We start from the raw sequence: 70996 nt of genomic DNA, 5'->3' as shown, positions 1-70996 counted from the left end.
ACGAGGAAGGAAGGTGGATGAGTTACAAGTGTTACTTCAACGTTTCAGTAGGCCAAAAAAATGCTTGTTATAATGAGCCACTGCTACAGTGAAAGTACAGTCATCCGTGCAATGTGAAGCAACCCAGAAAGATGCAGAGAAACCCTAGACCTCTTTGATACTGTTTCAACGATTTTTCGCACAGCTGACCTAACAAGAAGGAAATTCTCCTCAAACCGTATGCTTCAAATTCAAAAACCATGCAACGTACCTCTGTTTTCTCGCTGATTATCAAAGGAAGGTTAGGCGAGTGGGAGTTGGGCACGAGTGGCTGTTTGACACTATCTTCGATGTATTCTTTGTGCGTGTTGATAACGTCATTTAAGTCTTGTTCATCTTGCGTGACGTCAAACACAATGGTGATGTCATCACACGGCTGAAGTTGCGCCTGTTGAAACAGTTGCTGTTAGCAGCGAACTGAACTTCCAAAAATGTTAAAAGAAACTTGAGTTTATTCGTTTCAGTTTTCCTTGAACACTACAGAACTCCGTAGCCACAAATCGATATGCAAAGTAACCAACTAAAGGAAAATAATTATCAGTACAGCTTATCTTTACAGTAACTGGGCTATTTCCAAATTTCCTTCTGCCTCTGTTTCAAGAGAAATCTTTGAGCGAGGCCATTAGATGAAAATCTGTTTCACCTCTACGTTCATCTATTCTTATCTGAAAAATTTTGCAGGACTAGTTAGCACACGCAAATGGCTGATTTTAAGGGATAATTATAAAACAAGGTCTAAAACTAGTTTCGAGTTTACACAATAGAGATCACTGTAAACGCAATTGTAGTGATTTACACAGTAAATCTCAATTTATCTATAAAATTCCCTGAAGTTTGGCTTCAAAGTACGATTTGCGGAAAATATTAACACTGATGGAACTGCGTACGCTTTGTAGTTTTGATCGTTAGGAACTACAAATGATGTTGCAAAAACACCTATGTGACCTTCATTGCACATAAAAGGAAACCAGTTTGACGCTGCCGCAAACTGGTACCTGTCCTGTGGCGTGCTGTGCTGTGCTGGAAACTTAGTTTTGTTCTATGTTACCTTTTTTCGTAATTTCTGAATACGATTCACTACTTCTCGTGCCACACCCTCAGATAACAACGACTGATTCGGAGTGACATCTAACAGGATAAGCACCTTGGGAGAGAAATGAACATCACTCAGACTGACGCTAATCCCTGCATAGATTATCACCTGTGGTTGTTTAGTTCAGGTGGCTCGGCAGATCTTTCACCCCCGAGCATTCATTATCGTAGCCCTGACAGGCTTCAGAATTGCTTCAGTGAAGCCAAGTGATGCAATAATACCACGTTACACAGAAGAAGTCAAAGCGTTTCATGCACTGGTTAAACTATGTCTAAATACGGTCTTCAATGTTATTCGAAGTAATCCCATGAAAATCTCGGGAAAGTTAATTGACGAAAAAGACCATTTTCATTTCCCCCTAAAATGTTTCATACACCGCTCTAAACTGAACAGAGTGCGTGGCAATCCCTACAGATACTTAACAATTAGACGCGTAGCCCTTGCCGAATGGGCTATTGACCCGTGGCCCTTGAGGGCGAAGGGTCTAATTGTTTTAGTATCACTCAACCAGTCGGACAGAAAAGGCAATAATAAAGTTAGCAAATGCAACTTGAAGAAATATTTATTTGGGAATAAAACGAAAGAAAGCGTCACGCTCGATTGCGCTAATTTCGCTACTCGAGGACTATTACTATTACTAATAGTCCTCTAGTAGCGTAGCCAATCAAAATGCATGATTTGCATTAGTCCACTAGTTGGGTGATACTAACCTTGGTTAGTTAGCACTTTGGGAAGCAGTCACGCTTGTCACACAAACTACAGCGGGGAACGTAATTGCGTGATTCAATCACAAACGGATATCGTGAATATAAAGAAGAACTTAACCAAATCTCTCGATCACTTCCCTCTGATATATCTCGACAAGAAAGGAATAGTAATCAGAATTTCCAACAAGTTACTGACCTGGCCATCAGAGTGTGCTTCATACGCAGATGGAGTGGAACCATTCTGATCAAAGGAATACTTCACCTAACAAAGTGGAACGTCACATACATCGACTGTCAGTGTTTTTAATAACGTCAATGCACCCAACAAATAAAAAAAACATCTGGCCAAATGATTTAATTCAGACATCTGTTGACTTCTGTTCAGTTATCTTTTCACCTTCAAATCTGTTCCAGATAACAAATGACCGGCTACTATCAACTCTCCTTTCTCCTGGAAATCTTGTACTTCCTTGTCTGAAAGATCTGTCAAAATCCACAAACTGTCAGTCAAAGAACTACACAAAACAATTACTAAAATATGAAATTATATGAACAAAACCAACCAAGTATTCCTCTGACTGAATCAACCTCATGGTTTGATACAGGATACCTTTAATCGCTTGTGAGACTTGTTTGAAAGCACCCTTCAGCCTTCGTCCTAAGGTCTGATTGTCAGGTTCCGCCCTTAGTTGTACGCCAAACTTGTGTTTGTCTGAAGACACAGTGATCTTTCTCACATTCAGTTCCTGAGGATAAATCAAAACTCTCTCATGGCAAAGAGGTCTACTTGACACATGGAAGACACGTGTCACATATGAACCTAGTATATAGCCTGGCTCAGCATGAGTGTCGCTGTAACTGAGTGATTACACGCCTAACCAGTATCTGTGATGTGCGGGGTTCGAAGACCGAACGAGACTCAAGTATTTCTTCGTCCCACGTTTGTGACATAATAAACATTTTATCTTTATCAAGAAGAGTTTAAGGTCATTCCTCACATTTGCATTGCGCATCCTTACTGCGCATAATTTATGGCGTCATTAGCGCGGGCTCGTGCACGCGCACATTGAAAACATGACGGATTTGCCTTGATATTGAGCTCTGTCAGTTGAAAAATGGCTCTAGCTCACCAACGAGCAGGGCACCCCAATATATTTTCTAGTCATTGTAATCAACTAATCATAAGCTTTGCGTGAGAAAAGACTGATTCAATTTCTATTGCTGAAAATTGAATAAATAAGAAAAATAGCAGATACACTGTGGTCTTTTCTATTTTGCAGTCGGTAACCACGTCAAGAAATTTGGTTCAAATTTTTAATCAAGGATTTAGCTTTCCGTCTGAATCAAACTTAAAACGTTTATTTGTGTCCGACACATTGTATTTACTGTAGTTTAATGCGTGTTCTTATGAGTCCGGGCTCACAAAGATGTTACAATTACTGGGAATGCGTTCTTATGATAAGCATTAAATAATGCCAAAATGGGGCATTTTCAATGCCTCATTGCTCCTTAATGAGCATGGGCACCCCCCTTTTTTTATTTCAAAATTGAAGTTATCATATGACAAATATTCAGTGGACAAAGTTTGAACAAAAATCTATTGTCACGTTTATTTCAGAGGAATTACCTTAACTTTTTCGCCTTGATTGACTGAGATTCATAACAAAAAGCAAATTAAAACAATCTTTTCTACATCTGAAGTAAACGTAGTAAAAACCAAAGCGTCCGTAATTCAGTCTGTACCTGCTTGATGTAGGTTTCAAGAGATTGCACATCATCCAGGCTCTGTTGCTGCTGGTGAATAACAACCAGCTCAGGGAGGGGATACTGGGGGAAAAATATGACGTTAGAGAGGGAATGGTAGTGAGTGAACATAACTAACACTACTTTAGTAAAGTTTAGGGTTAGTTGCTTGATAATGTTCCTAGATAGAAAGCCGAGTAAAACTAAAAAGTAATAAACCAAATCAAGCATCAACATAAAATTAAGAGGGACTGCTTCTGCAGTGGAACCCCGTTAATACGGTCACCAACGGGCCATGAAAATTTGGCCGTATTAACAGGGTGGCCGTATCAACGGGCTGGGTTAAATTTCCATGGTATAAATTGAATGACATCTTAACCAACATCAAAACCGTTTTTCATTAAACATACGGAATGTAGATATAATTTAAAGAAAACTGAAACTTTAATCAGTGCATATAACTGATATCAACAACCCTTTGAGTGGGCATATAAACGGGGTAAAATTATTTTTAAAAAGAATTATACAGGTGGGGATTAAGGATTGTGGCCGTCGGCCGTGTTAATGGAGTGGCCGCATTAACGGGGTTTTCTTATAAGAAAATGTATGGGCGTTTCGCCGGGACAACAAAAAGTGACCGTATTAACCAGGTGACCGTAAAACAGGGTTCCACTGTATTACCTCCTAAACACTGAAAACACCAGTTTTCTTCAGACAGTTAGCATGACTCCACTCCAATCTATTTCTCACTGTTTTGAAAATTTAGCAATCGGCTACCAAGCAAGCACACATCCGATCATGGACTGCTTACGGTAAGGTGCATATATCGTATTCCTAAGCTATAAAGCCGCTTGAAGTTAATAAAGGAAATTAACTGCCATAACGAGTTTGCGAAGCTGACGTTTCCAGCATTCTCCTTTCGTCAGAACATTTTCCTCTGACGAAGGGAAAGAGTTCGAAGCATCAGGTTCGCACACTCGTCACGGCTGTTAATTTACTCTTTCTGACTTCACATTCATAATTACCTACAATCTGCGACAAAAGTCTTGGCACACCTTCCCACTTTTGCAATATCTGTCAGGGAAATTTATCAGTTCGTCCCCTTCCCCCCAATTCAATGTTGTTTATCGTGATGAAGTCGTCATTGCCCGTTTACAATATTGTCGGGGATGGGGGGAGGGGGTTCCGCTAATGATGTCATTAGGCACTGTCCCCAAAATACCTTGTCAACGCATTTTCGTGCCATCTGATCCCTGGTGTGCCAAGGACTTTTGTCGTGGATTGTACGTGTTTGACTTGTCCGCTGACATACTTATAACGTAACTTTGTGCACAGATCCTAACATGCTCTTCATTTAAAGTTATTCCATTACAGACAAAATGGTTTATTTCACAAGTTTCAAAGTTTCAAACAGACGCTTATATTTAAGGTGATTCCCACCTTCAATGGCAGAGTTTTTCTATCTCTCACAACTCGCCCAAGTTCAATTACAGTTTGCATCAGAGCTACTCTCCTCTCGATCTCTTTGTGAATCAGATTTTCCCTTAACACATACAAAAAATTAAGTTAGCGATTTAAAGGAAAAGACAAAAAAAAAAACTATTACAGAACGTGGCTGTTTGTCATAAATGTATGTCTAGTATGAGAATCAAACCCAGTAATAACAGAAACAAGGCAGAAAGGTCAAACAAGTGAACCATGTAATTGTGTGCAATATACAGACATTTCTGCATCCTAATATTAAGTAGCCGGGTTGTCATAAAGCATTAAAGAAGTTACTGTAGCTGCACAATGGAGGTATATATGGCCCGGCATAAATTCAAGATGTCTTCCCCTGGGTGTGGTAATTCAAACTCATGAGCTGCAATTCATCTTCACTGCATTTGTTGATCATAACAGTCACATGCTGACTTCAGACGCGGCCCTCATCAAGGTGAAACTACAGAGAATATTACAAGTAACAGCAATAACACAGCCGTAAATACCTGGCCTGTGGGATCATCAGGTAATGAATACTCTCTGTTTCTCCAGACTTCATACTTTCTGGTATGTAAGGCCGTAAGGACTGGTAAGTGTGCTCTGTCAGAAATGGAGTGAATGACGCCTACAAACGAAAAACAACAAAAGTCAAGTCAAGGAAGATGCCGGAAATCACACAGTTCTAGGACCAGCTGTTGATTGTTGCGGTTGTTCGTGATGTAAGGCCATACTATCTTACAAAGCGTAGACGCAACTACGAGGATTGCTACTCCGCCTGGGTAGGATGCAACTTTACCTTACGTTTTCTTTATTAAAACTCCACCCACTGGGAGTAGTTATCACAGCCGAACGTAACATAACGAACGTAACGTAACGAACGAAACGCTTGCACCAGATCACCTGACGTAGAACAAGTATGTATAAAGCAGGTGCACCCCTATTTCGTGATGTATGGTAATAATTATTGTTTACTATGCTTGCCTCAATCCAATGTGTTGGCAAAACATGTGCAATCCATGTCGTGTTTGTTTTACTTAGAGGAGCAATATAATAATACCGAGATATCATACCAATAATCGTATCATAGAGAAGATAACACTGAACAGCGTCTGAAGCGCTTCCTCGCGATCTTTGTCTCCACAGTCTCCCTGGAGAGTAAAGCAACATACCACATGAGAATCAACATTCATTCTAATCTGTTTAGTTTAGTTTATTATTATTTTTGCCATATTACAACTATATTTACAAAATATCAATCCATAAGGCAAGGAAGCCCAGTACACGGCGCAGATTTCTTGATGTCATTCACGGTGAAAAATGTTTCTCATTTGACAGTTAAACCAAAGGGAGGGGAAGAGAGTTTGTTCAACTGCACACCAAATTTAAGACAGGCTATGAGTTTTGTTGTTGTAATATAAAAGATTTTCTCTTACGCAGTCTGCCAAGGTATGTTATGGTCTCAAGCATCCCTTACACTAAACAAACTTTAAAATTTACCAAAACCAAAATATTCCATAAGAAAACAAGATATAAATAGATACAGCAAATGCTTACCCTGAGCCGCTTCCTATTCATTCGTACATACACATTGGTCAGATAGTCAATGAACTTGACAAGACGAGGAACAACAGTGTACAGATGATAAGCTAAGAAAGGACATGAACATCACTTCAACCACTGACTTGGGCTGATGATAAAATGACTAACAAATGAAGAAGCGTAAACAATGACTGTCAACACTACAAGAACTGTTATCTAACATGAAAGGTAAGCACAAGACACAAGCGAGTGTTCTGTGCCTGCTGAAAGGAGACATTTAGCTTCCTTTTGTTATATGGTGTTCTTGAGACACCAAGCATGTTTTACAAGTGCAGCAATGGCTCACACTTACCAGCCATTTCTTGATGAACAAACAACACCAAACTCTGAGTAAAGGAGAGAATCCAGCGATCAAGTGTGTTCTCCAAGTTCAACAAAACTGCTTCATCATGAATAAACTTCTGTCCTTCCTATTTTACAAAGAAATTGGAATACGTCGTGAAAGATCATAAGATTCATCCCAGTCTGCGACCTTAGCGTACTGCGTCAGATTACAAAGGGGTTTATTGTCTTACAATTCTCCATTAACCTTGTACGTTTAAATCACGACAAGGTTAAAAGTTTCTACAATGTATTCACAAGAAAACTTATTGAAAAGAAACAACACCACTGAGTATTTGACACACGCTGGGAAGGTCTAGGAATTCATCATCTCATTATTTAATGATTAAAACATTATTCAAGAAAGAATTCCACGGTATAGCCAGTGTAGCTGGTAGGATTTCACGTACGTGTACTTTGTTTCAGCGATAACATCTAACGAAAACGGAGTTGTCACGAGGAAAATGGGGAGAAACTAAGTTGAGACCTTGCGAAAACTAACAAAGCACTATGGTAATACATACAATAACAATTTGTGACTTGCAATACAACATTGTTGCGCAACACGATGACAGAAAATGTCGTGATACCAGACCTGAAGCTATCAAGAAGAAAAATAAAAGATGCTGGCTTACCCTCTCCATCTGTTGAATGTTCTGTAAAAGGAATCTGTGAGCATTGTACCACGGCAGAAACACATCTTTAATGATATCTTTCACTCCTTTCTCTTGAAATTTGAGCGTTTCAGCCCTGACTACAGGAGAGTTGATCAAGTACAACCTGGTAAAACAGCAATTACTTATTACACTTCCAGTTTAAACATATCGTGTTTTCCTGATTTACAATATGTTTTTGTTTGATGACACAGTTCAGTCAGAAAGTCATGCATTTCTCTGCCTAGTTGGTCGTCAAGACTACAATGGACAAAAAACTGCCTATGACAACCGAATTCAAGGTTTCCTTCCCTTAAGTACAACAGTACTTAGCATATAGAGGAGTGAAATCCATGTATTTTAGGGTTATTTAAAAAAAAATGACCCGGATTTTATTGCTTGTGTGTTTTGTTAATGACCAGTAAAACACGGTTTTAACTGTTATAAACACAACAGATTAAACTTTTTATTTGCGGTAACCTGCGTAGCAAGCGTTTCCGTGGGGTTTGGAAGCAAAGAAAGACCGAGGAACGGGATTTTCGGTGTTTTGTCTGCGCGGAAAATGGGGCGAGAACCAAAAAAAAGAAAGAGGGGGGTGGGAGAGGGGAAGGATTGTATGGCAGCTCCCTTAAGTTGACGTACTCACCTCAAGGCATCAGCTCCATACTTGTTAACAATCTCCATTGGATCAGGATAGTTCTTTTTTCTCTTACTCATCTTTGCTCCATCCCTATAACCATGCAAATACAAGCAAACATGTACAAACCTTACATAGCCACGTCCAATGAATGCAAAACGCTTTGGACAGGTAAAAGGAAAAGCTACTTATCTAGAAACCAGAGAAAAGTATCTATCACTGTAACTGAAGAATAAATCAACTCACGCAGCAAGGACCAGTCCATTGACAATAAGATTCTTGAAAGGCGGTTTATCAAACAAAGCTGTTGAAATCACCAGCAGGGTGTAAAACCTGGAAAATAGAACATAAACTCAGGAGAAAGGAAAGAAAAGAAGCACTTGGTTATGTGCTAACAAAAACGACAAAAACGGAACCACTTACCATCCTCTTGTCTGGTCAATTCCTTCAGCAATGAAATCAGCCGGAAATGACGCTTCAAATTCGTTTTTATTTTCAAAAGGGTAGTGAGCTTGCGCGTAGGGCATACTGCAAAAATTAAAGAAAAAACTCTCTATTAACAGGTACAAGTACACAAAGTTTGTTCATGCAGGGGGGTGTCGTGTGATTGCATCCTGTCTGGTGAGCAGTGTTTACAATAAAGCTATAAGTAACAGTAATTAGACCAAGTGGTGTACAAGGAGTAACGAGGCGACCTCTTGCATAAATCACCTAGTTCACTGTGAGCTAGTACTTGATCATGCAAAGCCAGTGGACTGACTAAGAGATTTTTTTTGTGAAGAACAATAGATGAGAACACAGAAGTAATCATCGCAAAATAATGTGAATTTGGAGGAAATAAATTGTGGTTTGTGCAAAACCCTTACAGAAAACAGTCTGGTAGCCTGCATAGCAAGCGTTCCCGTTGATTTTGTGCTCTCGCCCCGATTTTTGTGCGACCAGTAGGTGAGAAACTCTTTGTCTCTTTGTTCGCAATGCCGGCTAACAGTCTGGATAACCTATTGATTCCAAGGTACTTACCTTCCACTTTCAAACCAGCAGTCAAACACCTCAGACACTCTTTTAAGAACTCCCCTGTTTGTTTTAGATGGGATTGTTATGTGGTCCACACTGCCAAACAAGTAAAGAACATCACTTAAGTAACAGAAGAATAAACTAGATTTCTACTAACATTTGCGAAGATGTATTGTACGTATTATAGCTTACTCCATGTGTAGCATAATTCATTGTCTACATTGGTGGAAACATTTTCTCAAGTTAGTAAACTAGACTAAACATGAAAATAATGAGTAAACATCACTTTACAATTCAATAAAATCATCATTAAATAGAACGTGCAGTTTACCTTGTTGCCCTTGAGGCAAAGTTAAAGCTAATTTTTGACATTTCATAAGAATTGTTTTGGTATATTAATCACTAAAAATCTAATACTGATGGTCATTAGTTATTCCACACCTCTCTCTGTGAAGATCCGTAACTCTGACTCCTGATAACTGCTCTAATTCGTCCATTGATCCAACACACACAACCTGTTAGTGAAAAGTTTGTTAAACCAGTGGTCAGAAGCCTGCAAGGACTGATTTACAACTCGCTCTCAAGCCCAGACAGCTGTTTAATCACCGTACGTCATACTGCTTTGGGCCCTGCAAGGCTTACTTTTATCACACTATATCAACTGAAGCAAAGCAAACGTTTTTACTGGTAGTACAATGGCTTTGCGTGTGTGCTAAAAATATCTGTACATTTTCTCTGCCATCCTTTGCTCAACAACAATAACATTATTCTTTGACTACTGGAGCTACATCGTGGTTCTTAACAAGTATGTAACATTGCAAGATTCTTAAATAAAATATACAAATGTATTTTTAACCACGTTTTTAACCAGGCATACCTCTTCAAAATCATCACTGACCCACAGTGGAATTGGTGTACCCCAGTAACGGTTCCTTGACACATTCCAATCGTGTGCATTTTCAAGCCAGTTGTGGAAACGTTTTTCTTGTACAAATTCTGGAACCCTATTAAGACAATGCAAGACTTGTTTCAACAATGCAGTGAGCCGAGAGTTACAATACATATACCGTTAACTGCTGCTTATAAGCCCCTCCAGCTGTATCTACCTGTAAACCAAAAAATACATCCGGTTATAAGCTCCCCCGGATATAAGCCTCCCTCTAGCTTGCCTTGTTTGAATTCGTTTTATTATGATGTTTTAAAGCTTAATTAGCGGTAAATGAAAAACCTATTTCGGTCAACATGTAGCTCTTTTCAAAACGATATTTTTTATTCCGGTTATGAGCTCCCTCGGATATAAGCCCCTAAGTTTATAAACTCATCTAAAAGCCCTTACGTAGTTGTTTAAGCTCAGGGCTTATAAGTAGCAGTTTACTTAAGCACTAGACTACAAGTTTTTATGGTTTATAGGCTGATAAACCACGCGGGATGTTGGAAGAACACGAGAAAAATTCGTAAATCACGAGCCGCAGGCGAGTGATTTAGGAATTCTTCGAGTGTTATTCCAACATCCCAAGTCTATTGAGTGTTCTTCCAACATCCCAAGTATATTGCTTTTATATAATAATTCAGAAGACACGCGAAATTTCCATGAGTTTACTGGCACAATAAACCATAGCTGATCGACCAATCAGAGCGCGCGCATTCATTTAATTATTATATAAAGTATGTTCCTTTGTTTCACATGTCATATTTTTCCAACATAAAACCAAGTGGTCTGACTATTACTGTAACTTTAACAATTCAAATCACAAGGAAAGAACCCTCCTTGTCAGCTTGTCAACTAACACTTGTAGCTCTTCATCTCCTATACCATTATCTAAGACAATTCACAGAGCATAACTTACAACTGCCAAAAATAGCTACATGTAAGTCTCAGAGCTGCAGAACAACTGTGTTTCTTTTTAATCCAACAGCCGATTCTTAGGACGTTTACCGTTGTTTTCACCTGGACAGGGTTCGTTTTGGGTACAAACCTTGAACTTGTATTTTGTTAAGTTTTTTTTTTCTATGGTTATCACCATTTTATTCATTTATCGTTTTGGTCTTTTACAGCACCTTTCATAGGTTTGTAAGTAAAACAGAAAGCTTGCTAATGTGAACAAGAGTTTCAACAACATGTCTTGCATTGATTAGTTCCGCTGCATGTTATGGATGTATATACAATGGTTAATAATGAGGTCAAATAAGTATGCACCGACAGACATTAGTTCGTAAAGTGTGAGGGTAGTTCTGAAAAGAACTGCTGTTGGTGACTGACATTTCGACAACCTGAGTGGACGTTATCTTGGGAGTCACATGTTATAAGTCTGGTCTGTGGACACTGATCAATTGGTCAGTATAGACATGATGGTATTGGCTGTGAGACTTGAGTAAAGTTTTTCACTTTCTTTTACGTCGTGAATAAGTCGTTTGTAAGGTGCCGGTAGTTGTTGACATCTGTTTTAAAGAGACATTTGTTCTGAGCCGGTCAGTGTACCAGTTTTTCAGAGTCAGAGGAGCCAGTGGTTTTTCTGTTGATGATGTTCAGCAATGTGATTGTTGGCATCACCATTTCTCGTCGTTGTGTTCAGCCAGTCTCGTGTTAAGGTTTCTGCCAGTCTCCCCGATGTAGCTGAAGATGACTTCCATTCAGGTTCACTTAACGTCCGTCACCAACAACAGTTCTTTTCAGAACTATTCTCACCCAGACGATCAAAGTACAAACTACTACACAGATACTCCTGGGTTCAAACTACGTCACCAACAGACATGTTTCTGCACGCCTTACCAGTATGACTTCTTGTTGTTGGTTAAAAGTTTGTCAACAATAGATTCAACACGAATGAACCAACCGGGAACAGCTTTGTAAATCAATGGTGTGTCTGACCTACGATATCACAAACATGGCATTCATGTTAATTACAGCCTGAATTACATGTACCTATGTATAATGTTGCTCTGGAAGAGAAAATGTAAAAACCTGGGAATTATCAAGCAATTAATCGATAGATAGCTTTATTAAGTAGAATCATTTCAGCCCCCGAAGCGGCTGAAGCCTTTTCATCACAGTACATATTCTTCACAAGGTTTTAAGTCCTTTTAAGTTAAGAATTCTCTTATGTTCATTCGGAAACAAACATCAGTCTCGGCTCTTACATTTGTGCGCAAGCTGATGAATCATTCTTTGAAACAAGCCCAATCCCTTTCGACCCTTTGTCAAATGTACTTTAAAAGAAAGCACCTGGGGGCTTATCAGAGCATTTAGGTTTCGTACATTTACATCTAAGATCAGCAGCATATCAAGTTATTTACCTCCAGCAGAAAGGATAGCTATGTTTGTGAGTGCTTTGGTGTACTAATCTCTGCTCCTGCTTGAGCCATTTCATGATATTCTTATCTGCATCCTGCAGTAACAGCCAACAAACATGTTAATTCACGCATTTGTATACAAAACCTGACAAGAGAAAGTCTGTTGAACAAGTGGGCTGGGATACATAACGAATCGAATGTGGTTAAGCGTGGTCTGTACTCTTATAGACAACGATACGCGTCATCACATTGGTAAAAAAAATTTTTATCACAATATCGACGTCAAAGAAAATGTTTTTTTTTTCAGAGCACGAGCTGAAAAAGGCATTGGGTGACACATTGACGCGAGCAGTGTTGTCTATACTCTTATCGACAATGGCAAATTAGCCAATCAGATTGCGAGATTAGTAGCAATTGTGGTGAAAAAGAGTACAGACCACGCTAAACCACATTCGATTTGTTAAATTTACCACAATATCAACGTCAAAGAAAATGTTGGAGTGTCACTCACACAAACAAACTCAATGCAAATTTTAATGCATAGGACATGGCAAGCACCATAGCGTTCAGGCCACTCACTGCTGCAGAAAATGAAGAGTTTACTGGCTTGTTTGCTAGCACAGTTACCTTGACATGTTGTCCCTTGAAATCTGGCACATCACCAGTGAACATTCCACTGGCATCAACAGGACAAGGTAGTTTTCCTCCTTTTTGTAGAATTCCACTGGCTAAACACACTCGGTAATCATCCTAAGACAAAACGATTCTAATTACAGCTGTAGAGTGATTATCATTACGTTTCTAAACCCAAAATAATACTCAAACTCGGGGTTTATAAGGTGACAATTCCAAAGGACATAGTGCACAGACTTCCACACTTTGGAGCAACCATCATATCCAGTGTTTCGTATTGAGCACATGTACATGTAAATTGGCTAAAAGGAACATCCAGTGACGTCTCCAAAATGTTCACTGTACACTGTATCTATGACTGTGACATAGCGTTACATTTATATATTTAAAAGTAGAGTAACTTCATCAAGGTTTATACTGGAACATTGATATCTCAGAGCTGAACGCAAAGTAGTCCATACAATGTAAAGATGACGATAATACAGTATGGCATGGTATGCCAAAGGACGGCACAGTGAAAACAATTGAGCACAACAAACTGCTATAAATTACCAGAGCAGTTTTGAACTGAATGTCAAAAGCAATGCACAATGGCTTTGATTTTGTTTTAATCCGCACTGCAACTGGTTTAGCTTTTTTTACAATTGTGCCATACACTCAACTAACCAGAACTTCTAGTTGCTCACACTTAGCTTCTTGTCATTTGCAAACAGTTCTAATTGCTTTGTCATTAATTCTTGTTTCTACGTGTTGTGATTGGCCATTGCAATTGCTATCAACTAGTGCAATTACAACACTCAACAGTCCTGGCTAATTTTTTAATATATTTGGTATATTGAAGTTATTAACTTAAAAGTAAAAGTTAATAACTTCAATATACACATAGAGACATTAACTTTTTAAAATTCTATAAAAAAAAAATTAAAACTAACCTCACCAAAGGCTGGAGCAGAATGGACCACCCCAGTACCACTTTCACCTGTCACATAACCATCAACTAATACTCTGAAAGCTCCACCAGCCTTCATCTAAAAGAACAAGTGGACAGAATATGATGTGTACATTTTTAAAACCTACAACAACTGGCACCAAATGGAAACTACAATGTCAGAGTTACACGAGATACAAAAAGAGACAGTAATGAAATCATGCTCTAAAAAATGAGAACAAGATTGGTACAAGTATGGCACAAGATTCTTAGCAGCTCGTAATCATTATGCGAAACAATCAAGAATAAATCATCAGTTATTCTCCCTTGCTAGAATCGGTGTAAAGATATGGAACAGTATCCCCATAGAAATGAGTGAGTTAAGGAAGACAAACTTCAACTGAGAACTGAGTAGAGTATTCTTGCAAATAATTCTTGAAAATGATAATAAATGATAATAAATGTACTATATGGAAATCTCTAAGTATCTCTCACTCTTTAATTAGTACTCGCTCTTTAATCAATTCTTTAATTAGTACTTGCTCTTTATTAGTACTCGCTCTTTAATAAGTATATCAGTATAATGTCCTCTTTTCCCATTTCCTTCTCGATTATTATTGTCAACTCACTGTACTGTATTATGTCAGCCTTGTTTCACTACTAATTTTTACATTATGTGTTATGTATAATATTTTAGTTTAATTTTGTTTATTTACTCATTCAAATTTCTCTAATTTCTTTTTTTCTCTCAAATTCTTTCATTTAATTAAGCTATATAATACTCTTAAAGTACCAGTAGTTCACTCAGAATTGTTTTGCTAGCTGCAAGCTACTAAAGCTTGTAAACTTATTATATATCAATAAAACGTTACTGTTACTGCTACTGATGGTATTTGGAAATCCTTTCACTTGTTAAATTGCACCAAACATATACCTCTCCTGCCACCTACTAGCTTAAGTAGATCAAACTAACCCTGTGGTCACACAGGACAAAGAATTCACGCCTAGATTCCTTATTCAAAGGTTAATTAATGTGTTATATGCTAATAATAGATTTCTTGCAGACCTGCTGGTCATATCATCCTTCCATGTTAGAAGAGCCATGTAGGTTAACTATAGAATGAATGGCATAGTTTTACACTTACATCCTGAAAGTATGTGAAAAGGGGTGTGTAAGTTTTTCCTTCCAGTGAAGCTCCTTTAAATCTGATGAAACATTTCACAGAAAACAATACCTTACAAAACAAAGTTTACAGCATGGGTTCTAGCAAATTATGGTTGTATGATGTATAATAATAGCATATCAATACTTGACTACCATGGTTAATTACTTTAAAAAATTGTCTCGATTTGTAGAATATAACTTCTTCAAGCATTAATCTGTACATTCTTCTCCAATTACCACAGCTAAACTTACATTGTACTAAATCTGAATTAATGATGAGATAGAGTGTAGCAAGGTATGCTACCTGTATATGATTTGGAGAACACCATAAAACTATGTTACATGTAAAACATCCTTACTCAAAGAACAAAAATCGTGTTAGAGAAACTCTATCCTGAAAACTACAAACCTTTCTAAAATTGTGTACTCTTCTGGCTTTTTAAACAGAGCTTCCAGTCTAACTTCCATCATGATATAAACTTTGTCAGAGGTATTGTCTGTAAAAATTGATCACAGAGAACATCTTTGCATGCAAAATATCTCAATCACTTATACTAGAGAACACTAGATATTTCCAAAATTTGGTGAGTGTAACCATTTTGCAAGTTAATTTTGTTGCTTAGCACATGACAGAAAGAGGCTTAAATAAAGAAAAACTCTTAACCAAAGCTGCTGATGCTAAATGTGATAACATATTAAAATTTCTAAAAGAAAAACACCTTGTAAGAGAGGGTTTGTGACATGTCATTGATCTCCATGGAAACACAGAACTGGTTTCTTGTTGCAGAATGTAATCACAAAACCAATAAAATGTATGTATGTATGTACCAAAGAAATTTAATATTATTTTACATTTTGATAACCACAACAACAAGTAATTTTCTTCTCTTTGGTAATTGGTGTTTTTCTTAAAGCTACACTGTACAATCCTTTGTCGTACGCTTGTCACCTTGTTGTGGTGGACGTTGCACATATTCACTGACATGCCATCAAAAGTAAACATAATAACTATGCAATAAATAAAGTAAAGAATCTGGGATATGATGATTATTTAATATTAATATAAACAAATACGAGGTACGTGCAATTTTTTTTTTACTGTGATAGCATCACATGCTTGCCAGCATGTATATGTAGGCAAATACCTTTCACTTTGACATAATCCATCTCAGGGTTTACAACAAGAGCAAGGTTACTGGGAAGTGTCCAAGGTGTTGTTGTCCAGGCAATCATGCTAACATCAGGATCCTCATCCAAAGGAAAGTTCACAATTACTACAACAAAACAGCCAATGTTTAAGAATTAGCTAATTAATCAGCAAATTGAAGTGCATCATTCAGGGCTGGGGAGAGAGAGCCACCATTGAAGCCCAGGCAGCCCTCATATGGGCTGTATGTAGGTATGTGCGGCCCCAAAGGCATAATGGTTGTTTAGCAGTTTTGGTCAGAAATGGGGTATCACTTTTAGCCATTTTGGACTCAAATAGGGTATGTTTTTTGCACTCTAGTCTTGAACTGGGTATGTTTTTTAGAAGAGGTTACTCTGCTGGCCCAGTAAAAGCACGTGAACAGTGCCTTTCGCCTTGGTCTGAACGAGGGAACTTATTATAAGGCAGGTCTGGAGCAGCTAGGGTATTGATTAAAGGACCAGGTCTGTAGTAGGGTATCACATTTTTGGTGAGGTCTTAAAAAGGGTAGGGAAAATCTCAGATTTTGGTTTTAAATAGGGTAAGGGTTTTGGGAAGCAGGCCACACACCCCCACCCAATTTTTCTTGGAGTACCTCTCCCAGACACTGAAGAGAGCCAAAAAAGGGCAAAGAATTCCACATAAAGTAATCTCTAACAATGCCTGACATTCCCAGGTGCAAGTAAAAAGTTATGCCTATCTGACATGCTACCAGCACTATAGCTAAAAGTCTGTCTGCAGTAAGGGCTGATGGTCACTTACCAGATGGATCCATAGTTTCTTTGTAGTTCTGGTTTGATTCAAAGTTTGACAAAGGAGTACTACATCTTGTTGAATATGGCATAACCTGAAGTTATAAATTATAAGTTACATTTATTTCTTCACTTGTAAAATAGCTGCAAGATTATAATCCAAGCCCCACTTCAGACATCATGATCCCCTCCCACCTCTCTGAGCTTGCAAAATTATAATGTGTTTTTCCCCATCAACCTCCTTTTTATGGTTTCATACTTCACCCCCAACCAAGCACATTTTCAACTGATCACATTCTGTCCTTTGGCTGCACCTAACAAACCTTAACTAATACACATTCTTACTGCCTCAAGTTGATACCAGGTACTTCTCAAAGCCATTAATAATTCACCGAGGTTAAACAAAAGAAATCATGAAGTTTTATGATCATGGTGCTTGGATATCTGATATTACAGTAATTAGCAAAGATACAATCGTGTATTTGCAATTATATTTCTCCATTTTCCCCTTTGCTTTAGTTTTGATTAAGAAGATATATTGAACACTCAAGACAGTGTTTGACCACATTTCTAAACACCTTGAAGTTCATAAGAAATACTCCACTATGCATTGAACACTCTTCTTAATGCTTTGAAATGTGTTCAAGCACAGTCTAATGGACTGATTCTTCAATGTAACTGAGCTGGAAAAAGCATTGAAATTATTTTTATTTTGAGTAAATCACAAAAAGTTGAAGGATCAAATAAGACAAAAAGGTTAAAGAAAAAGTCACAAAAATTCTGGCCCAGACTCCCTATACACGTCAGATTAGCATTGAACACAATTGCTAAAAATCGATTACATCAGCAGAGACTCGCCACATGACTCGGACAAGAATTACATTGTTGTACAGACTGGTAGAAGGTTTTGTATGAGTGTGTTGTATTCTAGACCAGAAAATTAGGCAAGAAAGGAAAGACATGGTCAAGGTTAGAAATCAACACTGCTGCTGAAGGTGTTAATTAAAACGGATTCAAGATATCCAGAAAAGAGGCCAAATATCACAAATTGCATTGAGGATCTTGCAAGCTGCAATGAAAGTCCAACAGATTCCAAAACCTTCTAGAACTGGAGGTAGAGAAATTTTAGTGAGGCGGGTTGTGACAAGCCAATCAGAATACTTCACGCAGAAACATATAACAAAGAGACCAGGTCTTGAAGAGAAGACTTATTGCCAGAAATTCTCAAATTTAACGACTCAAGCCATCCACTCTGACAAGCAAGATAAAACAGGACATAAGCTTACTTATTATTCCTCAGGCAATTCCAAATGACAGAATTAGGTGTACTTTGCCATTTGGAGGACCTAGATTTTAATAGAGCCATTTGTCGGACCACATAAACAAACCTTTGCAGCCAGCAGACCTTAGCTACAGTACATGTGTTTCATTGAATCTGATATATTTGGTACAGCAAAAATATAGCCCAGGGCAAAGACCAAGTGTGCCAGTTTCATTAAAGCAAGGTGACGAATTGGATGTTAATTACAATAATTCTTTATTAAATAGTATTTTATTTCTGGCTTGCTGGCTTTCTTGCCGGTGATTCACCTGATTCACATTTTAATACTTTTTCTGCTACAGAATGTATCCATAAACAGCCTTTATGCATAAGAAGCCAATCGTATTTTGATACCCACTTTCAAACTGTATTGTTATTCTAAGGTACATGCTGTGGGTTTTCATGAAAGTAATTGATAGATATTGTGCTGAATTGCTCATGAGCACCGTTGTTGGATGCGTTGATCTTGAAGAAGTAGTGCATGGAATGCCTGAGTCACTCCGGGGGTTATGGGCAGAGCATAGAGAGAATAGAGAGTCAAGGATTAAACCTCATCTGACCTCTTACAGTGACCTCTTACAATGAATATAGTTAAGTTTACTGTAGACCTTCAGGGGTGCCTTCCAGAAAATGCTTTCTTTATGCGCTGCTTTAAAGAAAACCACGGCAAACTATATATCAATGTAAAGCTAATAAACTGTAGAATCCGAAAATAACAAAATATTTTGCTATTTTTGTTTTAGTAGACACGCGCAAGCCCAAAAATGCAAAAATGACCATACTTGCTAAACTGAATTACCAGCCTTTGTGTTACCGCGGACATCCAAACTGACTGGACAGTATCAATCAGGAGTTGATGGGCTAACAAAGGGTGTGAGGCTTTTTTGATATTTCTATTGGCTGCTTAGAAAATCTCTTTCAAAGTTGGACAATAGAAAACTTCCTGACTGCTGTTACTCGATGGGACGTCACAAGACAAATATTTTAATTTTCACAAAAGCTTCACACCCTTTGGTGCGCTAACATCTGACGAACAGTTTGACCAAGTTTCGTTGAAATGCGATAAATCTACATACCCTATTAATTCATTTGAATAGAGGTAATTCACGCAAAAATCAACCTTGAGTTTTTGGCCTCGAAAGAAATTCACAGTTTTCGTACCTCACTGAAGCAGTTGTCAACGTGGCCATGCCGCCAACCAATGAAATGCAGCTTTAAACTTCCCAGCGGGCTTCAGTAACACTTCCCGGGAATGAATGTGCAATGTTTACATTTACAGTACATCTTCATATCTTACATCGTCTGCCGTGAAACATTCAGCATCTAAACTGAATCAGCAGATAAATGATAAAGAAGGAAAAGGGAAAAAAGTGGAATGCTAGCAGAATAGCCTTGAACAGGTCTACTCGGCAAGCCAAGTCGAGTGCAGATATTTACACATTTACGAAAAAGACTAAATGCACAATTCATCAGCCTGTTTGTTTTAGTAGAATATGGAAAAACACTCTATAAAGCAGGGGAAAGGAGCATTTGGAGAAGCTGCCTTGTCAGATATCAGCAATTAAATTCGTCGGTAATTCTGCGGCAATCAACTTTTGTGCCAGAAGAAGCTAGAGCAGGGCATCGACGAAACATTCGCTTGTGATTTGCGCTTGCCTTTAAATGTGGGAATGAGAAGCGCCTAGTCTATCACTTAACAGACCAAAACAATCAACAACAGCAAAGATTTCTCTGTGAGAAATTCCAAGACGAAAACAAAAGAAGTGAAATACGACTCTGCTCAACTCAAAGGTTGACACATTTTAATTGGCTTATCACAGTTTGCGGTTCATTGACTCGTTTTAAGAATTTACGCTTTTGTGGATAACTCGTTCGCGTTTTAAGTTTTTGAAATAATTTTGTTTGGAAAATTCAGATAAAGTAAAAGTCTTGAATTTGGTGTAAAAAATAATTTTGGACAAAATAGGCCCTTGAAGGTCTACAGTAACCTTAAACTCTAGTCAATGTTAATCCTCTCTTAGTTCAGTTTTCTAAAAAAAACTATGAAATAAATAATAAATTCACAAAAGAGCTGGTTCAGTCATAGATGTCAGGGCTGTCATTAAGGGCTGCAAGCGGTAACACCTGTTACGGCTGAGTATGCTTGATTTTTCCTTGATGCTATGGGTGAAATTCCCTGTTGTTTAGAGAATTCACCCACAAAGTAACAAATTTGCTATGGGTGTGGAGAATAAGGCTACAGGTGACTAAAAAATTAATGATAACCCTGGATGTACCTTGAATCCTCTATAGACCATCCCTTTCTCAAAGAGTTGTTTGAATGTCCACCTGTTCAAAACAAAGTGTTTTGGAGACATTATTTAAACATTGAATTATAATTCCTTTTTGCGACATACATGTATTAGATGAAGGATTACTGTATTAATCTAACATACCAAACAGACTCCATAAACCAGGGATAAAGTGTCTTATAGTCATTGTCAAAATCAATCCATCGTCCCATCCTCTTGACAATAAACTGAAAGATTACAGGGTAAGTGGTCAGCAAACATCAACCCAACAACACCCCCATCTTTAATTGATTTACAAGTAATCAATTGATATACCATTTACTATATCATAAAACTAACAGTCCAGTTCTTTTTAAAACCCTTATTAATATATCTATCATCTGGAAGAAGCTACAGCACATGCAACCTATTCAAGTCCAAACTACTATGCAGCCTTTGACCAGTTTGTTGACATGGTCTGTTAATTTGAATAAAGAAATCATCCACAACACTATTACTGCCCAGCCTGCTTTTTTACCCAAATCACATTTTAATTCTGCAAACCAAACCAAGATGAGCCCATTTGAAGATGAAATCATGGGAGACTCGGATATGTTAATAAAGTTCACTATACCCGCTATAGCATAATTATAACTGCCCCCAGTGGGGGGAAATAAGAGGTCTTTTTTTCACTATTATTTTTTCAAGTGCACTCTAAAAGATACTTTGACAGCTAAAAATAGTGCTGTTCTGTCATGAACACCATAAGTGAGACCAAGATTCTTGTCTATGATTTATACCCCTAAGCAAGTTTTAAGCCAGGATTTGAAAAGTGGACATCCAAAATGCACTACAGGGCCTGCTAAAATGAACAATTTATAAGGCAACATCTGAAAAATGAAACAATTTTGTTTAAAAAGTGGCCATCCACAGGCTGCCTGGACACCCATCTGGCTAAAAGCCTGCCCCTAAGCAATACAATGAGCATTCCCAACTTTTTCATTGGGGAGTCACCCCCTCCCCCCAAACTGGTACTATTCCACTTGCTTACATGACGTTGATGATTTGCTTTCATAAATACCAGGCCTTACAGGTAGCAACCATACACATTGAAAGCATCTATTATATTTTATCAAATGATATTACTATCCAGTAAATATTATTTCATACATTTAAATGAAAAAAATTATGCAAATACTTCTTTTTTTTAATTTCCAGACTATGATCACTGAGTGTTTCCTGGACAATTTGTCTGAAAACTCACCTCCCATTCATTAGAATAGCGCATCACAATCTGCCGACACTCTTGGTTGTAGTTAGCTATTCCCATTTTCATAACATCATCTGGACTCTTCAAATAGAGCACAACAATTTTATATTATAAGAAAATAAACCTCAAATAAAGATAATGTCTAAAGATATCCATTGTCTGTAATCAGAATAAGATCAGTTCATTCATTTACAATTTTGTCTTAGAAAATTAGGAAAAGTTATTGTGCCAAGAGATGACAAGCACTGTCCTCAATTCAGGTAATGGTAGTAGTCTGTTTCTGAAAAAAACAGGACTTTGGTTACTCCCACTTATCCTCCACAATAACATTCACTTCTGTTCCCAACCAGTAGTTCTACTTTACACATTTCACCAATTTGAGAATTTTGAGAGGCTCTGAAAAGTGATGTCAATTATAAAGCTTCCACTAAAACTTCCACTAAATATTTTTTTAAAATAGCTTTTCAAGCCATCTCATTGATTGGTTGTCATATTCAAACAAACTGTTAAATTTCAAATAATCAAAACCTTTTTTTAACCTGTCAGTCAACACTCGCATCAAGCTGCTTTGTTTGACATTGAGTAGCTTGTAAAGGTAATTGATATACAGCAATAGTTATTGGAACTTTGCAAAGATCAAGAGATCAAAGACTGCCGTGGATGCAGTTAATTACATTGACCAAACGAACGGTCAACCCATACCACTGTAAAAGGGGCCAACTGCAATTTTGTAACCCATCAAAGGGCAGCAGATATTTTCAGCAGCCCTACCAATTGATAGTGCTTTGAATCTTATCTCTCATGCATTAATTAAACCAGTTGAAACTTGTCAAGAACCAATAGGGTAATAATTTATTTGTCTTTAACTGCATATAGAGGTCAAGAGGAGTTGCCATTTCTCAATGAGCAGAATGAGAAGGGATCTCTCCTTCACAGGGAAATGATTTACAAGTAATCTTTGACAAACGTTCAATTAACATTCATTTTATGACCTTTAACAATTTTCTTGTTCAGTGGTGATTAAAAGAAAGCTACATGTACACTAATCTTACCTTGATACCCAACTTCTGGTCAATTTCATATTCCTAGAAGGCAAAATATATTGTATACATTTACATGTATGTATATGCTACAATATATTTTAGAATACAAAAACGAATCTGTAGTACATGTATGTATTGTGTGCTTGTTTTGCCATTACCTACGTGTACATAATTTTGATTAATTTAAGTTACCAACAGTATTCCTTTAGTTGAGTAAAAATATTGATTACCAACTATGTAGCAGACTTACAAAAACTTCTGAAGTAGACATAATAAGAAACGAGACACTGAAGCCGAGTCAATGTTTTAGCGATCAAAAGCTTTCAATGCTGTCAGAGCGTCTTTCTTACATTTAAGTGAATGTGACAGGAATCTATTTGTCCTGTGAGCTAACGGCTGGACCACATCAGGAGCCAAAACATCCTCGTATGGGGCAGGAGGTTCAGATCCAACTTCAGAAGGGGAATTCACGAGACCTTGGAAATTCTGTGCCACTGAATTGGATTTGTCCTACTTTTATTTTTATTTTTATTTATCTTGTTTCTTATTATATACTATAATGTTTTGGCAAGACAATATTATTTAATTCTTGCGTTTTAAACAGATATAAAATGTATTTTTGTTCAATATTGAATCATACCACTGGAAGACCATGACAGTCCCATCCAAAACGCCTCTCAACATGATAACCAGACTGATGCGCAAATCTGGTAACTATGTCCTGTGAACATATACATGTAACAACCACAATTACCATACTGGACAAACCTATACTGTACAACCAGCTGGCACAAACTAGAAATCTTGGCATTTTTAATAACAATTGAACTGATGGATGGCTTTTGAATCTGGAGAAATTACCGTAAAACCCGCAAGTGAGCCATAACTGTAGATAAGCTACACCTGCCAGTTTGAAGCCTAAATAACATTTACAAGTTCAAGTACTGATGATAAATACGTGTACCAGTTGGAAACAGACAAGGTTCCTTTTAAGATGCTCAGTACTATGGCACTTTCAGCTTATTACATGTTTTTTTTTTTTTTTTTACATGTTTATTACATCATGCCATAGATAACCTCCAACACCAATTTTGAACGCAAATCTTTAGCAAAGGTTCATCTTTAACATGGACATTTTTCAGTTATTGTTACAACAAAACAATAACAACAGCCACTACATCCTGGTAATTTGTCATAAGAGTAACACAACTTAGAATGCCAGTAGTCAAAACCAAGATTCTCCTGCTGGGAATAGGGACAAGAGACCAGGGATCGTTGCTCTCCCTCAAATCATTGCTCTGTACGTCATCAAAGATTATGGCTGGTTTGCAGTGTCATGCCATCAAAAATAAAAATCATAACCATTCAGTAAATTACGTCAAGAAGCTGGGATATGAAAGATGATTGATATATAAACAACCTCGCCAAGATTTAGGTCTGTGCGGTTTTTCATTCTTCCGTTACTCGGAGAAGTGTTTCACTCAAATTTATAGAGTTTAGTATGGAGTCGCCATGTTTGTGCCCCTCTGAGGGACACAAACATGGCGGGTGTAAAGTAACAGAAACATCTGTCATTGAGTTTTGCCATTGAAACGAAAAGTTATTACTCTAGAGCTCCGACAAATTGAAATTAACACTTCTCATAGAGCAACAACTGTTTAGTTAGCAAAAACTTGTCAATGAGCAATAACACATCTTTTGACCTACTCAAGAGTCTTATCAGGCTGCCATTTTAATGTCACATAAGGCATAAACTTGGAAATTCAAACGTGCCCTATTTCAAAATGACGAACCCTGTTGAGCTTAAACGCTGCAAAACATCAAGTTATTAGAGGGCCTTACGTCTGATGAAACTTAAACTTCAGAGGGATTGGTAATTTCTTATTTTGGAAAATGATGACATTGCATGAAAAGTGGCAATACATTGTGTAGTCATATGAATTTTATCCATATCGGTTTTGTTTTTCCTTAACAATTCTCCAGATAAGAGACAAAAAAATATTTTAATGAAAACCCCTGCAATAATTAAATATGCAACCATTTGCATGTGTTACCATTTCTAAAAGGAAAGGCCTCGGGCAGAGAAGGTGTACTGTTTGTACACTAAATGAGTCAGTGAAAAGCTGAACATACCTTTATAGTACCAGCAAGAATGTGTCCATAATGAGGCAAGCCAGTGGCAAATGGAGGTCCATCATAGAAACTGTACCTAAGTAAATTATTACCCAAAACATAGGTTATTACACTCTGTAAAAATCATAGTAGAAAAATGACAAATGCTCCTGAATGATCTCTTTACATCCTGAAATTATTGAGCATCGCGAGGATCAAAAAACAAAAGTCAGAAGAATTTCTGATCCACATTAACAAAACTCAATATATGAATATATATTCATGACTAGAATGTGCACTGTTTTATGAGTAACACACTCTTATGATTTTCAAAATACCAGAATACCAATCTGAGAAATCCCCTGTGACCCTGAAAATATTCCAGTCTACGCCCCCCTCCCTGCCTCCCCTACCCCCACCTTCAGAATCCCGAGATAACACTCGTGGTATGGGTATGGATATTTTCTGAAACCGCCTAGTAACAGACTCTGTTACTGGTGCATTTTTGATGTATCAATCTGGACATAAATTCACACGTAGTATTTATGACCTCTGGATTGTTGGATTGTTATCACAGTAAAGCTAAATCATAAATATAGTAATCCCTAATTAATCCACCTACCATACAAAATAATAATAGTCTGCTGAATTGTTTCCAGTTAACAATGAGTGTCAGGATTTATACCATGCCATAGAAAATATAGCCAAATATCAGAATACAGGAAAACCATTGTATATTCAACAGTATTACATCCAACCTTCCCATCATGCACCGTGCGTATGTCTCATCAATTATGTTGGCCACTGTATTTTCTATGGCATGGTATAAAAGAGATATGCAATGCTCTCTTGTGGTATATACCATGGAATATCCTACTAGTCACTTGTATTTTCTTGGTTTACACACTAGCCTAAAGGCTCATGTGTATACAAAGAAAATTCACATGACATCTTTAAATTACATGTACCTATTATCATGTTTCCTCTATTTTTGTTACTAACTTATCCTTTAACATTCCAATTTATTTTTGCAAGTCCCAGTCCCCTCTCTTTTCCAAGTCAAGAGGGGTCGGCAAAAATTGTCCCCAATTAATATAAACTTAAATGTTGATGAAATATATTTGGCAGAATTTTCCAAAAGAGAGTTCAGGCCTTTTGAAAAGAAGTGAAAATAAATTTTTCAAACCTTGGTTTGTCCTTTGACTGGCGCAAACACGACTGGAAAGCGTCCAACTCTTCCCAAAGTTTCAATATATTCTCTTCCTCTTTAGGAAAATCGTGGTTCTCAGCAGCTCCAGCGGCCATAGAGAACGAGTCGTCGTGTCCAAAAGAGCAAAAAAATCGAAACGATGATAATTTAGGGCTGATAAATCGACGAGGTTTCAACAAAAAAGTTCCCGAAAGGTACTTCCACATGGAAGCGAAAGACTCACCCTATCCCGGGATGCACAGGTAACGCAATATTTCCCAGAAGCCTTTTCCCGGCTGCGACGATCCAAAACAAAATGGCGTCCACTTACGTGAAAAAGGTAAGTGATCTTCTAAACAGAAAAGATTTAGCTTTCAACATGTAAAACTGGATTTCTTTCCAGCACGAGACTGCATAATTATGGAGTGGCATGCATGTAAATAAATGGGTATGCAAGTCTTCTTTAGAGGCTAAAGTTATTGAAGTGAGAAATCGGCTAAACTTCGTACACCAGAATACAGGGCCACTTTAATTTAACCATCCACCGGACTAACCGGTTCGTTTGCTCCTTTGTAAGCGCTGCCGAGCCAAAAGAGCTACTAAATACATAGACGTAAGACTTAACGCGCATATAGATTATTCCTCGTTCCTTCATCCAATAAGTTGATGTGCAAAAGCGGCCCTGTGTTGTATAGTTGCCCCCTCAGAGGGGGGGGGGGGGGGGAGGTGCTGCCATATATGGGCTATATAGGTATGTGCCGCTGTGAAGGGTATGGTTTTCAAGCAGTTTACTCTAGGATAGGGTATATAAATCAGAGCGTTTGGGTCTAAAATAAGGTATCATTTTTCACGAAACTGACCATTTGGTTGAAGATTTTATCTAAACTAAGGAAACCAGGCATTGCCACTCAAAATATAAAAAAATTAAATCAGCAAGTTTAAATTTTTGTAACTCAGCCTCAACATCGTCGATAGATGACTATCATAAAACACTACTGGATATCATTAACTGTCAAAAATCGGGATTCACACAGAAATCGGTGGTTTTAATACTGGTTACTCTAGTATAGGGTAGCAAAATGCAGCTGGACTAGCTCTAGTATAGGCTAAGGGTTCCAGGGTCCCAGTGGCACATCCCCACCCAGAAATTCCTAAAGTACCCCTCTCCCCCCCCCCCCCCCCCCCCCAGGTTGCCCCCATTTGAAAACATGACTGTAATGACCTTTGATTTAATTTGTAGTCAACGGCATTGGTCGGTTTGGCAGTTTCCAAAGCGCCAAGAGAGGTAAGATAAGTTTTGGTGTTGCTTTCCTCACGTCCACCCACAGCTGAGGTTAATCATTAATCTGAACTAAAAGCCATCTTGAATGATTCCTGATAGTTTTCATTTTGAAAAACTTTTGTTTAGATGGTGGGAAACACAGTGTGTAATGGGTAGTGTACTGGACTTTGGCAGAGCATTCTGGAATCAAGTCCTTTTTGGGGTGATTGTGTTCTTGAGCAAGAGACTTTACTTTCAAAGTCCTTGCTCTACCCAGGTGTATATATGGGTATCGGCAAAGCTAATGTTGGGGGCCGGGAGAGGCGTATAAAAAGGACAGGGGTGGTCGTCAGAAATTTTGAAATTTCTTAACCCCTGATGGGTACAACGAGCACCCCTGTTCTTTTTATATAGGAGTCCCCACCCTGGGGCTGCGGATAACCCCGAGATGGACTAGCATTCCATTCCAAGGGGACATAGAAATACTATTAGTTGCTTCATTTCATTGAATCTGAAGACAAGCACTGGCCTGAAGGGCCAGTAATCTGTTTAGATGTGGTCTGTTACAGTATAGAGAGCTCCTGATGCCAAACCAGTTGCTGACAATTATCTGCAATAATTGTTGATGAAAATAAGCAATTGAGTGCGCAAGGAACACGTTATGATTTTACTTTCTTTCTTGACAGACCCTTACAAAACTATATAAAGAGACACTACAGGTGTTGGGAAGCATGCCAAAAAGTGCTCAGTACAGAGTACATACAGAACAGATCACCAAACAAAGACTAAGTCTTGTAGCGCAGGTACGGTCAGTTTAGACTGCTGGTTGGTTAGAATCCTGTTACAATTTCAAATGCTCCTAATCCAAACAATGGGCTATTGTGACTATGGAGCAAATGCAAAACCTCTTTTGTTGCTGATTGAAGTCCACTGAGGCCATAATTCTCTCTCTCAAAGAGGTGAATTGGTCATTTAGTTGCACAGTTATGTTATTCAGTATTATCTTCAATAGTATGGGATTTTGTTAAATTTGTTTGTGGTGTAATGCAATGTAGATTGACAGGTTGCCAATATGACAAAAAAAAAGGTGTATTGAAATCTTGGCATGTGTACAGTAGGACCCTGAAAAAAACCAGCTCAGAAATGACCCCTCCTCCCCCCACCCCTCTCACTGCCTTAGTTTGAACTAAGTATCATTTAGTGGCCTTTAGAAATATAAAATTTGTATGGATTTTGTTAAGGAGAATGACATACCAACACTGGAGAAGAAACTTGGAGCTGGACAAATTGAAGAAGTTATTAAACAGGTGACAAATAATATTAAAATATAATTATTTAATATTATTATTATTATTATTATTATTATTATTATTATTATTATTATTATTATTATTATTATTATAACTGTTAAGCTGATGAGCAATGCAATTCCAACAAAATGAATTGAAATTCAATGAAAGTCTGAGGACTGATCTTACATGTATATGTTTAAAAATTCGATATTTTGTGCTGATCTCTCTGACTCTCAAAATCACATTATTTCTGATCATGATGGTTATAATAATAAAATTACTATACATGTAGTTACTTCCTCTAACCTTACTTGGTGGTTACTTTTTTCCAAGCTGTACATTTCAGGACTTTGTTCCACATAATAATTATCAGACTTTTCTTCCATTTGAAGGCTGAAGATGAGTTCTCTTTAGCCAAGAAAATGCAAGAGTGGCAACCATGGGAACCCCTGCAAAATCCTCCACCAGCAGATCAGTGGAATTGGCCATAACAATTTGGATGGTACTAAAGTTAGCCTACCTTTAGTGGCATTTAACTAAAAGAAATATGTTTCTTGAGACTGCAGTATGAACAATCTAAGCAGTCATTACTGAAAGACAGTCAGTGAATACTTAATTTTGCTGGTACAATATTCAACATTTTGTATATCTGTAACTCACCTTAATAGTGTTGTACTTTACTTTTTAATAGTTTAAATGTATGTGAGCTGAATAAACATTGATTGTACAAGCCGTGGTTGTTACCTTGTACTCAGTGAATAATAATTGAACAAGTCTGTGACCACTGATTTGTGAATTCATATGGGAAGTAATATATCAAACACAAAGGACAGTGTTTGACCACATTTCCAAACGCCTAGAAGAGAGTTGAAAATGTGATGTGTAGCGGAGTATTTTTAACGAACATCGAGGTGTTTGGAAATGTGGTCAAACACTGTCTTGAGTATTTGATATATCTTCTCAATCAAAACTAAAACTAAGGATAAAACGGAGAAATAAAATCATAAAAATCTTTGCTAATTAAGATCAGATATCCAAACACGTCACGGTCATGATTTCCTTGGTTTAAACTTGATGGATTATTAATGAGCTTGAGAAGTTGGGTTGAGAGCTTGGCATTAAATCTAGTTCACAAGCGCTCTCTCGACTTTTCGGATAATAAGGCCTTGCTTTGTATTGTTCAAAAAACCGTTTTTCTTTTAATTTGACTTTTTTATTTCGTTAACACCTTTTTGGGGGTATGAGGGGTTTAATATCACGGGTGCTTCACAAATGTTTTGGTTCAAATAGTTTGAAGGGATTTGATAGGAAGAATTTAGTTCACACAAGAAAACTACTTTTAACCACAGTCCAAAAAAAGATATAATTACTTTCCTTTCTCCAGTGATGAAATGAATGAAGGAAACACATCAATTAAGTTGTGCTCACATTCATTCGTATACTTTTTGTTTGTTTCACTTTCTATTCTCTATCTATACTGACTTAATCCATGATATGAACAATAAACTTTTTAATAAATATTTTCTTTTTCTCGTTACATGTGTTCTCATTTTAACTAAATATTAGAAACAAACTGGAACAACATCTAGACATACATTATACTGCAATGAGTTTCAACTGTCTGACTCTGAATCAGGACACAATGTTAAAACTACGCATTCATTTTAAACTAAGCAATTCCTTAAAGATAAACATGAGATACCTTCTACCTGGAATAAAACATTTCATTAAATTTTGTTCCTTCCTGCAGTAAAAATGGTTCAGGCATTGAGCTTAAAAATCAATGACCATTGTAAAAAGACCAGTTTCTTGCTTCTGCAGATGATATTGTGTCATAAGTTTGTTGAAGATGAGGTGATAAATAGTTCATTTGCTTCGATGTGAAGGTTTGCCCCATAGTTCTGTGTTGAATATGAGTGCCAGCATTGAATGATAATATTTACAGTGGCATTAAGGATACACACAAATCAATTATGAAAATCTAAGGATCCAAGTCGCTAAAAGCAGTAAACATTTTCCTAGCAGAACATTTGAGAAGTTTCTAATGAGGTGTAACATGGGTAGTACAAACAGTTATACTAAGATATATTTAAACCTAACACAAACAAAATTATGTGCTTAAGGGTGTGCATTGTTGCTACACCTGTGTCCCTGATACATGACCTCAACTGACCTGGAAAGGCTTGCTATTGCACAACATTTAAGAAAAGCTTCAAATTCCTAATGGCCTATTTCAAACCAAAGTGGTCAAATTCTTAACTCTATTTATAAAGTTGTGACTTTTGAAACTGTCCCATGGAAAATGTGGCTTTTCCAAGCCCCTAAAAATTAAAATTCCTGGGAGGGCATGCCCCTTAACCCCCGTAGTGGCTTGTGTTCTCACTGCTCAATAAAGACTCAATAAACTACCTCTTTGGAGTGTAATCATGAAATGCATGCCATGCCCCTCAAACACAAGGTAATTTTAGAGATCTGGGAATCAAAATAGCATGTGGAAAACTTCCATTTTTTGATCTGTAATCAAAGAATGACATGTGCTGCACAACCAAAAACTGTGAGGAGTACCCACGTTGGGCTTGTTTTGCATTGGTTGTGGTACTGGACTACTTTGATTGCCAACATTTCGTTTCATATCAATAAGATAGGGACCCACATATAGACTTGCCTCCTTGTTTAGGGAACGGATGACAGCAGTGCACATGTATCTTATGTAGGCCTTTCCACAAATATCACATAAAATCGCATAAATATCTTACCTGAAATTCTCAAAAAATTGCCTAAATATCACAAAAAATGTTCTAAATATCTCGAAAGTCCTTTAAATATCTCTCATTTTTGTGGCAACAATACACCAATTTTGAATTTTGAAAATTGTCTCACAGTAGTGGGCATTGAGGAAGAAGATTGAGGCAATTTGATGTCACCAGCATCCACCATTTTCTAAAATTGCTCTTTCAGTGCTGGAATACATTTTTGAGTGGAAAATCACTGAACTGGATTGTTTCTGGCATAAGACTGAGTATTGTTTCAAGGGAATATCGAGGAAAACTCATGGCTAGGCCAAAACAAGCTATGAATACTTCTAAATATCCCTAAATTTTCTAAATATCTTAATATTCTCTAAATATCTCAGAAACTTCTAATATCCCTAAAATACCTGGATATTTGTGGAAAGGCCTAATGTTATCAATTTTTTAATATTATGCCATTGTTATAATCTCAGTTTGTTCCAAGAGCCAAAGAAAGGCTTTACTTACACCGTTGTTTTGCAGCAAGAGCAACAACAGTTTTGGCTTTTTTAGCCTGAGCATTTAGCTGCAGGCTAGCAAAGTTAGTTAAAATCCTCAAATTGAGAACTTGACTGTATAATACAAAACAATCACTTGTGCATGCATAGCACAAGGCTATAGCCAGGATGTAATTAAATCTAGGGTCTGCTGGAGCAGATTATTTCACAGTAAACAGGGGGACAAAATGCATTGAATTGATTAATTTAAATATTAATTTAAAAGAGAATCAATCTGATTGTGCCAACCCTTATGCAAACTATAAGTTAAGGGTAGAAATACCTTCACAAACCAGACAAACATTATATCTGGTAAAACAGTATAGATATGAATATGGCACAACATCGCCTTGTGTTATATGATGTACATATGTTTTCAAGTTCGTTTGTCTATCTTTTCAAACAGCTGCCTAAAATGGGTTGTTAATGGACGCTGCATGACTCCTTTGTGTGGTTGCACCATTGAATTATTTGGCTGTGTGAGTTGACTGAGGACTCTACTGTGAGCAGTGTTATAGACTGGTGTATCAATGAGGGACCTTATTGACTGTTGGTGGTGACGGTCTTGGTTTTGATTAGAACTGGTGTTACTTTCACTTGTAATACAAGCTTCAGCAGAGTCATTACTAGAAGAATGCTGTCGTGTGACTTCAGCTACCAAGGCAGATGAGTTAACGGCAACATTTTGAACACTACACAGCTCTTCTTTCAATGAAGGTTTGGCTTTACCATAGGAGTTGTACTGTTCTTCCTGACCGGGGAGTTTGAGTGTAACATTGTCATATGGCTGTTCTGGTTCCAACCTTTCAACATTATCAAGGTAGCATGGCTCTGAGGACTGGGGAATTGTTACTTCATCACTTGTGTCCTTAGTTGGAATCTGATCATCTTCTGTGGCTGTCAACTCATCTTCCTCAGTGTCTGAATGGTCTGAGCCAAATGGGCTGTTACACACTGTTTGTACACCATCTGATGATAAAGGACTTCCTACCAAAGTTGTTTCACTTGGTGAGTGTAAAACATCAGCTTGAACTGGTTCTACATCATCTGACAACTGCTGATCTAGAGGAGTTGGAGCTTGTTCATGCATGGTAGATACTGTATCAGTGCTACTCCTTGGGCAATCCACCGCTGTTTGTAACTCACTAGATTGTTCTTCCTCTAATGAATGAGCAACATCTATTCCACCCTGATCCTCCAAATTTGGAAAGATTTTTGCTACCTCTCTTTCCTCCCTAGCAATTAGTGGCTGCTGATTAAAACTGAGCCCTACTCTTCTTTGACCAAATGTGGACATTTGTTGAATTGGCCTGGGTTGCTGAGGTACATATTGAGCATGTTGGACAGAGGGCATTTCATACACAGCCTCTCTTGTGTAGAAGTCATTTGGTACAAACTGAGGCTGGAGAGATGGTGCACCTCCCATAGTGTGCGAAAATCCAGAGTTAGCAACAGGCACATAATCATGATGCATTATGTAAGGTACATTTGATGGTTGTCTCATCATGAAATGCTGTCTGTACCCTTGGTTAGCCATAGGGATGTACTGTTGTGGTACTACACTGTAAGACTGCACTTGACTGTTAAAGTACATCCCCTGGTTAGAATGATGTAATGGAGGTATGAAGCACGGTTGGTACTGTAATGGCTGTGTTGCATAGCTTGGCATCATACTACCCATGACTGGGGGTGGTGTCTGTGCAACATGTGCCCACATAGGTACTTGAAGTCCTATAACTGGTCCACACCCATATGCAGCTGGTGGCTGAAGAGAGAAACTTTGTGTTATGCTGTGACAATCCTTTACCCTTGTAGAAAGATACATGAAAGGTCAACCCTAAAACAAGTACACTTAAACTGCTACTACTCCCTTATATATAGGTATATATTATGTTGGTTTAGGCTATATAGGTACCCCAAAGGGTATGGTTCTTCAGTCATTTTGGTCAGAAATAGAGTATCAATTTTGGCCTCTCTGGTCATAAATAGGGTATGGTTTTTGCACTCCAGCCTTGATATGGGTATGTTTTTAACAAGAAGCTACTTTTTCATCATTATTGATAAGACCATGAACAAAGGCCCTTCACAAATTATGTTTGCAGCAATTTAACATTGATCTGAACTAGGGAACTAAGAGGCATTCAACTCAATTCAGAGTCCAGAACGCTGACTACAGGAAACTGCCCTTCCCTAATAAAATACAAAAAAAAAACTGCCCTTCCCTTTGTATTTGCAGGAAAAGAGAGGATCCTGTAAATGTGAGCATTGATCATGTGCTTTGGGACTAATAACGACTGTATTTTGAATCAGTGACAGATCAAGTGTTTATAAGGAGGAACTATATCTGCAGTGCTGTCATTGACAGTAAAAAATAGTCAAAGACTAGTCTCTTTGTGCGTTAGAACAAAAACACTCTACTTAATCAAAAAAACAAACTAGTAGTTTAATGATGTGAGAGAATTCATATCTAGGGTTAGACCTATCATGCCAGCATAATTTTGAGCAGAAATTATGCTTCACATCAGCAGCATCGGGCAAACTAGAAACTCTGTTTATAATCTAGACTTGTTTCCAGTACAGCTGTATATAGTTTAGGCCTGGTCACCTCACTGTACCAGCCTCTCAAGGCCCATGCATATTCAGTAGGCCCAGCTGGAACTCAGTCAGGGGTGCACTAATTTTAGCATAATTCTCCATTTCCAGGTTGACACCCAAAAATTATAATGCTCAGTTTTGCAAGCATAATCCTTTTAACCCTTGTCGTATCTTCATAAATATAAAAAAGAGGTCAAAGGTTCCAGCAAGAAAGTCAACGACCAAACTAAGTACTCCAGTGCTGTAGTCCCAAATAATATTATTATTGAGGCAATGTCCATGATTAAATTCTCTTCCTAGGTATTTAGCAATGTTCTACTTTCTCTCTTCAACAAGAAAACCAACAAAAATGTCTAAAACGACTGAGGCAAGTTAAGTCAGTTTGTCTTATGCTGGCTACAACCCCCTACTCACTAAACCAATTAATGGAAACTTTAACAGGTCACTTCTGTAATAATTTAGTCCATATAGGGAGTGCTGTTTTCCCAGGGGGTTGCTCCAGATTTCAAGTGACTGGGATGATCAAAAGGTTTTTTCGGGCAGGAAAGTTTGACAAGTATTATTTGGGAGTATACCTTGATTTAAGTAGGAACTGTTTGGTGTATTCAATACAATTTGAAGATTTGTGGCAGTGCCCCAGCCATGTAGTTCTGCAATAAAGTACAACCAAACTTGTTTTATGGTTGTTTTAATATTTCACAATGGTGTCGCACTGCAATGCATCTATTTCGGCATGGGATTTTCTTGGGGTTAATGTCTGGTCTAGGAATGTTTTGTTTGGTTTCCTATAGAAACCCTATGTTTTTTGGGTTTAGATTTTTGTCCCCAGTTGATCATCCCTGTCACTTGAAATCTCAAGCACCATCCCCTGGGGCTGTGTTAGAAATGGACAAACTTCATACAATCTTGCTGCCATCAAAATGTCTGCTATTTTTCCTCCAAAAGAACATATTTTTTTCATCAAGGCATGTACCAAATACCCTGTGAGACAGAGATTTCCTACTCTTTCTCGTTGGTGAGAAAAAGAAGGGAGGGAATCTTTATCTCCAGGGTAGGTACGAAATGTAGAAATCCTACTTTTTGGAGCATCAAATGTTGAATACCCCATTGTTTCCAAAGCTTTTAACCAATCTCAAAAGGCATAGTTATGCAGCGTCTCAGTTATGAGGCAAAAATATCATTTTCTTTTTTCGAAACAACAAGTATTTCCAATTGTTTAGGATTTTTTATTAATACTTACAGACATGCCAGTGACCTGCGGTGCACTCTGAGTTGAAAACTGCATTGGTGAGGGAGCCATTGGACTCTGTGCTGCATAAACATTTTGGGCAGGTGCTAGCCCAGGTGTAAAAAATACAACCTGTTCATTTCCCTGAAATGAAATATGGAACAAACGTGTTGCATTATAATGCTCAAACCTGTAGTCCAACTTAGGGCATAACTTTGCTACCTGACTCGTTTGAGCGCGACAAACTGAACGTAGAATGGCAATAGTCTTTCCTCCTTTTATACGGACTTAATAATAAGTTTATCGTTCCCTTTCAGGGCTAGAAATAACTGATTAATTAATCAACCGTTAATGGTATAATTTCACTTACCATCGGCGGCGGAGGTTGCAAGGCGTTTGGAGGAATATGACCGTACATGCTGTATTTCAGCTGCGGTAAGTTATTGTATATCAATTGGGTGTTAAATATTTTAGCAAGTCCTTGCTATCCGATAAACTAATGGTTGACGTTCAATCGCAAGTACCAGAATCACTTCAAAGGTCCTCCGAGGGATATAATGTTCATTACTTCTTCAGCCCACCATTTCTTTCTCTTCCCGAGAGCCACCTGTCTCTTCTAGCCGACGGGGCCTTGGCACCAGGAAAGGCACTGGTCAGAGACCGGTGAGCCAGACCGGTGGGAACACCCGAGGAAAATGGAACGACATTTTCCGATCAAACCGGACCAATCAAGAGGAATGGCTCTTACCATTTTTTATTCCTTTCTGAGTCCCTACATACGTAAAGAGAAGTAGGGCAATGAACCGGCTTGTCAAAATGGAACGGCAAATTTCGGTCGGACCGATCCGACCGGTCAAAATGGACCACCTCCAGAGATGGTCCCGAATATCCCGGTATATACCGAAATGGACCTCTCCTTTTCACTTCAGACCGAAATTTCCGGAATCTTTGGCATAATGGAAAGCACTCTAAGGGGTCGAGACAACTTGGGTGGACGAGTTGTCTCTCCTCGGCAGGTGGGGTAACCCTGGCAGGCGAGACAACTTTTCTTCATCTAAACACTTTGGCTCGGCTAACAGGGACAACTCTTAGGGTGGCGAGTGTCATGCAGTGCCTAGATTAACCCTTTTAGCCCCAATTACGCATATATGCGTAATTAATGGTCGTGCTCGTTGTACCACTTGTGACGTCATCAATTTAAATGTCATCAGATATTCTTGATAAGCAGATAGTAGTACTAGGCTAGTCCTTTCCGTGCAATAGTCAGGTTTAGATATTGACGACATTCCCACGTCGCAAATGGGAAAACAACGTTATCAGTTTTGGTGCAAAAACGGTGGTAAAATGATCCACTACGCCTATGATTGATCAAGGTCCATTTCTAGGCTTCGCCCGTAATTGCCATCCAACTTTTCACGATAGCCAGAAAGAACATGCAACGCAAAAGGTGGCCAGAGTAAAAGGGCCGACAAAAAAAGAAAGGAAAGGGGCAACAAACAAAATTGAGAATGGTTAATGCCAAAAAAAAAAGAAAAGAAAAGTCCAAATTTTGGCTTATGCGCATGCCCGGAATTGAAATATTGCTCAATTTTGTACCTAATCCTCGAAAAATTTCTCCTTTTGGTAAAAAAAAAGCTTTCTTGGCAAAACTTAGGCTTGTACGGCCCCGCAAATGATCCCCGTACTTCAAATGATCCCCAAATTGTACCGCAAATGATCCCAGGACCGGAAAGGATCCCCAGATTGTACCATAAATGATCCCGGACCGGAAATGGTCGCCTCGCCATAAAATTTGGAAATGTGAGGACTCAAGAATTTGGACAGTGGATTTTAATTTTACACAATCGCTTTTTTTGTGACTGTGAAACTCAGAAAACCGTGAACATTTGGATTTGATTCCAAAAGGTTAATTTGGCACTGAACCAATCACTATAAAGTTCAGGACACGCGAGAAAACCTCAAAACCACAACCAATAGGGCACGTTCGATATATCAATATTCTAACATTGATCCGTGGCTTTCGGGTCAAAATTGCAAAATTTTAAAGTTTCCCTTGTCTTTCAATTCCCAAAAGAGACTTGGATACAAAGAAAACACCACCAAACATAGAGGTTTGTCCTGAAAGCCTCGGAGCCTTGTTAGGACATTGATATATCGAACGTGGCCTACTACCGCTGGTGTTTGCGGTTTAGTTTTCTCACGCTTAATTGGCTTTTTCCCTGCTACACAATAATAATCCTTAAATATTTCTGGTATTTACGGTTTTCTGAAGCTTTCTGAGTTTCACATTAATAATACAATATTTTGATACAGCGGTTGCTATATGAAACGCAAGAAAATGTGCAGTATGAACGATTTGAATGCAAATTTCACAACTTTAAAAATGATATCCAACGTTACAAAATCCTGTGTTTGAAGTTTGTAGTTTAGTTGAATCCTTCCCTGAATGACTTTATTGGGTCCGGGCCTGACATGTATGATAACACAGGACGTTCACTATATCCTCAAATGTGGGGCCAACTGAGAATTCCCAAGTGGATTGACAACATTTTTACTACGGTAACTAGCACGAAGGAATCTTAGAGACTTCCGTGGGAGCCCGTGGCTATCTAGGACGCAAGTATAAGAAGTGTACAGGGAAAAGTTCTAAGCGGTTAATTAGATGGCACAGGCATCTTCGAAGATTCATGTTTCTTTTTGCAGTGCGTTTCCTAAACGAAAAATTTTATGCAGTCGACACATGTCAATTTAGTATTTTGCGCAGTATGAGAAACGTTTTTTATCGCTGCTTTTATGCCTGAGGTACTTGTCTTTTCTTCACCTAGGATGATTAAGAAAATATGCATCCATCCATGGACTTTTCATGGAGTCCACGCCATTCCTAACTTTTTGTGGTGGAATCAGTTCCGGTCCCGGGATCATTTGCGGGGCCGTACAAGCTTATTTAGCGTCATGCCAGCCAAAAAACCTGACTAAACGGTTAAAAACGGTATTTTTTGGCGAAAGTTTGGTATTCAAAGGTTTAAGGATTTAAAGCATGAATTTGTATCAAAGATTAACTCGGAAAAATCCACTGTGATCGAATGACGATCGAGCGAAGCTCAAAGAAAGAGGGATATTTGCACATTTGATTATTCAATAAGGGCTATGAATAATCATGTAGGGTCAACTTTGACTCGGCCTACAGGGCAGCGTTTTCACCTATAAACGCTCGATAAAATTGCCTAACGGGGAGGGTTGTCTCAGTACCCGAGACCATATAAATAGGGTCTACGTTGGTTTCTTTCACGAAAATATCACTAGTTGACCTTTACCAAAAGCCATTTGATCACACTGCAAACAATAAAGTTTAAAAAGGAGACATGGATACGGAGAGAATTTTCAGCGACGTCATTCACAATGAAACACATAAATGCTACTTCCTGCCCGAATAGAAGGTCTAATAGGCATTCTCGATCCCGCGTTTTGCCACTAATCGCCATCCCGCCCCATTCAGAGTGTTTATCCCAATCCCGCCTGGTTCGAGTTCCAACTCTCCGCTAAATGTCCGTAACCTGCGATTTTCTGTTTTTAATCCCGAATTCCGCCGTCAATTTTAAAACTATCCCGCTTTCCGCTTGTCAAAAGGGCAACTCACACCGCTGCCAAAGTTTTTGCTATCCTGCGTCCCTCCATTAAAATTTCTGTCATCCTGAATCCCGCCTCCATTTCTCACTCTAATCCCGCATCCCGTCAGAATATTATTTCCATTTTTTAAATTAATTTAAGAAAGGGAATTTTTTCACAGCTGAAGACCCTAAAAGAAAGTTATTAAATGCATGGAGTAAAATAACTTTTAGTATTTTACCAGGATTCATAATCGGAGCTTAGGCCTGATTTTATATATGCTTTCACCCGCGCCTTCCAGCGCGCGCTCAACTGCAAAAAAACTTGCGTTTTTCTTCTCTTGTGACATCAGTGGAAGTCAAGCGCTGAACGCAGTGAACTGATCCAAAATGGAGGAAGAGCAAGGCAATGACAGAGACCCTTTCACGCCTGTTGAAGAAGAAGTAGAAGAAGAATTTTCGGAAGACGACGAGCAAGACAGCTCTAGTACTGGTTCGGAGAGTGAAGAGTGGCCCAACACGGCAGCCGAGCAAAATGGATTAAAAGTTTCGAGGACCACTAGCAAGGTAGAACTTTCCTGTTCCAAGCAAATGATCCCTAGTGCAACAAGTAGGCATCTTACCTGGAACATAAACGAACTATGGCATATCCGAAACACAGAATACCCGGCCTATATAAGTCATTTAGAGTAGGTAATTTCCTTTTACGGTACGACAGACAGTTTTGGGTTTTTAACTGACAGTTTTAGTTTTAGTTTTTAAACTAACTGGCAATTTTTCAGCCATCTTCAATGCATGCCCTTCCATTTAGGCTTATTCAAAAAGCCGTGAATTAAATTAAGTTCTGATTTTGCAAGTCTTGATAGTTCACTGCCGAATTTTCTTACGGCTTTGTAAAAACTGAAAGAGGCGTTGATCTAGCACTGAAAATTGTTCCATTTTACGAATCGTTGAGCTTCTGAATTTTGCATTGAGATATCCTTCTATGTGAAGTTAAGCTTTTGGGTACTCAAACAATTGACTCCCAAATACGGTTGCTTTAGCACCGGCAATGTATTTTTTTTTTTACCAATACAGCCAAATCAGACTCACTACTCAAGGTTTTAGCGGGATAGAGAATATCGAGTTAATGGTACTGACACGAAAGCAGGGCAAGACTGTTCTTGGATTAGTGCCGTAAACATATGCAAGCATTGTTCATATTTTACACTGAACGTAACCTCCATAATTAAAGCAGAAGATCTTGTTAATTTAACAGACAGGAGATGAACCACCTAAACAGAACATGGTTAGACTAGAAGACCAGATGAATAACGAAAATTTGGAAATGCTGCAGCACATATTCGAGGTTTGTTTCTTTCCTGTTTTTATTCTGCATAGTCTCAGGAGCCTGCGAAAACAGCCGTCCTTCTTCGCTCCCTGCCCGAGTGGCCGGGAGCGAAGAAGGACGGTTGTTTTCGCAGGCTAAGTTTCAGGACCTTTCCATTTTCTCCCGGAATTCGTTTCGGGCATCTTAAAATGTGAATCCCACGTATTGTTGGTCAGTTAAGGAAACAATACCAAATCAGAAAGATGAATGGTATCAAAACTTGTCTGAGGTTACTTGACATTACCGATTTGTAGGAAGCAGATGAAGATGGCGGAGGAGGACTGGATATGGACGAGTTCCGTCAGGCAATGATCAAAACCATGGCTGGTAAAGGTGAAGTGGTAAGCCACAAATTGTGTAATAGTATTCTATCCTCTTGTATGTACTGTTGTCAATACGTGAAGTGGTACCTCGTGGAATTGCTCAGGTTGTTGTTGTTGTTGTTTTTGTTGTTAAAGTTTTGAAAGATCTGTCCAGGCAGCGATTTCTCCTTCTCCTTCTGCCGGCGTCTTAATTCTTCTTCTTTCTCTTTTTGCTCCGCGCTTGTCATGTTTTTCATAACCATAACCATTTTACAACTTGGAACTTTTTTCTTTTCGTAGCCTGATAATAATCAACTTGCCATCATATTTATGAAAGTTGACGCGAATTGCGATGGAACGGTAGACTGGGTAAGAAACCATTTGTGTTTGTAAAGCATTATGTTATGAATCAAACCACTTCACGAGCATCTTTTGTTGTCAATTTAGGAGGAGTTCTGTTCCTACATGTTGCTGGAGACTCAACTAAAGGATGTTATGACAAGTGAAGACAGGGAGGTGAGATGATCCCGGTTAATTGACGAATCAGTAGTTCCCCCACTTGACTTAGCTTCTGCAAGTGACTATCTCAGACGCAAAACTAAATTAAAGCGGTGGCATTTTTAAAGAATAGATCGGCAGACGAATTTTGCGCCCTTATTGTTTTAACAAACTATATGAAGGCAGCCAAATTATTCAGAGCATTGTTGTTGTTTTTTTCCGCTTTCCTCGCCGAGTTGTACAAATGTTACAAGTGTTTCACCAGGCCCGGGCTTAAACTCTTTGAGCTTCTTGTTTTTATTGAATGCATCGAGAGTTTTTCCTCCGATTAAAATTAGGAGAGTTATGTCTCAGACAACTAATTAACTAGGTAATCTGTCACTTTTATTCCTACAGATGGAATTTCCGCATCCAGCTAAGGAAATCCCTAGGTACTTATTATAACATATGAGTAAAAAATAAGGCACCTCTCCTTCGCTTCAAAAATATAGACTCCGGACTAAGCCTTGGTGCTAGACGGTTTTTATGCGCGGTCTCCTGTTTCGGTCAACTTTGCCACTTGTGGCGGCGTCCTCCTGCCGACACAAAGGATCCCAGCACATGAGCGAGTTAAAGCTTCCTGCACCATTACAAATCCATTTAGAATTCCGCTCATTTTTAAATCTTAAGTATGGTGAAACAAGAACACGAGGGCGTCGGTGGTTTGACCAAAGTTTGGACGATCAACACTCCATTGTCCTACAAATAAATACCAGGGAGGTCTACAAAGAAAATTGTTTTTCAACCCTAATTGGCACGACACGTTTTCACTTAGACTTTATTGTTAAGCGGCCGGTTTAACCTAAGCGGAAAATTGTCTCAGGTATAAGGTGAAGGCAATTTTTTTAGTGATGGAGAAGTATTAGCTCTTCTCAGGAGCCATAATCGGGGACGTCCCCTATTATGGCTCCTGCTCTTCTTTATTATGAAATGTCCTACCAGACAGAACGAGAAATAGCACTGTAGCTTTAGACTTGCACATTTCCTTTATTCCTTTATTTTCATACTTGTTTTGATCTTAAATATACTTCCAAATATGCACTAGATTGCATTACAGAGCATCCAAGTTTCAAAACTTTTCCGGGGGAGAATGCCCCTGGACCCCCCTAGCAAGCTCGGGGCTACGCCCTTCGATTTTAAATCTTATGGAAAAAATTTATTTTGGTAGAAACTAGTCACACAAATTGCTGGATCCACCCCTGATTTCCGTAATGGCTGCCAAAAAAACCAAACCCAAAGCATAAATAACAACAAACACTATTAATGAACCATTGAACCAAGGATGGGAAAAGGGTGGGAAAAGCTGCATCAGCCGAGGAACAGTTAGTCTTAAGTTTGATTCTGATTTGTCGAAAAAATCGCATTTTTGCTATGCATTTGACTGGCTCGTATAGAACGTATGACAAATTTTAAACTCAAAGTTACAGTAGTTGGTACTGAACAGTTAGATTGTGTTTGGTTTGGATTTTAGTTGCCATCGCGACAACATCACTCGGATAACTTATCTTCCTAAACTGTCGCATGGCACTGATGATCCGACTGACAGCAATGGAGGAAGATATGTGTCTGTCAGCAAGGAAGGAACTGTGCACTTCTGGAGCATGGACCTGATGCACCCTCAAAGAACTCTGTCAGTAAGTGAGCAGATATGAGCGGGAATTTTTACCCTGTTCAAGAGAAACCTTGAGCTTTAAAAGAATTAGCGACGTATTTGAAAACATCACGATCTCCACCCATTTAAGGGAGGACACGCCAGTGCTTATATGATTATTGCTTTCTTTTTGTCAGCTAAAGAATATATACATGCTATTGACGTTACTGAACAGGTCAGAATGTTGATGGCATCCCGTTTATTTTCAGTTAGGGCATGAGGGTAAAGCCAGTAAGAATGTGTGGATTACAGACTGTGTGGTGTTACCAAACGCCAAGAAGCTTGCCCTGTCAACGGCTGACCGAGAGATAGGTCTGTAACACCACACTTACGGTACCAGTCATTTTCTCTAGCAAGAGTTTTATTATTTTAAGGAAATTCTTAATTCTTAAGTGGATGTACTTTGATTACTTGAATGCTTACTACTCGCTGTAGATTCTTTTAGGCTTTCGGACTCGGGTAAAGCTAAATAAGAAAAGACGCTATCTACAACGGTTGCCTGCAAGAAATAGGTGCATGCAGTTGCTTCCATTACTATCTGCCGAAAGCTCTCATTTGGAAAATAAAGTGGATAATTTAAACGCTATATATATTTTTTACAAGTTGTGTACTTTTACAGTGCAATACACCGTATTATAGCAACGGCATTTGTACTTTTGTTTTCCTCTTTAGCATTCTATGACTGCTCTGCCAACAGTTTTGATAAACAGTTTGTGATCTGTAGTTTGGATTACTGTGTACTCACCATGGATTACTGGTAAGAAGCTGTATCAGGAACAAAATGGCGTCCGTCACAGTGACAAGTTCTAAGCAGCGAAAACTAAAATTTTCTCGTTGGAGTTAGCAATGTTGAAGCGTTCAAATACTCGCAAATTTCTGCTTTATTACCTGCTCCTTGTTTGGTTTCTAGCTGAAACAGGGTGTTTTGTTTCTGATTTTAAGACTGCCACAACTAAAATCAGTCTTAAAATACCTGAAATTCGTTTTATGTTTATTTATATGTTAAAGTGGTCATCTAAATCCGTTTTGCCTTTCTACAGATATAAAGCAATCAAAGTTAGTCTAAAGAGTGCCTTTTTTTAGGAAAAAGCGTTTCAGATGTCCTTAACGTTAGGCATGCTGTTCACATGTTATGTCATAGCTTCCATCGTGCGAAATCTCATCTAGGGCATGATATTTTGCCGATATTTTTCAGGTACAGCACAGCCAAATTAAATGAGGGTATTTTGGTGTGTGGTGACGCTGGAGGCTCTGTGTTTTGTTTAAAGTTCTCTGCAGTCACAGGATGCCTGTTTGACTTAAACCTTGGACAACAGATTCCATCTGGTACACTTTGTTTACGCTAGACTAGCATTGAAAACCAAATCTGGGTCGGGTTAGTTTGTAGACAGTTTGCACGAAACTAAGCTCCTCAAGAGATAGTACTCAGCTGTACCCACTATCTTCAGTTGTCTTTAGAAAAAGTACGAAGGTTGCATTTTTCGCTTTTGTTCTAATTCCATGCTTTTGAGAAAGCTGAGTGTCGTATGGTATTGGAAGAATTTTTCAAATTGTTCTGCGTGGAGACACTAAGACTTGATACGGAAACTACTTATGACCTTAGTTCTTACTTACTCCATTTTTTTTCTGTTTTCAGTATCCTTTAGACGATTTTCCCTGTCGGAACTTCAGCAAGGAAAACATTCTAATATAAAACTTTTCCAATTTAACGTAAGTACTTAGCTGAAATTACAGCCCTCCTCAGGTTATTAATTTTTGCCACAAATCTCAATATTCTTCTTAACATAATGTGTTAATGAGAATCTTACGCGAGCGACGTAATCCGTTGATTATTTCTTCTAAAATTTCAAGCCGTCTTTGAATTCCAGGCCCATAATATTCCATTCTGATATTTTAATATTCCTGGAGTTTCTACAACCCAACGGATGAAGCTCTGCGGGTCTATTGTCACTCGCTTCTGTAATCTCTAACAAAATGTGCTGTTTCTGAAATAACTAACCTACGGAAACTTTGATGGCAACCTGATTGCCGTACCACTTTGTGCATGATAGGTCTTCGTTAGAATTCTGTGTGAGATAAATCTGCAGCTTACAGAACAAGAGACTCTCCCCTGCTGATAATTTAAAAGAATTTGCTGACGGCAAGCTACCTGTGGTGTTGCTCAGTCTACAGACACTAACTATCACTAAATAACATCTGCAGTATTGAAAGGTGTCTTACCTATCGCACAGGCTAACTTGATAATCGGTAAGGCTGTGATGAGCACAAGGCAACACAAACCCTCTGGGACCCGTTAAGACGTCCCCTCCTCCCTCCGGGTGTAAAATCAATTATATTAGCATAATTTATTGTTATCTTGTATTTTAGAATCTCCACGAGGACTGGATTCGTAAAGTGAAATATTACCCTTCCTTACAATGCTTTATCTCTTGCGCTACTGCAAGCAACACTTCCATGTATCTCGGAGACATAGACAGGAAAAAGACGTAAGTTCAAATCCCCAATCACTCTAGCAGATAACTGCTTCATCAACCTTCTTGCGACCCATTTTTTAATGTTCATATTCTCCTAATTTTTGCTTAGAGTGAACAAATTAGTAGAGATCCGATGCCGTTATATCTCGCATCACACGTTTTTACCTGACTTTTTCAATATTTCTTTCCAAATAATACTGTCTCCTTTGACAGGAGCTCCGTGTTCCGCATCCGTAAGGGTATCACATCATTTGACTACTGTAAGGAATGGAACGTCATAGGTGAGTAAACCACGATCTGAATAACATCAAATTGCCGGCAAATATACTAAACTTTGCACAACGCTTTAAAACGTGAATAAAACTCCGAATTTGAATCTATTAAAAAACATTCGTCCGAGATCCTTTTGTCAAACGAAAATCTTGTATCAGCCGGCTACCTAGCCTGATTCTCAGACGGTCCAGGTGGTTCGCTACACCACGTTCTCTCTCAGAGTGGCGGCTACCCTACTTGGTATCTTGAGATTGTAACTCCTCTGACCATTCTGCAGTTGATGTCAATGGGCACATGTACAAGTGATGTATCTTAGTGGTCTTTAATTTGGATCATATCTTCATTCTTCACATATTCACGTCATAATCAAAATCTAATGAACTTTCCGAGGTACACCGGTTACCGATTACCAGTTGTTGACTATTACATGTAATAACTGTGTTAACATGGTGTGTTGACTTTTTTTAGTAACTGGTGGTCTTGATCATTATGTACGTCTGTGGAATCCTTATGTTACAGTTAAAGCCACATCGGTAAGTTTCAGTTTAACTGAGTGAGTTGTATCCTAGTTCAGTGGTTTCGAGTGGCATAATGTGAATACATCTCACAACTGCGTCGGCACACTACTGCAGGATATCAGGACAGTACAAGTAGACAAGGCTTCTTTTTGGCTAATATAGCAAATTTGGGTGCGGCAAAAGAGAAATCTCTCATAGGAAATTCAAGGAAACTGCGGAAATTACTTGTTAGGTACCTGTACCTGTTTCAAATTTTCCGTCCGCTTTTCGGATAGCCAAAGAAAATTGCATAAGTCCTGAGTTGTCCAGTGCTGGCGGTATTGAGTTATTCATAAATTTGGTTTCAAAATATTTGTTTGGTTTTTACGTTACAAAGGTCTTGCAATCCAAACGTATTTTGTCACCTTTCTTGGGTTTTCATTTGCTGTTTGCCAATTTCTCGATTTCTGCATAAAGCTTTTCCCCTCTAGTCTGAAGTATATTTAAACTATACATGTGTATATATATGTCTCGTGCAATTTTCCGTATAGTCCAAAGAGCATTTATGAATTTGATTACATATCAAGACGTCTCTAACACGCATATGGAAGCTGGTCGGCTAACGCACAAACTAAGATGTAGTAATTTAGTCTGTGGTGCGGTGTTTCTGCCATGTACCCCGTTCCATCGTGTTTAAATTAAAAACGGGTATCCTCAATGACGCCCTCCATGGTGGGGATCATGGAAGAGGATTGAAAATGGTGACTGGTTCACTTTTGTAGCGCGCCTTTCAAAACAAGCATTTTACAGCATTCTTTGTTAAATGATCCAAACACGCAGCGCTTGAATTTGCACGGCATTCCAGGCTTGCACTCAATTGGGAACTGCAAGTTATGCACATGACATGACTTCAATGGCTCAACACAAGCGTTAGGTTGTTATGTCTTAAAGAACCATGTTAATGTTTTCGATGCTAATCGTTTTCAGGTGATGAAGGGTCATAGTTCAGCAGTTACTCACATTATAGTGAACAGTGACAAGGGAGAAATAATAAGCGCTGCTCAAGATAAGGTTATTATTATTCATATTTATCATTAATCTTACATTTCGTCAACACTCATGATCAGCAATTCCTGATATGCTTCTGTTGGATATCATAAGATCTTCACTTTCAACTCCATTTCAAGAGTATTCGCGGAGTAAAAAGAAATGCTTCGGGTGTCTAGTAACTAACAGTGAAGCATATTAAAGATGATTTCCAGTCCGTACTGCGCAATCTCGAGAGTTTGTTTGCGTTTTTTGTTTTGATTCATGTCAGACATCAGAAAATGTAGACATTTCGCAGCTACTTACGTGATGTAAATTCAAACTTTTAAAACAACCGCCATTATAGGTGCGAAGCGGTAGAAGCTTTGTGCTTTGTTCTTTCTTATATCACTTGATGAAACAACTTCGCAGCTGTAAAAATCAATAAAGCTGTTGGAAAAAGAATTTGAAAGGCCTCAAAGATAAGGTATGTGGTTCGTAACGAATAACATCGATTCGCATTCCATCGAGTGAGCCGTTATAATGTTTATAAACATTAGGGTGCTGAGACTGCGCAGTACGGACTGGAAATCTTCTCTAATTTAACTAAGATCTAATAATAATAAGTTTTTTATTTACATAGTGCTAGTTTCATTGCTGTCCAATAATCATTCCTACAATCGATATTAAAACAATTCTACATCTCACCTTATTTGAATCTGGCAGGTGATCAAGATTTGGGATATGCGCGACCTGTGTTGTGTTCAAACCATTCCTGCTCGCTCGTTGTTACCAGGCCCCCACCTGATCTCAAGCCTCTACTTCAACTCCAAATCTCACTGCATTTTTGTGGGAACAAACCAGGTGACAATTCAATCTCTCCGTCCCCATCAATCAAATCTTAATATTCTTACCAACGAGTGCTATGTAAAATTCCGGTCCTTTTTAAACGTACGTTTTCAGCTCTGGAAATCTAAACTATGATTTCCGGCAGGTTTCATGTTGTCTGCTCCACTGCACTTTTTTTCAAGAGAGCTTTTACATAAGGAACATAAATTTTTAGGTATAGGCGTGTCAGATTAAGCCGTTTCTTTTTCTTCCCCTGAACAGGTTAACAGTAGAAATATAGCAAAAACATCACTTGGCTGTTAAATTTTTTTTATTGTGCGAGGATATTTGACTTGTGTTTGTTCTTTGTCAGTTGTCAGTGATCGAGGGTAAAAGAGAAGAGCCCTCAGAGGAACATGACATTACAAGTCATTTTAAACCAATATGTGCGGCTATTTACAACGATCTCTTTGATCAGGTAATTACAATGTTAAATTCCACGTCCAAGGGACTCCCATATAAGAGGGATGACGATGCGCAATCATTTGCTTAGGGGTGCAAATTGCAGACTTTGGTATCAGTTAGCGTGTTTGGCACAGAACACCAAATGCATTTACCAAACAAGGTAACTTTCAAAGTTGGACACGAAGCAAGACCAGGCATGACTGAAATTTTCAAAATGTCTTTCTAGATGAAAAGGATTCCACGACTTAATCGTCATTAATGTAACGATAGCTCTTGTTTGTGTGTCTGTCTGATTAGACATGGAAGTCTTTCCCAAGATTCCACGTTTTAGTATGCAGTATCGACGTTAGACTTGCCCCAGGTCGACCTTTGCTTAATCCTTCGCGTTTTCTTCTCCCTCAAGTGAAGCGAGAGGGCATCTTTGAGCGATGAAGTCGCGAGCGCAAGCGACCCAGCGCCGAAACCGACAGGCCAGGGAAGAATTATTGGAAAGGTCGTTTAAAAAGTCTATATCGACGTATGTTTTTATCGATTTGCTGAAGACGCAATATATTCGTCGTATCTGATTCTTTCCTTCTATCATTCTGGTAGTTAATTCAGTGTGTTGAAAAGATCTGGAGCAAGTCAGAATCATCGAGTCTGACTTTTAGAACCCGGGCACTGATTGCACTGTTGGGCTGCTATCGATGTACACCATTTTATTTGAACATGTTTCTTTACACTCTACTGCAGGATGTATAATGTTGAACCCAATTTAATCTCAGTGAAAAAAAGCAGAACAGACGACTTATCTGGTAGACCAACAGTTAACAACTTGGCCACATTTCCAATGGTCCACACTCTCATTCACCATATATATAACTCTTGACCAATGAGCGCACGAAAACTCTGCCAGGTATATTATTGCAAACAACAACAACGAACAATTTGAAGCACATCAAACTAACATTTTTTCATATCTGTAACAAGATTTGAGTCATTCGAGAAAGAAATCAGTTAGACAAAGTGTTCGAAACATGTTGACATGATAGAGCGTGTGAGATGTTTTGGGAATAAAGGAATATGTAGCACAAGTCAACTGGCAAAAAAGCATTGTTATTGGAGACCAGGCCATTAGACAGCTCCAAATCTCCTTTGACTTCGGTGAAAAAAGAGCGCGATAAAAACGAATATTCTTTATGATGAACTTTTGATATAGTAGCCAGGCTGATTTGCTAGGTCTTCCTACAGACAGCGAGCAAACATTCTTTTTAGTCGGGTTGTAAAGTAAAAAAAAAACGGCGCGATCAGGACACGCGTCTCTCCGCTAGTTTTCGCGCGCCCGGCCCACGCGTCCATTTTTCCATGAAGGGCTGCCAGATTCACATTACCTAATTCATTATTTCATTTTTTTATAGGTTGTGAGTGCGTGTCACGATTCTGTGGTTTGTGTTTGGAGTCTGCAGACAGGCGAGAAAATCATTCAGTTTTCAAATGCTCACGATAACTCTGAAATCACAGCTATGAGGTTTGACCCTTCCAAGAGGAGACTCATCACAGGGGCTCGAGATGGAACAGTCAAGATTTGGAATTTTAATAACGGCTGCTGTTTGAGCGAATTACAAGCTGTAGATAATCAAGAGGTATATTAAGATTCTCTGTAGAAATTACAATTTACTTACATGTTCGTTTATTGTATACCATGCATGTGTACTGCACTATAATTCGCGCGAAGCAATACCACCTCGTCAATGCTTTGCAGCTTCCACAAATAGTACCCTGCGGGTAGCCTTTTCATTTATTTTTACTATTAATGTTCAAAGCTGGCTACAAAAAGAACTAAACGCAAAATTTGGAGAACAACAAAATTCACGTTCAGGTTTTTTTTTCTGCGGGCGGGTGGAGAGGGGTGGGGGAGAAGCATTCTCGTATTCTCGTCCCCAGAATCTAACACCAAAATTACAGAAAGCAACCGATAGCCGTTACAGCTGTTATCATCGTTTGACATACAAACTAGAAAAAAAGGCTCAATTCTGCCTTGTACTGACCCTTTCGCCTAGTCTGTTTGATGTAATGTAAATGTAAATCTTATTTAAAGTGGTCATGCGCTTGGCTATATACAAGCGCTAAGCTTAGCTAGTTTACAGGCATGCCACTGAAACAAAGGAAACAAACATTTAAATAAACGTAACATAATTAAAAATCCCAGCTGGCAGAAGGCAGACCGGTTGGCTATTTACAAAGCGTGACGGAGGATTTGAACTCGGGACTATCAAGAAACAAATCCAGCTAGTGGCAGGGTGGTGGCCTTGAACCCGGGACCTCTGGATTACAACACCAGCGCCCTAAACCACTCGGCCACGCTGCCTCCTGACCAGGTGGCGTGGCCGATCTTGCATGCTTTTTGAACAAAAACATATTTGAACACAGACCCAGTTGTAATATAACAGCTTGCGATTGTTATGGCGTATATTCTTGTTAAATCTTGCAGATTACAGGTATACTGTGTTTTAAACAGAAGATTATTACAGTTGGATGGAACAGAAAGGTTACCATCTACAGGTAAGTTGAGATCAAATCTGGTTATGCATTGAGCGCAGAGTGCAGTCGACGCAGAGCACAACACGTTACTTCCCAGGCTTCTACGTCATCCTTTTTAATGTTACCTTGCCGTGCTACTTCTTTGAATCTGCTCGAACAGAGGGGCAACAGTGTAGCTGAAGACTTTCAGAGGACGTTAGTCTGAAAACTGGACTGAAAGTAGTCGTTCTTTCTCCCTGCCAGTCCTTCCTTCCTAGTTACTAAGTTACTCAAGTTGTGTCACTCACAGCAGCAGCCATTTACCTGTTGCCGTTCACTTCATTTATCTTGCTCAGAGATTGCAGAGAAGAGGAGGAAGCTGAGCCTCGAGTGTGGTCCAATTTTCACGAGGACGACATTTTATCGGCTGCAATGTACCCTACTGGCTTAGTGGCAACCTCTGCCTATGATGGTGTGGTCAAAGTGTGGAACATTGAGAGTGGACACGTTAACTGCAAACTGAATGCTAATGACTATGGTTTAGAGACCACTCAATCTGTTATTCCAACAGATATTAAGAGACAAGTGTCAACTAGTAATGCAGGTCAGTAGATTAGTAACAAACGTTACAGAATACCAAGGAGAAAAAAAAAACAACAACTCAGCGCTGGTCAGTCACTGATGTAAAAATCCCTTAACAGGGTTTAGGGAATCCAACAAGTAAATCCACCGCGTGTTCTCACTCGGCAATCTTGTAAAACAGTATATTTTAACAATTATTCCACGAGCGTGCGTTGGATTTGAGATGATAATCATCTCATATCCAGCAATCCATAAGCGGAATAATTGTTTTATTAAAAACGCCCCCAAAATAAAGAATATTAAAATAAAATTAAATAAAATTAAAATAAAAAACGCCCCAAAAAATTATTCGCTCGTTTACCATACTTGCTGACCGTGGCATAATTACTCATATACCATAACGGCTGAGCCAATGAAACTCTCGAATTGCATTATCCGACGCTAGTTTTTAAAAATAATAGTTTTTAATTAATGTAATATTGTATGGTTGTAATTAGATTAGTGCTATTATAATAATTGAAGGTTTGACCGAGTTTCTAAGGCAGGTCGAGAACGGGGATGGAAGTGAGGGTGAGCCTGAAGCACTCTGATTAGCCTCAAAAGCTCTCCGGTTAGCCTGAATAACGCTCAGGTTAACATCACCCCTCACCCCTCACCCCTCACCCCTCACCCCTCACCCCTCACCCCTCACCCCTCACCCCTCACTCCTCACCCCTCACCCCTCACCCCTCACTACTCACTACTCACCCCTCACCCCTCACCCCTCACCCCTCACCCCTCACCCCTTACCCCTTATCCCTTAACCCTTACCCCTCACCCTCACTCCTCACCCCTCACCGCGCACCCCACACCTCTCACTGCCCACGTGTTAGACCTTGCGCAATTTCTTGTTTTTTAATCTTTGTGGAAATCCAGTAATGTTTCTAAATCTTCCTCCAAAATATCGGAGAAACCACAAGCGGCCCAGACGTTGTATGCGATTAATACGTGACATTATGCTGTTGGCGATTGCGTGACAATTGTGGCCGTTTATAAGACAATGTATGAGAATGCTTCGAAAATTACTCTAAATGCTACGTTTAGAAAATAATTTGAATAAAATGGCTTACCTTATGTTTGCATTGCGTTGTTTTGATGTCTCTGGGTTCCTGGAGATGGTTTAGAGCCATTTAGGCGAGTTTTACTTTCTGGCGGTTTGCTTCCCCTAAAGAGAAACGAAAGGCGAGCGACCCACTGGCCTGAAGGCCCGCACTCAAAGCTCCGTAAATTCCACAAAAATGGTCTAATCTCGTCAAAATTGCCTCATGGCAGCCGTCGATAACTCTTCTTCCCATTCGCTTTCTCCCAAGGTTTCAAAGTTTATTTTAACCGCCCGAGAATCGCTGGTTTTCCAGCTCTTGCTTTCCATTTCGGCTCCATTTCGATCCGTAACCGATTATCTTGGCCACAGGATTTGAATTTCTAGCTTAACGACCTCGCCAACGTGACAAAGTCGCCTCCAACCGTCGAGAGGCACGGGGCATTTTTTGATCATGCAAACTGCACCGTGCCGCGGTGTATAACTGAAATTAGCGCCAAAAAGCACTGTTAACTGCAAAAATACAAGGAGCAAACAATGTTCTGCTGAATTTAGTGCCTAACAGCACTGTCAACTGCAGCGAGAGATGGCAACGAGTAACTGACTAATGCGAAAACCCCGCCATTATGTGGCATTTCTCACCTAATAAACAATAGAGCGTTTCCGTAGAGGGCCTATAGGCTGATAATTTCCTGTGGAAATTTTATGTTCTTAAAACAAATATTAAATGTATTAAAATTCCAAGGGCTACTATCAGCCAAAAGACCCAAGACATAAACGCTATATTGTCTTAATTGTTCACCAATACATTTTTGTTATTATGCCTTACTTTCTCAAGTGATCGACGCAGAGAATAAATTTCGAGAAGGCAACCGAAGGAGCTCTGAGGTTGGATCAAGTAAGAAACATCGCCGCTCACCATTTCTACCTTCAATATGGCGGCCAAAGCGCGACTCAATGATGCAGAAAGAAGTTTTTGTCCCGGAAGGATCTCAAAAGAAGAAATTTTTCTATCAAGATTTTTTGCCACTGGAGTTTCAAGAAAGTTATCACGATTCCTCCGTGGACAAGGTACAGAAATAGCTGACAAATATGTTGTTATGAAAATGTAGTGAAAGTCTGCGTCAGGCCAGTGGTCCATACAGCCGGACCGTTTCCCGCTTTCCGTAGCGTTAAGCGACTAGGAGTAAATCTACTCCCCACTGGATGGGATTCAAGTCCATGGCAGGGTTACCCCCAAGAATTAAATTCAGCGGTACTCATTTATACACTTGCTCCACTCTGTTTTCATAACATAAAGTCAGCTGATAAATGAACGTCGACTCTGCTTTATGAATGTATTTAATGTAAATGTTTTTCTCCGTGCAGGTTCTTTTCCTAGAGAGGCGTGAAAACAGCTTATCCACAGCTACGTTGATGACAACAGGTTCAGACGGCTCGGTCAGGGCATGGAGCGTGTACGGCGGCGGACTGCTGGGTTATTTTCCCGCTGCTCAGGGTGTCCATGAATCTGTGATCTCCATGACAACTGACTACGCTAATACCATTCTTGTTACTGGCGACACCGCAGGATTTGTCAAGGCAATGACTTCAGCTTCACCTTTGCAGTTTAAAATGAGTGCTTGTGTTTTCTTATTTCAGACGTTTAGTTATAAAAGCTCTCCGATTTTGCTTATTTTGTTTGTCAGGTTTGGGATATCTCTTGTTACTGTATAAACGCAAGCGATCAGAAGGTAGCGACAGCGTTGCCAAGGAAACTATTATCAGTGAACAGGAGAAATAGCCACAGAAAAGGATCAATCGATAGCAGGCCTCCTCCACTGGTTCTGACATTTCGAGCTCATCTCAAGCCAATTGTCAGTCTGGACTTTGTTGATAGTCGCCAGTTCATCATCACGGCTTCCACAGACGCGTCAGTGCGACTTTGGACGCAGACAGGGAGATATATAGGTAACAAAACATACGCCGCGCGCCCAACCAACAGAACGTCAGCACTCTGTTTTTTTTTTTTAAATACTTACGACAAGGCTTTCCACCTTAACGCTATAAAAGAAGAGGGTTCCATGTTGCCTGAAGGAAGAAATTTATTTGTCTTGTTTTCTTTTCACAAATGAAAAGCGTGATCGATTTGTTTCTTTTCTAGGAACCAATGTGTTGCTTTTGCGGTAAAACCGAAACCGCGGTTCGTATCTTGGCCTTTGCAATTCATTTCCTAAAGATGACACTTCACGAAACGATGCTTCAACGACGATTTTTAATCCTTGGCAACTTTAAACGCAGAGCTGTTGCAGCAACAGCACGACACGAGTATTGCCTTTTATGTGGCGTTAAAAAATAGTACATGTATTGCAATGATCTGTTTTAAAATCGTCCAGCGTGCAAGTTGCCATCAATAATCCCATATATTGATGAAACCTGGATTGTCGCAAATTACAGGATCAAAAGATCTCCATGAAAAAGAATATTAAGAAAGAGAAACTTGAAAACGCAACAATCCCCTGCTTCAGAAAAGCTTGGCTGCACCCTGGAGGGTTAATCACGTGATTATCAACACGTCATCGTTCTCGAAAACCTCCGTTTCCAAAATATTTTTCATCCACACTAAAACGCAAAGCAGGCGTTTCAAATTCCTCCGATTTGAAAAGCGTTTTCGAAAATTAAGCTCCGTTTTCCTTCCGGATAAGTGCGGACGGCAAGCCTAACCGTAGAAATATAGCTGCGTTTTCAAACTTCTCCGGCATAGTGCTGACGGAGCCATAGATTTAACTCTGATCGGATTAAACTTAGCATTTCAGCCAATCACAGCCGGATAGAACCCAGATTGTATTGACGAATTTCAACTCTAACAGAGACGCATTATTCGTACAGGTACGTTTGGCCAGCGAACATTATGGGATTTAGAAAAAATTGTCAAAGGACAGCGAAAACTTCCGCCTGATATCCAACGCATCGCTTCAGCTGAAACTTTGAGAAGTTTGCAAAGTTCTCCTGGACCAAAGTGGAGGTATGTTTGGATTACCCATCATAAGTTTTTTTTCCACTCATAAGTAATAATCGGTTTGTATTGGAAAGCATTATGGCTGTTGCTGTTCTGTAGGTTATGTCCGTGGTGTGTGGATTGGGTGTGACGTTTGGGCTGCAAAGAAATGCAGGGATCATAAAATAAACAAATCTGCGGTCTTTTTGGACTTCCTTCTCAAGCTAATTAATAACTAAGGCTCAGTTCAGACGTCGTGCTTCTGTCGTGCCGAACTAAAGTGCAATTAGGTTTGACTGTAGCACGGCTGGGAAACAACTCTGATTCAGACGTCGTGCCAGAGTCGAACCAAATTCTGGATATACTGATGCCTCGTAACAATTCTTTTCTTAACTCCCCGTGGGAACGCAATCTCGCCAAAATACATTAATATAAGTTATGAATTTTGTTTAGCGCGGCAGAAGAACGACGTTTGAATCACCGCCGTGCCAGAGTCGTGTAGCACGGCAGAGCTTGTCGAACTTAATTGCTTGCCGAACTTAATTCAAAAGTTTGATTCAGACGCCGTGCTTCTGCCGTGCTTTTGTCGAACTTAATTCCTGAATTTAGTTCGGCACGGCAGAAGCACGACGTCTGAGCTGGGCCTAATCCAGTTAAAACTAAGAGAATCACAACCGTGATGGAGGTTTGGATACCCGGTCTTAATTAGCATAGATTTTGACGATTTTACTTCTCTGTTTACTCCTTACTTTTTGTTTCGATTGAGAAGATATATCAAACACTCGAGACAGTGTTTCATCGGCTATCCCAAAACACCTCGAATTTCGTCAAATATATTCCGTTGCGCGTCGTATTTTCAACTCTCTTCTCGGTGTTGGATATCCTGATGAAACTCTACCTCTCGTGTTTGATATATTAATTCGAGAGCGCTTTCCAGAGGCGACCATTTCTGTATAGTTAGCTCCCCAAACAAAAAGCTTTTTCAGGATAATTTTACTGTAACTTCTTGCATGCGATATATCCTATTCACGCGGTAACTTGAGAGAGGATCGAAAATATAAAAGATTAAACGAACGGTAGACGACGGCATGTCACACAGAGGAAAGCAGTCTGTTTTCCCGTGTCCCTGATCGCTTCTCATCGTTCACGCCCGCTTTTTCTTTGTTGAACCCGCGTTTTATACAATGCCAGGTTATTAATGCTTCTATTTCCTTGTTACGCTAGATTAGCAAAGCATATAATGCGTATTACGACCCTGACTCGGCGAGGAACTCAACAGCTCTCACAAGACTCCGACGCCGCAGATTTGGAAAAAGAATGGGGAACTTCTATAAACCGATCTCTCGACAAAGTCCTAGGAAAGTTTTATAAGCCAAAGACCAGGCATAGAATCTTTCCACCACTACCAAAACTGAAATTTAATCAAGACCAAATGATTGTTTATTCGTCTCTGAATTTCCAAGAACTTCAATCAATTGAGGAGCCGAAGACACCAGCAGTGTTGTGGAATCACACTACACGGTACAAATCCTCTTCAGCCCTTCTTCCGCGAACTGCTAAGGTCGGCGGTCATAAGGCAAACTCGGAATCTAAACACGCTACTTTCTACAATACATCGGTTAAACAACTTCGAGCCAACGCCATAGGGGGAACCAAAAGCCCATCTCGAAAAACTCACGATATTTTATTGCGATCAACGCATAAAAAATAGCATGAAATGTTACGTATTTGAGACTGTTATTAAATGAAACTTGAAGCACAGAATGTCAATTTTTTGTCACTCGCTATGCCAAGGAACATTGGTTCCGTTCCCGTAAGCAGTGACAATGAGCGTCAAAACTCGTTGGCGAGCTCATGTCGCACTAGCTCCCTCCCTTCCCAGGCATCCCCTGAACAGAGATTAATTCAAAAGACCGCGCATTCAAACACGCAGAGACTCTGAAGGTGTCCATAACAGACGCATACCCCTAATGTACCAAGGTAACGTTACATTTATTGTGGAAAACCTCTCGGTTTACTGCACATTAACAACTTTTAGCGTTATTCATCTCCGTCGTTCCAAAGCCAGTCCCACTTACATCTGTCTACAAGCTGCTAGGCATGCGGTTTTTTTGGAAAAGGTACTGGGCCACAATCCACTCATTACCACCCCTAAAGGAAAACACTTCAGCACAGTAAATAAAAAACATGCGCCAGTTAAAAACTTGCTGATCCACTTGATCGCTGCCATAGGTTTGCAGGAAGATATCTCGCACAGTGGCTTCTTGCTGGTCCAACTTGACAAGCCAGGCTTCTAACGTACGAGCGTAATGATTTCCACTGATCTGCCAGTGCTGCTTAATACACAAATCCTTCTGAAAATACAGAAGTAGATCAGAAGAGGGCATTGTGCCTCCACTGAAAAAGTTCCGTGCCATCCACTCCGTGTCTGAGCTCTTCTTAGTACTGAAGTTATAAGCGAACTCTCGGTGACATAAAATCTGCACAAACAGGTAGCCTGACGGTTTCAACCAACTGGCCACGCGACACATGAGCTCTTCATAGTTCTTCATGTGCTGCAAGAAAATAACCAGATGAAACAAAAAGCTTCTATTCAAGGCAAACAACACAGAACAAACATGGAGTTGGGCACACGATTCATATAAATACCTACAAACAACACTTTGACTTTTTCAACGGAACAGTGAAAGTTAACTTGTCTATATGGTCACTCAAGAAGAGAGGGTTAGCTCTGGCACCATATAACTGGAGAATATTTGTCTCCATACTTTCTGGTTTGATCTAAACGATAGGAATTATTCAACCCATAATCCTTACCTCAAACATTTCAATGGAAATGATTCGGTCAAATCTCAAGGAAGTATTGAATACATTAGCATCTGATGTTATGCATGTCATTCTGCTGCTGAAACCTTTCTTTCCAGCTTCTGATTCAATCCACTCACGTTGTGTGTTGGAGTTAGATACCGTGGTCACTGTACAGTTAGGGTAATGTTCACACAGCCAAAGTGCTAGACTCCCCCAACCACATCCCAGGTCCTGAGTAACAACAAAAAATTATAAGAATTTCTGTTCAGAACATTGGCAGCTTGTAAAAAGCTCTCTGTAGATCATAAATTTTGTATAATACATTTAAGACATATGTCAGTGGAAGGATGTTCCACCGATTAGAGCCTTGCACCATTCTCCTTGCACTCTAGAGTTACTAGACTCTAAACAAAATAATCCATAGGAACCCAAACAGGATTTTGCATTTCTGGGACTGGACTAAAACAAGCTTTACATTAGGCTCTATAACAAGCTGGTCTCGAAAACATGAATACGACGTACATAGATTGTTGGCCTATTTGAGCAATGAGATGTAATGAGATGCATTACACAATGACTGATATTACGCTTTATAATCCATCAAATATTTTCACTCACGCATGATTGGTCTAAATGAGAGATATTCCCTAGTTTTCAAAACTGTGCGTATTGCGAAAAATATTTGAAGGATACTAAACACAAACCCTCCATTTGGTGCAAAAATGTGCTTGGATATTTGGCCATGGACATTATCTGTTCCTTGAAGCTCACAGTTTTCCTTGAGGTACACTCTTGGAAAACTGTTTGCTTCTTGAAACAGAAAATGTCTGTGGACAAATATCCAATCATATTTTCGCACCAAATGGAGGCTATTGTTTATATATCATCTAGAACAGTCCATACCATGATTGAATGTCCATCTTTTACTTGAGCCCTTTGACAAACCAGCTTGAGCATGGAGTCTTCCGCTATCAATCAAAGAGTAAGCAAGAAGAGTTTTGTTTAGAAGATTAACTTATCTACCTCATCAAAGATGAGCTGGACATTTACAAGACTGAAAAAATATTTTAAAAATGCAAATGAATCCTCAGCACAATGTCTTACTACAAGTCGCTAAGTAATTCCCAACAGGAACGGTGTAACATAAGATGTAATTGCTGGATCATCAAGATAATGTGTGAGAAAGAGTGCCTCCTTCAAAGTTGATGTCATGACATGGCAGGCAGGTTCTGAGTCATGAAAAGGATTTGAATAGTTCTACAATGATTGTCTCTAGCTGATGTAGGTAGAACCACAAGAGCATTTCTCTTTGTAGATGGAATGCACTATGTGAGCTTATGTCTAGTTTACCAAAGAAAACAGGAAAAACGCGCTGCCAGCAGTCTATTTATAATTTATTAGCCAGATTTTTTGGACCCACTTTAAAATCAACATCACATGACAGGGTTTATTCCCTTTCAGTGTACCCCTAAAAGATACCTTAACAGCTAAAAAAGGTGGCGTTCAGTCCTGAACACCCTAAGTAAAACCACAATGCGTGATTACACCCCTCAGTGAGACAGCATGCATCCCTGACCTTTGCACGTGGAGGTTCCCCCTACAGGTCTTAAGTTCTACATTTGAGTAAAACAGTAGTGACTTCACTTACCTTCCTCCAGTGTTGTGATATTTTGTGGCCAGTAGCAGCTACTATACTTGAGTCTCTTTCCAAGCACCTACATGTATTAAAGTATATATTAATTTGTTTATTCATGGTCAGTGTACATAGGTTACTGGTGGAAATCAACATTGCATGCACTAAATCTAGGCCAGAGATTAATCATCAGATGGTGAATTTATATTGGGAGACAATTTATCCATCTCAAACAAATAAATAGACTCAGACAGATATAACACAAATTCAGAACATAAACCCTGGACTTATGAAACTTCATTATGGGGTTATGGGTGGGCTTATAAATGGGGGGAGGTGAGGGGAGGAGTTATAAACAGGGGGTTCTAAGCCGTATGAAAAATTTAGAAAAAACTACTGTTCCACACTCTGCACTGGGAGAGTAATGACATTGATGAATAAGAAAAAGTAGACTACAAGTAGTCCCTCTTTTGCTTAGTCCGACATGCGTGACGAGAAAGAAAACCGTGAGAAGCATGCAAAAGGAGCCTCTTTTTGTGCGCGTCTCGCCCCCAGGATTTCACACAGCCATTTTTTCCTTGTGGTCTCACTTGCTGGACTAAGCAAAAAAGGGACTACTCGTAGTCTAAAGAAAAAGTAGAAGAGGGCTTAGCTAAACAGTTTTGTTTTTTACATCACGGTAGATGGTCCCAATAGTGGAGGGGATTATATAAATAGGGGAAATTATAAACAGAATTTTAAGGCAATTTGTCCCTAATATTCGGCCCGGGGTACTCCCAGAAAAGTTGGGTGGGGATGTGCGGCCTGCTTCCCAAAACCGTTACCCTATTCATGACCAAAGTCTAAGATATTCCCTACCCTCTTTATGACCTGACCAAAAACTCAAAACCCCATTTATGACCTGACCCTTAAATCAAAACCCTATTTCAGACCTGCATTATAATTAGTACCCTGGCTCGGACCAATGTTAAATTACCTTAAACATAATTTGTGAAGGGCTTTTGTTGGTTTTCTTTTCGATAATGATGAACAAGTGGCTTCTTAAAAACTTACCCACATCAAGGCTGGAGTGCAAAAACCATACCCTATTTATGACCAAAATGGCCAAAATCAGCTAAAATCAATACCTTATTTATGACCAAAACGGCTGAAAAACCATACCCTTTGGGGCCGCACATACCTATATAGGCCAATGAAGGGAGTACACCCCCCCCCCCCCCGGGTATTTGGCCGCATCATTTAGAATCAACAACAATTTATTGGTATTCCCATATAGATGGTGTTACCTAAATGCAGAATCGCTAAATAAAAAGTCAAAAACGAAACCAAATACAACAGCAACCAGAAAGAAAAATAAAAATAGTTAGTTACAAGATTCTTCATTTTAAGTTCCAGGGTTACAAAGTTCTCTTATTTGTAGTGCTTCATATGTAAAGTAACCTAGTTTTTTACAAATAAAAGTATCAGCATTGTTAAATAGAAATATTGTTTTCTCTGTGTTATTAAAGGAATCAAATTTTGGATATTTCTTGATGATGTCATTTGTGACTTGTTGTCTAATATTATTGTATCGGTCACAATGAAATAAGAAATGCATTTCATTCTCAATTTGGTTAGAACGGCAGTACTAACAAATTCTAAGAGTTTCAGGTAATTTAGGAGTACAGTGTCGCCCAGATTCAATTCTAAGATTATGATTACCACATCGGAGTTTTGCCAAAGCTTGTCTATGTTTGAGGTTCATTACTTGTTCTAGGTACTCAGATTTGCTTACATCTCTTTTAAAACTTGAGTAGAAATTCAACTTTCTGTTAGACCGAATTATCTCCATTTGGTGTCTTTTCATATCATTTGAGATGTGACATTTTAGTTTTTGTAAATTATGTTTGATGATTTGTTCATTGTAATTGTGTGTGTTTATATTATGCGGGTGGTTTTGGTCATCTAAATAATTTTTGATGATTTCATTGACTGTTAACATGAAAGAGGACTTTGCTTCATTTGCCAGTTGATTGGAAATATTGAGGCATTGTTTGGCAACGCTATCTTCTGGGAGAGAGACAAGATGTAGCCAAAATTTAATAATTTTTGGAAGAATATTAAATTTTAATGACAACCGTCCTGTTTCGTTTCGAGCAGCAATATTTGGTGCTCTTCTGTTGAGGCCGAGGTAATATTTGTAAAACTGTGTATGAAGTCTTTCCACAGGGTCTTTTTCCCATTTTTTGAGGTTTATGCTATCGTATGCTCCCCAGATTTCGGATCCGTATAAAAGTATAGGTTGAAATAGAGTATCAAATAGTTTATTACACATATTGATAGGAAGTTTATTGAAATCAAGATAACGTTTGGATGCAAAAATGGATCTTCTAGCCTTCTCAACTAAAGCCTTTTGAGAATTTGAGAAGCTTCCATTAGTGTTAAAAGTAACGCCAAGGTAGGTGTACTGTGAACCCTTGGCAATTGGATTTCCATTTAGAAACAAGGAAAATTTGTCACGTGTTGATTTACGATTTTGTTTTTGGAAAATTAGGGTTTGCGTCTTTTTTAAATTAATTTTTAATAACCATTTCTCGCTATAATTTTGGAGGGTATTAAGTTGGTTTTGAAGACCAGCAGCACTGCTTGATATTAATATGAGATCATCTGCATAAAATAAACAATTGAGAGGAGACCCATTTGGTAAAATAATTGGATCTGTACCAGTTGAGGATTCTAGTATGCGTGGAAATTCATCTAGATATAAGTTAAATAGCAATGGTGAAAGAATACAACCTTGTCGCACTCCTCTGTTGTAATTAAAGAAGGAGCTTCTTTTGTTTCCGTTTTTTATAGCGCATTTAGTTTTTGAATACATATCAGTGATTAAACGATAAAACTGTCCTCCTATTTTATTGTATAATAACTTGTGTAATAACCCATTATGCCAGATAGAGTCAAATGCTTTTTGAAAATCTATGAAGCAGCAAAATAATTTGCCTTTGTTTGTGTGTTTTACATGTTTGTCAATTAGTGTTCTTAGGGAAAAGATGTGGTCGGTTGTTCTGAAACCGTTAAGGAAACCAATTTGAGAGGAATGTAATAAATTGTGATTTTTAAGATAAGTGAGTAATCTTTTATTTAAGACAGCCGAGAATAATTTACCCAAACAGCTAGTGACACAAATGCCTCTATAATTCGATGGATTAGACTTGTCCCCTGATTTGAAAATAGGACTTATTAGTCCAGTAGACCAATTATCTGGATAGATTCCTTTATTGAGTAGGAAATTAAATAATTTTGTTAAAGAGGTAGTTAGATAAGGAATTCCACATTTTAACATTTCACTCCTTATTCGGTCAAGGCCAGCAGTTTTCTTATTTTTGAGCATTTTCGAATGACATTGGTTACAATCGATTGCGACCTTGAAGCCAGTTTTCGCTTTCTACTATTGTACTTCTTCACGTGTATAACGATTACATCCTCTTAGCACGCCTAAACTCAAACTAAAGGATAAAAATCCAAAAAAAGCTTACCGTCCTAAAGAAGTCCGTGGGTACTTCGTAATGTTGTTCGTTCGCTCTTACAGTCTCCACTGCAACAGGCGATTCACGAAGTTTCTCGACAAACCTCATTTTGAATGCCAGCTTTTTCTCAACATCCCCAGAACAATCTAATTTCTGGAGCCATTTGTCTAGGTTTTGACGTACTGCATCTCGCAGAATCTTGTCTCCTTCGCTTCCTTCTGACATGGCGCGACCTCTCAACTTTTAGAATCGTTAGATTGCGTTACAGCGTGACTGGAAGTTCGGAAACTGGGTCCAAAAGACATAAAGGAGGGACCATTTTTTTTTTTTTTAAGGGGAAGGGGGGGGGGGGGGGGTGTGAGCAAAATTCCTGCAGAGCAAAAACTGCTGAAAAAAAAATCGTGTAAGGGGAGCTGTAAAATACAATGCCGAATAGAGTACCATGCCGAGAAGAGTACGACGCATAAATTATGTTGTTATGCAAGAGCACGTGGCATCAAGTGTCAGCAAGACATTCCAGGGTCACATTGACTGGTTGTAGGGTTTCATGTACTCCAAAAATGTTATAACGCAATTCACCTATATTTAAATACGTCATCTTACATTCTTACATTAAAGAACGAAATCGTTAATGCTTCAGCTGAACCCGTTATTTAATGTAAGAAATAAAACATTTCCCTAAATGATGTACGGAAGGTGTATTATCTTGTTCAGAATCACCGGGAAACAACCGTTTCTCGGTGGTTACATTACATTGCATACATTATGCTAGCATTTTTCTCAAGCATTTTAGTGAGCATTAATCGAGCATTTTAGTGGCATTTTCCCGGAAAATTTTTTTTTTTTTCCACCTACAAAAAATAGAAATAAAAATTTTTTTTTACGAGAAAATGAAGACTTAAGGCGGGAGTCTACATGAAGGCCGTATTTTGGCTGGGTATTATAGTTTTAATGCAAATATCTCGTTTACGTTTCAAGCAGCCAAGAATCTCTCTGCTCATCCCACATATCTATGTCTTGGGCTGCTTGGGGGCAGCGTGGCCGAGTGGTCAGCGCGTCGGACTCGTAATACAACGGTCCTGGGCTCGAGTCCCGCTCTGGCCACTACTGACCTGGATTTGTTTCACGGTAGCCCCGAGTTCAAATCCTTGGCCTCGCTTGTAAATAGCCAACTGGTTTGCCTCCGGCCAGTCGGGATTCTTAATAATGTTATGTTCAATTTGAATTATTTGTTTCAGTTATTTGCTCGGCCCCACTAGCCTCTAAACACTGCCGAGGGTAAATAAAGGTTATTAATTAATTAATTGATTTGTACATTTTTTGGTGACTTTTAGGTATATTTGGAGGTAAATAGTTTTTCGGGGGCGTTCAACTGTCTGGTGGTGCTCCATAACCTTTTTTTTTCTTTTAATCCCTCTTTAAGCTTCCTAAAATTTCAGTTAAATTCAGGTAAAACCTCGCCTTAAGGCCACCGCACACTAGCCGATTTTTTTTTTTTTTTTTTTTTGTATTTTATTGATATTTGTATAAGTTTACAAATAAGAGTGACAATAACAATCGAAATTACATTTGCAGATAAAATAAAAAAAAAACTAAATAAAGTAACGTGAGTACAGATGGAAAAAAAAAACGAGGAATACTATTACTAATAAGACTACTTAAGAGGAAAATACTAATACACCCAAAATACTTACAAAATATTTATATTAATGAATAAAAAACTACGCTAAGTTTTACTTTTTTTAGAAGAAACTATATAGACTAACGCTAGTATAGATGAAAAAAAAACAAAAAAAACAAGAAATACTGTTACTAATAACACTACTTGTAGGGAAAATACTAATATACCAAAATACTCACTAATATATTAATAAAACTACGTCAATTGTTACATTTTTTTAGGCTGCCGGCCTAAATACAATTATTTGTAATAAATTTCTTCCACTTGGCGTCATGAAATGTTCGCTTGCCATTAGAATCGGAAATAACCGTTTCGATTTGATATACTGAGGAAACTTTTGCGAGAAAGATCTTTAATGACGGAGGAAATCCTTTATTTCGACAGGAGTAAATGTGTTGTTTTGCTAAGATCAACAGATGGTTGAGAAGATAAAAGTCTACTTGTCTGTTCCAAAGTCCAAACATTTTGTCAACATCTGATAGTGCTTCGATTTTTATTTCTATCATATTTAGCCAGTTAATTAGTTCTCTTCAGAAATTGTCGGAATATTCACATTTTATTAGTATATGTTCGATAGACTCACTTTCTTTTCTGCAGAAAGTGCACAGAGGCGAAGGTACTAGGCCAATTTTGTGGAGAAACTTGTTTGTCGCTAAATATCTATGTAATATCTTGTATTGGAATTCACGGGATCTAGAATCAATAGCTACTTTGAAGGGAATTCGATATATCTCTTCCCATTCCAGTGTCTCGCTGTATGTCTCTGTATACCTTAGCTGTGCAGTTGGTACACTCTCGTTCTTTGAGCGAACTTCGTTATAAATGCTCTTGGATATGACCTTATCCAAGTTTACATTGTGGCCATTTAGGTGTAACTGTGCGTTACTGGAAAACGTAGGGTTTTTTGAAAAATTATTGCAGGTTTTTAAGTGTTGTCGCCACTGTGCAGGTAATGCGTCTATGATCGCCATTAGCTGAAACTTTTCTTTGGATGTAAGCGAAGAGCTTGTAATAATTTGAAACCCTGTGAATACTGCATTTTCTTTAGTCGTAAGATCCCCAAGTGTAATAATTCCTTTTCTAAATAACTCTTCGTAGAAAATGGACCTACCTTGTATACAAATAAACTTGTTGTTCCAAATCACTGTATTGTGTATTTCTTGACAAAGTGCTTGCTCAGTTATTCTACTCGCGCATGAATATTCTGCAAAACATCGCAGACATTCTTCATAAAAAATGGATAAATTAATAGGCAATTTCTTTAAGTCAAAAGCACAGCGCAGAAGTAGTTTCGACCCCACATTTCTTAGGTAATGGGAAAGAATAATCTTCTAATTACTTTGTTGATCATCGGCAAATTTCTTGCAACACATGATCCTTTGGCTTTTAATAATCGATTCTACATGAGGCGCTTTTAGTCCACCTTTATCGATATCACTTACAAGTGATAAACGTTTGACTCTATCTTTTCCTTTCCAGATGAACTGGAAGAGTAATCTGTTGACTTCCATTACGGTATCTTTTTGCACACAAATTTAACTGGCTCGGTACATGAACAATGGTGTCACAAACGTCTTTACAATCTGAATTCTTCCTAGAATGGTAAGGTCCCTCCACTTCCACCTTTGCAACTTTTCTTTAATGGATTTAAGAATTTCATCAAAATTTAACTTTTTTCTTTGACTTTCATTGTAAGTAAAGTAAACACCTAAAATTTTAACCGTGTCTTTAATTCGGATGTTTTTGGAGGAAATGACATCCATTGCTGCCAAGGAGATTGGATTACCCAAAAGCATACATTCAGTTTTTTCGGAGTTGATTTCAAGTCCAGAGCACTTACTAAACAAGTCAGTAGTGCAGAGGAGGGCTTCGAGAGATCTCCTGTTTCTTACAAAGGCTGTAACATCGTCGGCAAACATTTCAAGTTTAATTTCTTCCTTATCGACTTGAATCCCTTGGATACTGTTATTTTCACGTACGGAGATAGTAAGAATTTCAAGACAGATAATAAACAAATACGCTGATAGGGGGTCACCTTGTCTAACACCTCTCCGTACGTTGAATGGGCCCGTCGAAAAACCATTATTCATAACTGAACTTGTTATATTTTGATAAAAAGTCCTAATCCAACGCACGAAGGAAGGGCCAAAGTTAAAAGTTAACAGCGTTTCAAACATAAAACTTCTGTTAAGCGAATCAAACGCTTTTTTAAAATCAATTGCTAGCATAAAGCCTTTGATCTTTTTCCGTTCAGTAAATTCTAAAATATCGTCAATACTTCTAATTGCGTCGAAGATAGACTTTCTTTAACATAAGCATTTTGATTATGATGTATTATATCAGGTAAAACCTCCTGAAGTCTTCTTGCAATTGCTTTTGATCCAATCTTTGCATCCACATTTATTAACGAGATTGGTCTCCAATTGGAAATATGTTTTCTGTCTTTTCCTTTCTTTTCTATCAAAGTTATAATCGTTTGCTTTTGTAAATTTGATATTCGTTCCTTCCACCGTTAGCTTTCCTTCACAAGTTGCTGCTCTATCTGGTGAGAGTTTAGGAATTGCAGAATGTTGAAAAAAGGAATCTGCAAATTCTGGTAGGTTACTCTCGAGACCGTATAAATCTGTGTAAAAATCTTCAATCTCATTCATAATTTTCTTTGGGTCTGAACTTAAAGTTCCTTTTTTAGTAAAAACTTTACGGACACAACTTTTGGCCTTTTTATGAGATTCTAAGCTTAGAAAATACTTATTATTTTTTTCACCCTTCTCGTACCAGGACGCTCTCGAACGAATAATAGCTCCTTTCGAAAGGTAATCAAAATGTGCATCGCACTTACTTTGAAGAATTTCAAGCTGCTCAATATTTTCTGATGACGGATCAGTAGAGCACTTTTCCTGGTACACTTTAAGAAGTGTTTCTATTTCTAGCAATTTGTCTTTTCTTAGCCGTGCTTTCCCTTTACTATATTTTATAGAAACTTGTCGGATTCTATATTTTATAAGATCCCAGCGTACTCTTTTGTCATTGACCTCTTTAAATTCCTCAATCCAGACGGGTACACTTTCACTAATAAGTTTTACATACTCGTCATCCTTAGTCAAACTAGAGTTGAATTTCCAATGAGATGGACCATGCTTTTGTTCTTCTATGCCATTAAAAATTAATGTAATTGCTAAATGATCTGACTTTATAGAAGGTATAATTGTAACTTCTTCGACTTCGTCTTGGCAGGTGTCGCTAATCAGCCAAAAATCTAGTCTTCCTTGGATCAAAGGTTTGGTTTGCTTCCAAGTAAACAGCCTCTCTTTCGGATTTCTTACTCTCCAGATATCGATCAAATCCAGATCCAAACAGATTTCTTCAAGAGTCTTCACCGATTCTTTTTTTGCTGGTGAACCACCCAAACAGTCCAGACTTGAATCAAAAGTGACGTTGAAGTCACCTCCAATGATAACGTTTTGTTCAGCGCTTTTTATGATGTCGTCTGACAAAAAATCTTCACTTGTCGGCTATTCAGACAAGTCTACAACAAGATCGGGGTTATCTGACAGTGCTAGATCTCACAACGTCTTGTCGGGCCTTGTCGGCTAGTGTGCGGTGGACCAAGACGGGCTCGCGCGAGCCTCAACCAATTAGGAAATGTCGTGAGAGTCACGTCAGTGGAATAGGCGCCAGATTCGGCCCCAAGCCTCAACACGGTTAGCCGCGTCAAAAAATCGGCTAGTGTGCGACAAGCTGATGGTCCGATAAAATATAACCCGATTTGACCCCGACAAAAAATCTGCAGTTCTACGACAAAAAATTTGGCCAGTGTGCAGCAGCCCAATACAACCCAAATACAACCCCGGCAGCCTAAATTCAACCCTAATACAGAAGAGTGGAGACCGAAGAGAGGTCAGTGGCAGTCAAATCAAATTAATTAATAGATCGTTATTAAAACTATTATATACGTTGAGTTATACTACGTATACGTTTTTTAAGCATCCTAAGCTGTGTTACAGCGTTAAAATTTTTAAAATTAACAAACCCCTATGTATGGGCATTAACCGAGCATTTTAGTGACTTTTTGGAGAGAGACCGAGCATTTTGGTGGGAAAAATAGAGGGTTAAGGTGGAGCATTTTAGTGGGGAAATATAAGCATAATGTACAAAAGCCTAAACAGTACCGCCAGGTAAGACTACAGAGAGTCTACAGAGTAATTTAATAGAAACATATGTTTTAGTGCTTGCGTAATGGAGTGCGAGACTAGTACTTATAAGACAAGGCTGAGTTCAGTGTAATAAAACAGGAAGGAAAAAGTTCCTTGAAAAAGTTCAGCCAAGAGCTTCTCAGCTTGCTCTCGAGCAAAAACGTGGAGAGATGGAATACGAATCTGATCGTTTAAGGAAGCTAATGTGGCCTACACTCGAAACACGTTGAATTCTACAATATCGTTTTTGGTATAAACAAACTAAACTTTGACGATCTCTTTAAATTTACCAAGTGCAACCCGCACTAACCACCTGTATAAGCTGTATGCTAAGCCAGCAAAGTGTAATCCATATAAACATTCTTTTCATATCTGAATTGTGCGGGGCTGGAATAGTCTACCAGGGTCTATTGTTGAGGCTAAGAGTGCGCTAAAGCGCTTCTTAAATATACATTTAAAATTGTTTGTCAGTGACCTGATTCATATTTTGTAAATAGCTATTTAATAATCTATTTTATAGATTTTCATTGTACATAGTTTATATCTGTTTTATACTTTTATTTAGGGAAACGCCATAGGGTCGACCTCTAGTTTTCCTTTTCAAGATGTGCTTTTTCTTGTATTTTGTTTTCATAATCTTGAATAAAACACATTGTTATACATGTTTAAGTGCCCGCCGAATACAGTACGAGACTAGTACTTATAAGACAAGGCTGAGTTCAGTGTAATTTCATTGACCTGGCATAGGTTTTCCGGCAATTTTGGTAACATTTCTTGACGTCTCTTGATAAACAAGCTTTAAAAGATTGCTTTATAAGATATGGTAAACGATTGCGCGTTGTAGATTCTAAGAATAATTACTTCATTCAGTAAGTGTATTTTAATGATTGCTTCGAATGCAACTT

At 38.7% G+C, this 70996-nt stretch overlaps 5 protein-coding genes across 7 annotated transcripts in view; 2 read left to right on the top strand and 3 right to left on the bottom strand.

Annotated features, from left to right (window-relative positions):
- Positions 1-26703, bottom strand: part of LOC110054068 (isoleucine--tRNA ligase, cytoplasmic-like) — a 28683-nt gene extending 1980 nt beyond the window's left edge. For both annotated transcript variants that reach the window (XM_089273889.1, XM_089273888.1), the window contains exons 1-33: positions 26443-26703; positions 25278-25353; positions 23785-23865; positions 23154-23186; positions 22096-22182; positions 20997-21079; positions 20838-20889; positions 17251-17335; positions 16448-16576; positions 15712-15799; positions 15283-15343; positions 14142-14237; positions 13204-13326; positions 12580-12671; positions 12056-12154; positions 10163-10289; positions 9727-9800; positions 9292-9381; positions 8695-8799; positions 8518-8604; positions 8281-8364; positions 7617-7761; positions 6953-7070; positions 6616-6707; positions 6132-6209; positions 5568-5686; positions 5023-5125; positions 3583-3666; positions 2450-2585; positions 2237-2322; positions 2036-2101; positions 1088-1183; positions 251-427 (exon numbers count right to left, since the gene is read on the bottom strand). In XM_089273889.1, the coding sequence (XP_089130015.1) occupies positions 251-427; positions 1088-1183; positions 2036-2101; positions 2237-2322; positions 2450-2585; positions 3583-3666; positions 5023-5125; positions 5568-5686; positions 6132-6209; positions 6616-6707; positions 6953-7070; positions 7617-7761; positions 8281-8364; positions 8518-8604; positions 8695-8799; positions 9292-9381; positions 9727-9800; positions 10163-10289; positions 12056-12154; positions 12580-12671; positions 13204-13326; positions 14142-14237; positions 15283-15343; positions 15712-15799; positions 16448-16576; positions 17251-17335; positions 20838-20889; positions 20997-21079; positions 22096-22182; positions 23154-23186; positions 23785-23865; positions 25278-25353; positions 26443-26672 (3282 nt within the window). In that variant the 5' untranslated portion in view covers positions 26673-26703. The remainder of the gene's footprint in view (positions 1-250; positions 428-1087; positions 1184-2035; positions 2102-2236; positions 2323-2449; positions 2586-3582; positions 3667-5022; positions 5126-5567; positions 5687-6131; positions 6210-6615; positions 6708-6952; positions 7071-7616; positions 7762-8280; positions 8365-8517; positions 8605-8694; positions 8800-9291; positions 9382-9726; positions 9801-10162; positions 10290-12055; positions 12155-12579; positions 12672-13203; positions 13327-14141; positions 14238-15282; positions 15344-15711; positions 15800-16447; positions 16577-17250; positions 17336-20837; positions 20890-20996; positions 21080-22095; positions 22183-23153; positions 23187-23784; positions 23866-25277; positions 25354-26442) is intronic.
- Positions 26704-26737: 34 nt separating this feature from the next.
- Positions 26738-29728, top strand: LOC110054067 (NADH dehydrogenase [ubiquinone] 1 alpha subcomplex subunit 5-like). 2 transcript variants are annotated; one of them, XM_089273893.1, is made up of 5 exons: positions 26738-26785; positions 27686-27730; positions 28393-28509; positions 28951-29013; positions 29391-29728. In XM_089273893.1, exons 1-5 carry the CDS (start codon positions 26762-26764, stop codon positions 29487-29489), a joined length of 348 nt encoding a protein of 115 aa, XP_089130019.1. In that variant the 5' UTR covers positions 26738-26761; the 3' UTR covers positions 29490-29728. The 2 variants fall into 2 exon arrangements, with proteins under 2 accessions (XP_089130019.1, XP_089130018.1); XM_089273892.1 differs by having other exon boundaries at positions 28948-29013.
- Positions 29729-30492: 764 nt separating this feature from the next.
- LOC110054076 (uncharacterized) lies at positions 30493-34632 on the bottom strand. Its single transcript, XM_020760407.2, has one exon. It carries the CDS (start codon positions 34107-34109, stop codon positions 32661-32663), a length of 1449 nt encoding a protein of 482 aa, XP_020616066.2. The 5' UTR covers positions 34110-34632; the 3' UTR covers positions 30493-32660.
- Positions 34633-39953: 5321 nt separating this feature from the next.
- LOC110054038 (cilia- and flagella-associated protein 337-like) lies at positions 39954-57981 on the top strand. The gene is made up of 25 exons (XM_089273901.1): positions 39954-40279; positions 40971-41060; positions 41336-41422; positions 41684-41752; positions 41831-41899; positions 42278-42312; positions 43392-43554; positions 43781-43883; positions 44244-44328; positions 44767-44897; positions 45208-45281; positions 45939-46057; positions 46259-46326; positions 46787-46851; positions 47803-47886; positions 48568-48705; positions 49043-49147; positions 50532-50756; positions 51605-51675; positions 51990-52237; positions 54132-54364; positions 54662-54874; positions 54982-55243; positions 56162-56297; positions 57495-57981. Exons 1-25 carry the CDS (start codon positions 40103-40105, stop codon positions 57979-57981), a joined length of 3537 nt encoding a protein of 1178 aa, XP_089130027.1. The 5' UTR covers positions 39954-40102.
- A 262-nt stretch (positions 57982-58243) lies between these two features.
- Positions 58244-64493, bottom strand: LOC110054070 (uncharacterized). The gene is made up of 5 exons (XM_020760403.2): positions 64227-64493; positions 60727-60793; positions 59982-60046; positions 59088-59309; positions 58244-58825 (listed from the first exon to the last, which is right to left on the bottom strand). The coding sequence occupies exons 1-5, from the start codon at positions 64440-64442 to the stop codon at positions 58355-58357; spliced, it is 1041 nt and encodes a 346-aa protein (XP_020616062.1). The 5' UTR covers positions 64443-64493; the 3' UTR covers positions 58244-58354.
- Between the last annotated feature and the right edge of the window lie 6503 nt (positions 64494-70996).

Source organism: Orbicella faveolata, unplaced genomic scaffold, assembly GCF_042242905.1.
Source record: "Orbicella faveolata isolate gen_17 unplaced genomic scaffold, um_ofav_v1 contig_35, whole genome shotgun sequence".
NCBI classification, from domain to species: domain Eukaryota; kingdom Metazoa; phylum Cnidaria; class Anthozoa; order Scleractinia; family Merulinidae; genus Orbicella; species Orbicella faveolata.
This window is presented reverse-complemented; position numbering and strand designations above follow the sequence as displayed.

Coding starts and splice junctions, on each gene's coding strand:
- LOC110054038 (XM_089273901.1), top strand. CDS start 40,103: ATGGAGGAAGAGCAAGGCAATGACAGAGACCCTTTCACGCCTGTTGAA. Junction 45,282..45,938: donor TAAAACTTTTCCAATTTAAC/GTAAGTACTTAG, acceptor CTTGTATTTTAG/AATCTCCACGAGGACTGGAT. Junction 51,676..51,989: donor AGAAAGGTTACCATCTACAG/GTAAGTTGAGAT, acceptor TATCTTGCTCAG/AGATTGCAGAGAAGAGGAGG.
- LOC110054070 (XM_020760403.2), bottom strand. CDS start 64,442: ATGTCAGAAGGAAGCGAAGGAGACAAGATTCTGCGAGATGCAGTACGT. Junction 60,047..60,726: donor TATCACAACACTGGAGGAAG/GTAAGTGAAGTC, acceptor TTTGATTGATAG/CGGAAGACTCCATGCTCAAG. Junction 59,310..59,981: donor AAGATGGACATTCAATCATG/GTATGGACTGTT, acceptor GTTGTTACTCAG/GACCTGGGATGTGGTTGGGG.
- LOC110054067 (XM_089273892.1), top strand. CDS start 26,762: ATGGCGTCCACTTACGTGAAAAAG. Junction 28,510..28,947: donor GACTAAGTCTTGTAGCGCAG/GTACGGTCAGTT, acceptor GATTTTGTTAAG/GAGAATGACATACCAACACT. Junction 29,014..29,390: donor TTGAAGAAGTTATTAAACAG/GTGACAAATAAT, acceptor TTCCATTTGAAG/GCTGAAGATGAGTTCTCTTT.
- LOC110054076 (XM_020760407.2), bottom strand. CDS start 34,109: ATGTATCTTTCTACAAGGGTAAAGGATTGTCACAGCATAACACAAAGT.